The 72089-nt window shown below is 37.6% G+C and overlaps 2 non-coding genes and 1 pseudogene across 2 annotated transcripts; 1 reads left to right on the forward strand and 2 right to left on the reverse strand.

Annotated features, from left to right (window-relative positions):
• Positions 1 to 29444: 29444 nt before the first annotated feature.
• LOC144253076 (zinc finger protein 385B pseudogene) lies at positions 29445 to 30890 on the reverse strand (annotated as a pseudogene).
• Positions 30891 to 34692: 3802 nt separating this feature from the next.
• LOC144253081 (U6 spliceosomal RNA) lies at positions 34693 to 34799 on the forward strand. The gene has a single exon (XR_013343111.1). It is a non-coding gene; the product is annotated as a U6 spliceosomal RNA (small nuclear RNA).
• Positions 34800 to 41042: 6243 nt separating this feature from the next.
• Positions 41043 to 41167, reverse strand: LOC144253083 (U6atac minor spliceosomal RNA). The gene has a single exon (XR_013343113.1). It is a non-coding gene; the product is annotated as a U6atac minor spliceosomal RNA (small nuclear RNA).
• Between the last annotated feature and the right edge of the window lie 30922 nt (positions 41168 to 72089).

Here is a 72089-nt window from a genome sequence, read left to right on the forward strand (position 1 = left end):
GAAGCCAAGGGAATAAGACAGAGGACATGGCTCTCTGCATGGAAGCGACGTGCCTTTGGCCAGTGGGGGCAAGTGTTTCCTTGCCTTTTCTGGCTGTTGGACCTAGACCACAGGAGGTGAGCCACCAGGACCCATAGTTCAAAGCCCTCCTCTTCTGAGCACTGTGGTTGGGGCAGAGGGAGGCTTTGTTTTCCACAGGGAAGAGGAGAAGCCAAGCCAAGTCTTTCTGCAGAGGACAGGCCATCCCCAGGCTGTTGCCCTGGTCCACTGAGAAGTGTGATTATGTTTGGAAATCTGGAATCCATCCCCAGCTCCCTTCTGGGATTTTTCTTTGCTGCTGTCATTCAGACAACATGGTGACAGTTTGCGGGCTTCCATTACTGGAGCAAAGATCAACTTGCAGAGAGAAGGGGTTTGCTGGTGTATAGTTTTAGAGGATTCAGACTGTGGTCAGGTTTGGGGGCTTGTGGTGAGTTAGCACCCTGTGCAGGGAGCGTGGTAAAGAGAAAATATCCACTCACTCTTGTTCTGAACAAGGGAGAAAGAGGAGGGAGCTGGCTTCATACAGCCTCCCTCAAGGCCCATGATCTAGAGCCTTCTGCAAAGTCCCCAAAGGTTCCCCACCCCATCAACACCAGACTAGGAACCTCATCAACACCTGGCCTCTGGGGACCACCCATATCCAAACGGAAGCAATCACTAATGAAAGAGGGAAGGGACACCCTGTCAATCAATTTGACAAACCCAATTGCTTTTTGATGATATTTAACAATTGGCCATAAAACCAAAATACAGTGATGATTAAGACAGCCAACACATCATGGGTAATGGTGCATGAATCAGGCTGTGTCTCCCAGTGTGCTGACACTTCACACCTGAGCTGAGAAGAAGGAGGCAGCTGCCAGCCAGTCCTCATCTGGCCATGCAGCACCTCTGCAACTAGCCAGTGCAGCTGCCCCCTCCTCACCACCGTTTGGTGTTAGCTTCTCCTCTCCTCCTGTTAAAGGGTTCACTGAAAAGTGAAAGAACACAGGGAAGGTTTAGTCTGTCTCTCAGGAACATCTTGTGTGATTTGGTCGTCTATACCTTATTTTATGTAAAGATTTTGTTAAAATCCCCCACACACACAAACACGTATATAGACAGACTTATATAAAATCATATATATATATATATATATATCAGGAGCTAGGAATCATTTTTAAAGTCTTTAAGGAGAACAACATTTCAAAAATTAGAAACCTGAGTCCTTGAATTGCACACCTGTCATTATTCCCACTTGACAGCTGTTTGAGTGAAGGCCCAATTTAGCAACTCTCATGGTCCCACAGCCAGTTTGTTGTCAAAGCCATTGACTCCAAAGCCTGTGCTTGGACCACTGCCCGAGGCTCTGAAGATGCATGTCAAGGGGTCCCTCCATGTGTCCCCTTTCTGCAGCTCTCTGTCCCACTAGATGGAATGCTCAGTAGCAGCAGCACCTATAGTGCCAGCGGCCATCTAGCACATGGACCTAGACAACAGAGGCCCCTCCAAAGACAGAACCACATTCTCATCTCCAGAACTTGTTTGCCTGATCTTTGGTCAATGGGCCTTTGCAGAGGTGGTTGATGTGGGCTATAAGGTGGCCTTCACTGAGGAACTGGCACCTCCCTCCTTGGCTGGACAGGGGAGGGAACTGGCACCATGTTCTGGGAAGGAATCAATTGCAGCTTCTCATTCAGTGAGGAGCAGCCTTCTGTCCACAGAGGACCCTGAAAGTTCATCGTGAGATGGGGCTACAGAGAGGCAGCTGTGGGCCAGGTATTTGAACACTGCCATGTGTGAATCAAAGGTGGCAATCGTTTCCTTGGTTGATGAAGGGGAATGGGCCATTTGCTGTGTTAGTCACATTATACTAAGTTATGTGCTTCAATCTGAACTATAATATGTGTTTGTTTTCCAGAGCAAATGGCTCAGTGTATGAGATCCTACAAGTGGACTTTGGCATCAACAGCAGTGGTCTGGCTGCAACCCAGCAAATCAGCTCAAGTGGCGTACCCAATCTAGGACTTCATGAGCAAACTGGTCATTTCTGAGATCTTTATCAGCCATACCACCTTTGTGGGCATCATCCCTCTTGCAATGGTACACAATTATGCCTTTAGGAGAAGAGGAACAGAGAAGTTTTCTTTAAATACTTTGATTACTCTAATGTCATGAAGCAGAATGTCATCTGTTCTCTCCCATGCACTTGGTACATGTTGTTTAAACAAGAAAAATATTCTTAAATTGCATTTCCTTTATCTGCTTTCCATAGTGCCTCCTGGAAACTATGTAGGTCTATTGTGTAAATCCCTTTTCATTTTTGGAGACTGTGGAATGGTTTCTTGGGGAGCCCTCATCCTTTATTGTCTCCATCTTTGTGCATGTCAGGACCAAGTGATGTGCTGAGGGAAGATAGTTTTATTGAAATGTATGGTAGGGTATGTGTTAGGACAGAGTTCTGTGTACCCAGTTACCAGCCCCTCATAAATTGGCTTTGCTTTGAGAGTCCCCAGGTGGCCTGGGATTGGCAAAATTTGAAATGCAGGTGGACCAAAAGAATCTTGTTGGCAACTGCCCAGATGAATTTAGTCAGGATCCCAGAGCCCACGAAACTGCCTGTGGTTTTGCTTCATGTGTCAGAAAGCAGCTGGGATTTTCCCTGTGTTTTGCTGAAACTCTTTCCACAACTAAGGCCCAGGGACCACACTTGAGGATGGAGTCATTGATAATATTCCAGTTCATAGAAAGGAGGGTGCTGTGGGTCTGTGGGAGGGCCATGCACTCCATACTCTTCTGTCCTGGAAATTATCAAGTAAACTTTTCGCTGAGTTGGACTTCCTGCCGGGACCTCACACACAGCTATTCTGGGGAAATCTGTGGCTTCTTTGGATCATTTCTCACTCAAGTTGGATATCAGAGTTGAGCCAATTGCAGATGAAAACCCTATTCATTAATGAATCTACTGCTATTCCCCCATCTTGAGGTCCTAGCATGTGCCCTTTGCCTGAAACACATGTTCCCTGCCTCTCCCTGGGTTGGTTCCTTTCCTATGCCTCGGCTGTTAGAGAGGCACCTTCCCTGACCACACTGGTTTGTGCAACCCTCAGCCACTCCCTGCTCTTCTGTTACTGTCCATGTCTTCCTATTTCATGATCCTCACAGATGTCACCACTGGCCATTGCTGGAGTCATCTATTGACTCTCTCCCCAGAAGATGAGATCCTAGTCAGTTTCATCCACCCCTGTCTCTGTGGCACCCATAGCAAGGCCTGGCACAGTTGATGGTTGTTGAATGAATGAATGGACCCTGTGCTTGAATACAAGTTCCAGGGCATTTAGGTTTTGAAAATGATGTGATCCTGTCAGCAGTGATCCACATTTTGGTGTGGTGGAGGCATGACTTTGTAGGAAATCAGCTTCTAAGAAACAATGGTGGCTGCTGTGTGTTTCAGGGAGAGATGAGGCATCCTTACAGTCCCTCTCCCTGGGAGCTCTCCTGCAGATTCTCCAGCTCAAACTAGCTTGGGCCACAGTTGGGGAATATCTTCACTCAAGTCCTTGCCCTTTGTCTGATGCTTCACCTTTAGCCCTGAATTCCCTATTAGTGCCAAAGCCTCCTGACACTTATGAGGGTGGAATTCAGCAGAGAGCTTAATGCTCTCTTCTTGAGAAAGCACCAGTTTCTAGAGTTGCTGGGAAGCAAGATGTGTTTACCTGTCAGGGCCTGGGACTAGAGCAGGAGTAGAGAACAGGGCTGGGCAGGTGCAGAGCACAGGCTGAATCCAGCCTGGTGCCTGGTTTGTACATATAGTTGTATTGAAATCCAGCCATGATCATTGTCAGAGTCTATGGCTGCTTGGATGGTGATGCTGGTGGATTTGAGTATTTGCAACAGAGAGTATCTTTGGATGAACTTTAATTTTAGCATCTTATAATAATGTGTGAGGAGGCAGGTGAGAAGAGGGCTGCTGTCCTGTTGCTGTTAGGCAATATTGTTCTTGACTCTCAGCATTTTTCATTACTAAACATGACTTTGCCAAAAGCACTCCAGTCCTCTTTGACCAGTGGTGACATTGTCTTTCATTGGGCCACATGACTCAGGTGCTGGGCTAATTGAGATGTCACTCACAGGGTCAGGTCCCAGGGTGGGGACAGAGCAGAATTGGGGGGGAAGAGCTGCCAACAACTTCATGGCTGTGAATGAAGGGCTCAGTGACACTATGTGGCCTGTGGTCAAGATGCAGGTCAGCTCGACAGGCTTTTACAAGCATTGCGACTGTTCCCAGGAGGCTATCAGTTTCTTGGTGACTGGAGCAGAGGCCAGTGGATAGAGCTGGGTGCTGCCCCTCACGGGTGGCTGCCTGCAGCTTGGGTGAGGTGCACTCTCTGTCACCGACCTCATCATCCTGTTTCCTCCCTGCTGGTGCAGGCTGAGCGACTTGAGGCCACACAAGGCCATGATCCTGCTGTGTGCTCTGCATCTAGTGGCCATGAACACCAATACCTGGCTGATCTTCAATCAGAGGCACTCATGGTCTGGCCATCTGCAGTTGGAAAGTGCTGTGGACGAAGGGCAGTGGTGTCTGGTGTAATCACGCTTAGGACGCCAGTCATTTAGTGGAGTTTCCTGAGTATTAAGTGAGACATTACAGGCAGTCTTTGTACACTGGCCTGCATATTGCATGCAGTTAATAATATTTAGTTTTTGTTATTTTCATCCAATATCGTCATCACACTCACCCACTCACAGGTAAAAGGAGCCATTTTAAACTGTCAAGGTCAATGTGTGTTCAGTGAGCTCACATTATTCGTAGCCAAAAATAACCACTCTTGTTAGAGGAGCCACATGCTTGTGCAGCTGGTGTTCACACTTGCAGCAGAGTGGGTGCTACGTGGATGCCATATGGGTGCCACACCAGTGCCCAGCTGAGCATCTTTCCAGCACATGGCTGTAGTGAGGGTGCTTCCTGAGCCCATGTCTGCTGTGGCCCCAGATGGATTTAGGCACTGTGCCTCTGCCCAGCATACACTAAAAGACACCAGTGTGCAAGGCTGCCTCATAGAAGGCCAGCTGGGGTCAGCTGAGTGCAAGAGAAGGGACAGGCCATCAAGGTGTTTGGTGCAGCCAAATGCTGTCTTTGTCAAGAACCTTTACCAATTTCTATTTTCTGAAGGTGAAAGGAAGGAATGGACTCAGAGGAGGGAGTTAAGGAGAGAGAGAAGCAGGTGGTGACAGTCAGAGGCCCCACCCAAAAGGGTTTGGGCACTCATGTGCACAGATGTGAGGACGTGTTGCTTAGGGCTGTGTCAATAGCAGTAATATTTATGATCTACCCACAAAACAGCCATCGTGTGGCCCATACATCAAGGGCTTCTATCCTGGGAGCATTCAATTTTGTGGGCCATGAGGCCTGAGTGACAACTTTAGGAGTGATTATGCGAGGGACTCCAGGTTCTCTTTGACACCACATTTAAGGTGGTGAATCATCAGGAGAGCCTGTCTGGAGACAATGGTTTTCTGAAAAACCAAAAGACCCATTTGACTGTTGGCAGGTGAACTAGGCTGTTTATCATAGCATGGAACCGTGGCCATGGGAGCTGTCCATGGGCACCATGGCTTCCAGAAGCCTTCCACAAGCCTTCTATTTTTGTTTGGAAATGACAGAGAGTTCTTGCCAACAAATGGCCGTGCCAGTATCTGCGCTGGCCCTGTGGGGAGAGCCCTTCCCCACAGCTGGGGACCAGGGAGATGTCTGTGCTCACACTAAGACAAGCTGATCAGTTCCTGTCTGACTCACTCTCTGCTGAAACTGTGCCTTCAGCAGTTCTCTCTGGGTTGTCCCATGTGCAAAAGGGTCACATGGACTCTGCAGTGTTGTGTTACCAGTTATTGTGAAGGCAAGTCACAGGAACACACCTACACGAATGCCACATAATGCACGTATGGGAAATGCTAATGCTATGGTTCCTTTTTATTTTTGCTTAAAGAGGAAATAAACAAGAGCAGTGGTGGCATTCAGAATGTTTCCTAATGGGTGGCATAGGCTCTGACCAGCTAGAGTAGGTGTGACTTGTAAATAATCACAATGATTCTGCCCTTTCCTGGGCCCACCAGCTGCATGCCAGCTTCAAAGCACACAGCAAGTGCCCTCATGCCCCATGCTTGACTGGCTCACTGCAGAGCCCAAAGAACTCATTTCTAAATTCCAGTGGTCAAGATGGCATTTTTTAAAAATCTGCTTTGACTTTTTCTTTTCCCAGAAGGGAATCATGGGTTACTGTCCCTAATATTCCCACTAGATGGTGCTGACATGCCAAGTTGTGGCCACAGACATGCCCTTCTCCCCTCCCCAGAGGGCTCCAGAACACCTGTGGCCAACTTGCTTTTTCTAGTCTCCCCTGAGAGTGAGCAGAAAGGCTCCCTTCTGTCACCCACCTGATCCAGCCAGCACCTGGCACCTGGCAGGCTGGAAAGGTACTGCCTCCCTTCTCTACACTACTGCAGGCCCCACAGCTAGATGGATGCCTAGTGGACTTTTCCCCTCAAAAGTCTTTAATATTTTTATTTCTAAGGATTGGTGCTCATTATAAAAATTTTAAGCTACATATGGAGAAATCAAAATCCCAGCACCCCCAGTATGACTCCCATTCCAAGTGGCTCATCTAAGTCAACGCTGTGCAGAGACAGCTGGCTTGACAGAGAGTTGGGGGTGAACATCACATCCTGTTGCCATGAGCTCTTGCTCTGCATGCTAGGACTCCAAGAGATGTCACATCCCCCATTCCTGTCTACTTAAGAGGAGCCAAGAAATCTAATGTGAGATCCTTGCACTTCAAAAAGCATCAACCACCACAAGGTACTGATTATTGATAGAAAAAAATCTATATTTTGCCTAGAAGAATCTCAGTCCACCTCCAAAAGAAACACATAGGACAAAAGTGAAGAATAAGAGAAAGTTATTTCAAGAAAATGGAAACAAAAATTAAACAGAAGTAGCTATTCTTATATCCCAAAATTTACACCTTAATACCAAGGGATTCTCCTGCCTTATCCACCTGAAGTGCTGGGATTACATGTGTGCACCACCAAACCCAGATGATTTAGTTTTTAATACAGTTGGAATTCAATCAAATTACGCAAAAATCTTTTAATTGTTCAATCATATCCAGTTACCCCAATAACCAAAAGGTTCATTTCTTCTGATTTCAATGTTATTGTTTTATTATATAAAGCTTTAAAATCAGATTTTTCTTATTTCAACTGACTTATAGGTTAGTGTTATGATCCCTAAATAACCACTGTTATTTACTTATAACATATTTTATAGAAATGCATATTTCTTTAAAGCATAGTATTAAGATGTATAAAGATTAATAAAATGATGATGATAATAATAATAATATCTAAAAATTCCAAACATAAAAGAGTAAATAATATTTGTCAGGAGGGTAGATATTGTCACAGGTAAGAAACCTAAGCCTCTTCACACCTTTTAATTATTTGATTCTGCAAATGCTATATTAATTAGATTTACATATTCATTTAATTTTCAACTCTCAAAGAGTTGTGGTACAATTCTATGTAGTACAAGATAACAAAAATGGAAGACAGTAAGACAGGAAGAAATGTCAGACAGCCCAAGTAGTCAACAATAACCCAAATGACACTAGTAAATATTCACCTGTCAAGAACCACCTTAATGGCGTAAATTCTCAAGACATAAAGTTCTATAATAGATAGAACAAAAAAAATCTATATTTTGCCTAGAAGAATCTCATTTCATCTCTAAAGAAAACCACATAGGATAAAAGTGAAGAATAAGAGAAAGATATCTCAAGAAAATGGAAATAAAAAATTAGAAGTAGCTTTTCTTATATTACAAAAAAATAGACCTTAATACCAAAGTAAAAATAGAAAAAAGTCACTATATAATGACAAATGGTTTTAATTAAGCAAGAAACTATCATAAGTATAAATATAAAATCACATAATACTACAACACATAGACATAAGACAGACACTACTTCATCTAAAGGGAGAGAGAGACTTCAATGCATATTAATAGAGGACTGCTAATAACAGCATTTGAAAAATGGATGGATCTTTCATCTAAAACATCAAAAAAGAGACACAGGATTGAAAGTGTTTTGACCATAGAAATATAAGGACAGCATTCCTCTGGTGAGCAAACTCCCAGGAGGTAGCAGGCACCCTGTTTCCTATGTTTGGAATATTCAGCAGCTTCTTTCAGAAACTAGTAAGATAACTAATACAACCTAGCTGTTGTGGCAATGCCTTGCATGAGGAAGCTCTTTGCTAGAATCTTATCAGCCTCAACCTTGACTTTAGGCACTTAGCTCCAGAATAGACACTAGGTTAAGTCATAAAATAAACCTTAACAAATTTTAGAAGCTAAAAAATCATTTCAAATATTTTTTTTCTGAACACAATGGAATAAAACTGTAAAACCTACAACAGGAGGAACATTCTTCAGAAACATTCTGTGTGTCTGCAAATGTAACAACAAGCTTTCAAATAGCCAAGAGTCAATGAATAAATAGAATGTAAATTTTTAAAAATTCTTTAGAAAAAATGATGATAGAAACACAAAATGAAAACCCTATAGCATAGAGCAGGGGCAATTTTAAGAAGGTTACATACCTACATCAAAAAAGAAAACAACCAAGACTTCCACTTCAAGGAGGTAGAAAATCAAGAACAAGCCAGACCCAAAACTAGTAGAAGAAAAAATACTAAACATCAGAGAAGAGGTAAATAAAATAAAGACTAAAATATTATTTTAAAAATATAAAAATCAGAAGGTATTTATTTATTTATTTATTTATTTATTTATTTATTTATCCCTAGGCTTGAATTCAGAAGCAACCACTCACTGAGAGATATCTTCAGCCCTAGTTTGTTTTTTTAAGGAGAGAAAGTGTCCCATAGAGTGGCTCAGTGCCTTACTTTTGCTCAGTCTGGCTTTGAACTTGCCTTCCTCTTGCCTCACCTTGAGGATCTAAACTATTCATGTCAATGGTTAAGAGCACAGCTTTTCCATTGAACTCACTTAAGCAGAGGCAAGATCATGATGCTGTATAATATGAGGATTCCCAGATGTGACACCTATGGACATATTTGCATTGGCTTTGTCCACAGAAAGGACTCTGCTTGGTGCATGGTTTGGCTTCTTCTCTTTTTGGGGGGAGAGTTCTGCTGGAGCCTGAACCCAGAGCATCATGCATGCCAGGCAAGTGCTTCCCCATGGAGCTGTGCCCCCAGCCATCCTTGGCCTTTCTTGGTGTCACGGAGTCTGATGGGCTCAACAGAGGGACTCAGTTGTGTTCTAATCTTTTGTTTTGGGGGGTTATTCTATAATTGCTGCCAGCAACCTGAAGCCCATCCAATGTGGAGAAGTGGTCACATGCAATTCTGTAGGTTCATTTTATTAAATGATGTCTTCCTTTCCTAAGCTCACAGGGGCTTTGTGGCTGCCCCTTTCCTTAGGCACACTCATGTAGCTAGGTATCTCTGTAATTGTCACCTTGGGCCTCATCATGCACTCTTGGCTAGCACCAAGATGATTGAAGTGGGTGACACCCCAAAAGACCAAGCCCTCTTCAATGGAGCTGAGAAATGTAAGAAAGATCATGGGTACAGTTCTGGTGTCTAGTTGAGAATTTGAATTGGCTCTAAAATTAGGGGCATAAAAACAGCCCAGTTTGGCCTGTGTGCTTGGCCTGCAGACCCTGTAGGTGCTCCATGGCCTGTTAGTGAGAGAGCACTTCTGGGAAGTGCTGGGTATGGGGGAAGGCCAGGCAGGGCAGGGGAGGGCAGGAATGCCCCAGAGGATGGACTTGAAGGATCAGGGCATGGAGGTCACTCCTTCACCAGCCATGATTTCCGTACCTTGTGAAGGAGGTGACATGTACTTCAGAGCTGTTATAAGAATTTAATCAAAGCCAGGTGCTGTGGAGTATGCCTGTAATTGCAGCAACTCTGGAGGCTGAGGCAGGAGGATCGTCAGTTGGAGGCCAGCCTCAGCAACTTAGTGAGGCCCTAAGCAACTCAGTGAGACTCTGTCTGTAAATAAAATAAAAAAAAATGGTTGGGGAAGGTGCTCAGGGGTGAAGCACCTTTGCTCAGTCCTCAGTACTAAAAAAGGATTAAATTGAATAATACCCTCATAGTGTCTAGCGCATGGTAGTTATTTAGCAAGTGCTATTTTTTTCTGCATTTAAAAAAATTTAATGAGCAGAAAGGTGATCCTCTCAGTCTAGCTCTGCTGTTGATTTGTTTTGTGATGTAGAAGAAATTTAGATAATAATAGTTCTGCAGTCTCAGTTTCTATGTGCTGTTAAACTAGGTTAAGAGTAATGGCCATATCAAATGATAGGCAGTCCCAATAATGGGGACCAGCCTCAGAGTCAGTCAAGCCTAGCCTCTGTTAACTGGAATGTATTATTTAGAAAACAATAATTACGATTTTCTACTCTGCCATCTTCCATACAGCATGCCTTAGAGATCTTAAGTTAGAAGGTTAAATAATTGAGTGAGAAATTCATCTAACTTAAATTTGTGAGTTTCAGACACAAATCAAGATTGTAGAATATATTTATGTATTAATGTATTAATCATTAACGAATTAAGTAATGCATTATTAAATAATAAGTAGTGCATTTATTATTCAATGCCTTAAATTAATGCATCATTTTTCTAAAGCACTAATAAGCGGTTTTCTTTTTTAAATTTTTATTTTGGACATTTTAAAATATACTTGGCTTAGTACAGTGGTGCACGCCTTTAATCCCAGCAGCTCGGGAGGCTGAGGCAGGTGGACAGTGAGGCCCTAAGCATGTCAGTGAGACCCTATCTCTAAATAAAACACAAAATAGTGTTGGGGATGAGGCTCAGGGGTTGAGTATCCCTGAGTTCAATCCCCAGTACCAAAAGCAAAACAAAAAAAAAATTTGCATTATTTTTCTAAAGCCCAAATCAGGTGTTTTTTCTCTTTCTCTTTTTGTTTTTAATGTTATTTTTTGCAGACCTGGAAATGGAACTCAGTGTCTCTACCACTGAGCTGCAGACCCAGAAGTCTTCTCCTTACCCTTGATAATTTTTTAAAATGTTTTTCCATCTTAAGAATTCAAGATCATTTTTTACAAAAAAGAATTTAGAATGACTGGGCTGAGGTTTAGTAGAGCACTTGCCTACCATCAGCAAGGCCCTGGGTTCAATCTCTAAAGTACAAAAAAGACCAAAGATGCTTTCACTAGAAAGCCTCTGAGTTCTCATGCACTTTGACATGTGACAGTTGGACAATCCTTACCAAGTCCCCGGGGACAGTGTCAGTATTTGTCATCTGTGTTCCTGCCCTAAAATAAATCACTTTATACCTGAACCAGCTGGTTGGATTCTGTCCTCTGAACCCAAATCCTGAACCAGAGGCAGAATTCAAACCTGTGCTACACTGAAAAAGGTATACTAATTAGGTTGAAACACCTTTCTGATCTCCTCAGGGAAGTTAGTTGTCTTCTGAAGTTTTTCTCCAGTAAAATTTTGCTCATGGAAGGATTAAGTGGAGAACAAGTCAGAAATCAACTTTATCATGTTTGTAATGAAGATGCTTTGGAATTTGGGGCATGGAGAACAGCAGCTTGGTCAGTGTTTATTTAACATTGTTCAAAAGTGACAGGCTCTGCATTTACTTGATTCTTATGTTTGATGGCTACAAAATGTTCTCTCAGGGTTGGGGAGGAAAATAATTAATCAGATTTATTGTAACTCCCTCAAGGATAAGATAGTTCTACACCCTGCACGTAGATTCTCCATGCCAAGCAAATGTGGCCCACATCTCCAGTCCTTTGGATTTTGATGGTATGAACAGGTTCCCTGAGAAGCATATAATCAGCCCCCCTTGTGTCCCCCAAAATAAGGCTAACATTTATACATTAATTTCACATTGGCATGGGTTCTTTGACAGTCTGAGCATGGTTAGTGTGAAAATGTGAAACTGTTGTTTCCTAATGCCCCGTCACCTCTGGGTGAAATGATAAAATGGAGTTTCTGAACCTGCTCCAGTGAGGATTACATCTTGAACTTCTGTTTCCCCCTCCAAAGGCTCAAACATCACAAAAGATTCATCTTGAAATAGAGGACAAGACTCTGTTTGCAAAGCCATTGCTGCAACAGTAGCCGATTGGAACAAGACTCCCAAGGAGCACTGAACTGCTTTCTGATGGAATTGGTGGTGGGATTTAATGTTCAATCTTGGCAACTTGGAGTTCAACCAGGAAATAGTCACAACAGCAGTCCTGCTTGTCCTGAAGAATGTTGGCATCCCGAGGAACCAAGCAAGCTGGAACTAGATGACACACATGTTTTGACAATTCTTGCCACCTGAACTCATTATAATACTTTAGAAAAGACACAGATGTTACATGAGTCATTTCTTGATGGATTATTTTTTTTTCCTCCTTTAATATAGAATGTTAGAAGACAACCACATAGAAAGAGAACCATGGCAACAAGATAGAATTATCTGAAGTGGGGTCACATACCTACATTAGAAAGCCCTCCTCTCTGGGTAATTTTCTCAACAGCTGTCTTCAGGTCTCGAGAATTCATGAGAGTTTTGAGGTTAAACTGGTTAGCAGGGTTGTCATTGAAGAGGTAGAACAAAAAAAAAATAAAAATTAGCTCAAAACTTATTACTGTCAAGAAAGGTAAAAATAATACTTAATTCTTTTATATACAAAGAGAAGCTGCTTCAAAGCCTTAAACTGTGGTTCATAAAATGTTCCACTGTTGGCAGAGCGATGGGAAGACAGAGACTGGGATCCTTCACAGGGGATGGAGAGAGGTTATTTCAGAACTGTGACCCAATGTATGGGTGTGCAATCCATGTAGTCAGATGGGGGTTGGTTTACTGCTTTGCTACCACCATTTGGGATTCTTAACAATTTTTGAAAGAGGACCTGCATATTATGAGGCTATTTTGGGCTTTAGGTTACTAAGTCCTCAAGTGTGGGCATGGAGACCTTTTTTTTTTTTTTAATTTGATGGTACTGGGGATTGAACTCAGGGCCTCCTTCATGCTAGGCAAGAGCTTTACCACTGAGCTACACTCCCAACGTGGGAGGAGACTTTCAAAGCATCTTTTCCAAGATCCCCAGAAGTAGATCAATGAAGGATTTCTGTGTACCTGTGAATTCCTTGAGTCCCTGTCTATCCTCAGGGCCTGGATTGTAATACAGGCAGAACTTGGTAAATGTTGAATAAATAAATGATTAGAGATAGAAAGAAATATACTATGTTGAATTATCCTGTTAGTGGCTCACAAAATAATAGCAATTGGAAGATTTGTATTTGAGCACATGTGTTGAAAACCTTCAGTTACTAAACATTAGCCTATTCTTGGATAAACCCCAAGAATGGCAAATCAAATCTACCTTTAAAAGGGACACAAATTTTACTGCCTGGAAATAGCTTAATTTACTTATCAAAAACTCACTAGATATACTGCTGACCACTCTATTTTACCTTGACACTAATAGCTCAAGGATCTCAGTAAATAACTGTTTCATAGGAAGTACGTGCTTTTGAATTTCACTGAGCAAAATGCCCTTTGCACACATGCAATAAATTTCGATCATGCGATTCTTGTGACTGAAGGTATGATTAATAGATATAGGTATCAAAGGGCTCTGTTGCCACATACTAAATCTAAGCAGCTCAAACAGAATTAATTTTTAGAAAGTGGGTGGCTGATCCTCACTGAATGGTCAGTGTCCTTACCTTATTTTGAAACTGAAATTAATTCCATGAATTATGTTTAATACCATTTTTTTAAAATATTTAAGTTTGGTAGGGTTCCTACTCTTTCATTCATAGTGGCAGTATTAGGATACCTTCTGAAAAGTTAATGGTTTTGGACAACAGGTGATATTCAGAGACAGAGTGTGGCCTCTATATTCAGAAGCACATAAGAAGCCTAAGTAAGAACTGAGGTTTGGGCTGAGTGGTAGAGCATTTGCCTATCATGGGTGAGCCACTGGGTTCTATCCTCAGCACCACATAAAATAAAGGCATTGTGTTCATCTACAACTAAAAGAAAAAGAAAAGGAAGAAGAAGCCTAAGTAAAATGATAGACCCAAACATCAAGAGTTAGGGAAAATCAACGTATCTACCCAAATACCTCTCCTTTCCATGTACATTCCTCTTCTACCTGGAAAATTACTTCAAGTAGCTAGCTGGACTTAGAATTCAAGTCCTGGACAGTAAAGCACTAGGAGTTTCCCTCCATCCCACACCCTAGGGCACTTCTCAGTTCTTTCAAATGTTTTCTTGGGTGAACCTGTGGCTGCTGAAGGCTCATAGGCAATAAGAAAAGCAATGAACCTCTATAAAGAACCTCACTTTCCATGTCCAAACCAGGGGACAAAACTTCATGTATGTTATCAAGATGATTATTACCTGACAATATTATTAGGCCATCTCAAAATCCTCCTCTTCTGGCACATGAAAAAGAGCAATGGCACTCAACTTCTGGAAAGGCTAGTCTTCGATATGCTCTATCCAAGGCAAAAAAATTTCAAAGAAAGAGTTTGGGTGACAGCATAGAACCTATGTTTGATTAAGAGAGTCATAGAAGGGGAAACCCCAAATCTATAGACTCCCTTCAAATTTTTGGCACATGTTCAAACGTGATTGTATGGAATGAGATTCTGAGAATCCTCAAGGAAAAAAAAAAACATCAACAGGAAGACTTAAAAAGTCAAGGAGAGATTTCTGCAGATATCCACTGTTGGTGAGACAGAATTTGAATCCCATGTCCTGCTGAATTAGATAGGCTTGCCAAATATCTCAGGTTTTTCACTGAGTCTACAGAAAGAGTATGATTTAGAATAAAAAACACTTTCCAGGATTAAGAAAACCACCATAGGGCTGTGGTTGTGGCTCAGTGGTAGAGTGCTTGCCTAGCACATATGAGGCATTGGGTTTGATCCTTAGCACCACATATAAATAAATTAAAAAGGTATTGTGTCCATCTACAACTAAAAATATTTTTAAAAAAAGAAAGAAGAAAACCACCATAAGATTGATAGCAAAACCTATATAGATGACCCTGACAAAACTTAAAAATAAAACATAATAAAACCTTTTCAAGAGATATTTGATCCATCAATAACTTAATTGTTTGAAAAAATACAAGCGATATTTTCACAGGAAGATAACAGAATCGAGAGTTTCTATAATGTATTATCCATAATGTTCAAAATACAATTTTTAAAAATGCTATACAAATGAATAACATAGGGAAATGTCATTCAGAGTCAGGAGTAGGGTAATGGGTGGGGGTGGGGAGGCAGTCAATAACAACAATATGAAAGGGGTGAGAGACAATCAGATTTTGGAGTTAGCAGACAAGGACTGTAAAAAAAATATTCTGATAAATATGTTAAATAAGCATGTAAATATAATGGTAGACAAGGTGAAAATGTGAAATTGAAAGAATGACATGGGAATTCTAGATCTGAAAAGTACATTTGAAATTACAAATTTATTGAATAGGATCAACACAGATTGGACACAAGTGAATATACTTCAAGGTATGTCAGTAAAATTATTGAAAGAGTTTCAGAAGCACAGAAAATGGGGGAGGGGGGAATGAACAAATTTCAGTGACCTGTAGGATAGCATCAAATGGTGTATCATATATATAACTGGAGTCTAAAAAAAGAGAGAGAAAATAAGAGGTATAAAAAATCACTTAAAGAAGTATTGGTCAAAATATTCCAACTTTTAGTGAAAAAAATTAGGAAAGAAAGAAATTCAGAGATAAAAAGATGGAATTATCAGAATACATATAAAAGAAAAACACATTTACGGACATAATGATATACTGCTCAAAATTCATCCAGAGGGAGGGAAAAAGACACATTATATACAGGAAAACAATGATTAAAAAATGATTATTGAGTTGTCATGAGAATTATTGGAATCTAGGAAACAATGGGATGATGACACATTTTTAAGTGGCAAAAGGAAAGTCTACAAGTCTACTTGGAATTTAAATCCATTGGGAAAAAAAGAACTGTTTGCCATCAGTGGTATTGTTCCTAAGATAATTACTAGAATCATTCTTATTTTTTAGACTTGGAAAGTAACATAAAAAATTCAGTTTCCAGTAATGGTGCCCTACAGCAACTCTCCTATCGAAAACAGCTATAAATTCTGTACAAAATATTTTTACAATCTTCTTAAAAGAAACACAAAGCTGACAAGATAACAAAGAATGACATGGTCAAAATTTGATAATACATGGGAATCCGGTAAGGTACATGGAATAAAAGCCATTTTTTCCCCTTTTGGGTATTGAACAATCAGAAAAAACTTGATCTTTAGTTTGGACAGCCATGTAAGACCCAAGGGGAAAAAATCAAAGACCCAGACAATCCAAAATAGAAGAGTCTGAGAGGTAACATACTTCACACTAAGCTAAGACACTAAAGAACAAACTCAAAGCAAAAATGGCATAAGTGTAGTGACACTCAGATGTATTTGTAATCATAATTTATATCAGCTGGGTGTTCAAAAAAATCTTAGCAATGAATTCACTTTAAAGTAGCTTTGAATTTTGATAATGCCTCCAGACATCCACAAGAAGCAAAAACAAAACCCTCCTGAAGAAGAAACCTCTATCTCAGAGCTCATATTAGTCTTATACTTTCTAAAGGACAGTGAGTAGAACACAAAAATAAACCAGGAATATAAAAGAATAAGTCAAGTCATCATGAGCAAGAACTAGAAAACAAGAGTCCATTCAAAGGCTCCTCTAATATCTCAAGTGTAAGGACTACAGAGACAGTAATTATGAAATAACTACTAAGTTTAAAGAATAAAAGATCATTCTGAAAATATCTACTACAAACAGAATGTTATTTGGAGGGGGAGAAAAAATACCCAGCAAATTTGATTGAAAAAAAGAACCAAGGTGAATGTCAACAAAACCAAAACTTCACTGGACAAAAGGATTAGAATTAAGACATGAGAAAATGAACTAGAAGATAAATGAGAATAAATTACCCAGAATAAAACAGAGATGACATGCAAGGTGGCACACACAAGTAACCCCAGCTACTTGGGGAATGAGGAGAAGATTGCAAGTTTGAGGCCATCATTAGAAACTCAGTGAGATCCAGGCTCAAAAAAAAAAAAATAGGAAAGAAAGAAATTCAGAGATAAAAAGATGGAAAATATAGACTAGAGAAAAGGAGAGGACCTACGATATACATATAATTAAAGCTTTTTTTTCAAAAAGAGAAGAAAGTGCAATCGGAGACATATTTAAAGAAATTATGAGAATTAGACAAAATTAAAGAAATGCCAACCTAAACATTTAAGAAACCTAATAAAGTCCCAAACAAAATAAAAAGGAATCCATAGTCTGACAAATCAATAAAACTACAAAACACTAAAGACAAAGAAAATATGAAATGTAAAATAAGAAAGTGGCAAAACACAATAAAATATTTGTGTCTGATATATTAAATAAAATAAGTAAAATGCATTCTGTCACCTACAACTAAGGAGAACAAATCAAAATCATAATAATAAAAAGTAGCACTAGTGTGGCTCTGATTACTTCTGAAAGTTTTAGGAATGAAGGAGATATTAGGGCTAGGGTGTGCCTTAGTGGTAAGTGTGTGTTTAGCATGTCTAATGGCCTGAGTTCGAACCCCAGAACCAAAAAATAAATAAAATAAAATAAACAATAAAAAGAAAGATAGTGGGACTGGGGTTGTGTCTCAGTGGTAGAGCGCTCACCTAGCATACATGAGGCACTGGGTTCAATACTCAGCACCACATTAAAAAATAAACAAAATAAAGGTTGTGTCCATCTATAACTAAAGAAGAAATTCTTAAAAAAAAAGAAGTAGTATCTGAAAAGGCTTTTTAAAAGAGTAGCTGGATCTGGGCATGATGGTACACACCTGTAATTTCAACAGCTCTGGAGGCAGAAGCAGGAGGATCTGGAGTCAAAACCAGCCTCAGCAACTTAGCAAGGTCATAATCAACTCAGTGAGGCCCTGTCTCTAAATAAAACATTAAAAAGAGGGTGGTGGGGCTAGGGATGTGGCTCAGTGGTTAAGCACCCATAGGTTCAATCCCCAATACCCCAAAGAAAAAAAGACATCTGGAAACTTAAGTGACAGAGCTTATAGAAAACTATTTCATTCTTGATCATTTAATCTCTCTCTCTGGCCTCACTTTACCTATACCTAAAGTAAGGGTTATTTTCAAAGCTAGTTCCAGCTCAAAGATTACACTGTCATTATATACTTCGTCAGTGGGAGGTGATTCAAATTATAATATTCTACTGCCTAAAAATAAAATGCTAGCTATCATCAGAAAGAACAATGGAAATAAAAAAAGAAATCATATCCCAAATTCTATAAAGCTATCCATATATGAAAAACCAACACAAGTGTTGAAACTGCCAAACTTTTTTTAATATATACTGTGTGTTTTGTATATGTAAAAACAAAAAACAATAACTAAAGCACTTGTTCTTAAACCTTGCATATTATAACTATAAGGTAGCTTTAAAAAATGAACAAACAACAACAACAAAACCCAGTAATTCCAGGGACCATATTTCCAAAGATTCTGATAAATATTATTGATTGGTCTGGGGTGGAGCCCAGGGAATAGGTAACTTTTAAAGTTCCACACATTATTCTAAGACTTCAGCAAGGTTTGAGAAATGTTAAAACTTAAATAACAAATAACAAGATATGTTTTAAAAGAGTAAAACCTCATAATTAAAGCTTGTGAAATTATCAAGGCTATGAATAGAATGAAAAATTAACCTGCTCACAAAATTATACCATACCATCATGGGGTTTACCTGTTCCCAAAATAAAGGAGTAAGTTAAAGGACCAATTGAATTGAGGATTAGTTGCATAGAGTAGTAAGTGTGTACAATGTTACCCAAGGTATAATGCAAACTTTAGATAATTATATTCAGAAGAGCTCATAAGAATTCCAAGATAGCAAATGCCTGGGGGTTATCAAAGAGAGCAAGTACTTTCAAAGTATATAACTATTTTGAAGCAGATACTCAAGATCATCATTCCTATTAAAATGTCCTTAGTGCAAGGGTCAGAACCAGAATACGAGACTGCATGGACCCAGGATGGCACATACATAACTCTCGCTTTGAAAGAATTCATGACTGAAGATCATACATTTCTCTGGGGATAAAAGAAATAGAGTAAAACTTAACACAGTGCATTTGCTGCTATTTATTTATTTAGCACTTATTTGTGTTATGTACCACACCTGTACCAGATACTTTAAAATAACTCATTTAAGTCTCACAAGGCAATTAATTATCCTCACTTTACACACAAGAAATCAAGGCTCTGGAAGGTCATTTGGGCAAATATGTATTAAAGGCATGATATACAACAGTAAATTGTAGAGCATGGAATTAAACAAAGATCTATACCACTGTGCCTTTCACAATATTTTATATATTATCATAATAAGAAAAATAAACATCATTTTAAGTGCTTAATTTTTCCACTTAAATGCTTAGAAAGTCTTCTCCACAGTTTTATGAAGCCACTTCATCAAAAGATATTTCAATCATTTTTGACTCCCCCTTTTCTCAAATTTTACATCCAACGCCTAGTACATCTTGCTGGTTCTATCTTCAAAGCTGTTCAGAATCCATTATACTTTGATGACATAACAAAATATACATTCATATATCCCTGCCACCCTCACTCATTTCTAGCCTGAATTAACTCAGCCTCCTAACTAGTCTTCCTGCTTCTTCTACCCTTCCACATCTATTCTCATTTTGGCAAAGGGATCTTTTTAAAGACAGCCATTACCTCTGCTCTCTGATTAAAACATTACAATGGCTGTCCATCTTGCTGAGGTATAATAGGCAAGACTCAGTACTTCTATGACATTATTTCTTCCATCAGCTTTCTCTACTCTTGCCACATCTGCCTCTTTGTTATTCCCCAAACATTCCAAGCATTCCCCCTTCTCCTGGCTGCTTCCCCTGCTTACACAGCTTCACTTCAGGTTATTACGTTTTCAGGTTTTAACTCAAATGGCATCTTATCAGTAAAAGCTTTCTTCCCCTCTCAAGGATTACACATCCCCCTTATCCCAACAGGGCATTTATCACCTTCCAATCTGTTATGTATGTATTTATCACTGTCTGCTCCCAATTTAAACTTGATTAGAGCAAGATCTCTTCATTCTCTCTTCATTGTTGTATCTTTTCTGGTACCTCAAATGGGATACAGCATGAGGTAGGTACTTAAGAAATATATGCTGAATGAAAATATAAATTATTACTGACAAAACCCAGATTCATGAATACTCCAGCATACAACCTCCACACCACATGCCCTGCACAATCTTATAACCAACTACATACAATTCTAGCACTTTCTGGTAAATATCCAAGCCTCTTCCAATTCTACCACACATAATCATCAAAATCTAGGGCCAAGCCAGGAACAGTGAGTGATGCACACTTATAATTCCAGTGACATGGGAGGCTGAGGCAGAAGAATCATAAGTTCGAGGTCAGCCTCAGCAATTTAAAGAAACCCTGTTTCAATTTAAAAATTAACAACAAAAAAGGAGGGATGCTGAGGATTCAGCTCAGTGGTAAATCACCTCTGGGTTCAAACCCTAGTAATCCCCAAAAATCTAGGGCATAGGTTATGGGGAAGGACCAGGAATTAAACCCAGGGGCACTTAATCACTGGGCCACATCCCCAGACTCCTTTTTACATTTTATTTTGAGACTGGATCCAAGTTGCTGAGGCTGGGTTTGAACCTGTGATCCTCCTGCCTCAACCTCCCAATCTGCTGGGGTGGTGAGCACTGTGCCACTGCTCCCAGCTAGGGCCACTAATTTTTGTGTTTCATATATTTGCTTTCCTAATAGTTAGAAATTTTCAAATACTGACCTTTGGGTTCTCTTTAACTCAAAGCATTTTCCTCCAGCACTCGTTTCCTTCACTTTCAATTCTTCCCTCTTATGCTATTCTAATAAAATTAACCTTCCTAGCAAATTAGAAACTCTGATTCTTCTACATATTGTTTATTTTCTATTTTACTAACTAGACTACATGTTTCTTTGGGGTCTTTAGCACAATGTCTCATATACAGAAAATATTCTCAAATCTTATTAGTATTCCTTCTCCAATTCCTTTCACACGTGTAAAGCTCAGTAATACCTGATTCTTTTTTTCCTCCCATGAATAGCCTATTCTCTTAGAGTGGGAGAACATTGCCAAAAGTTAATAGACAGTCTATTAAAATATGCCTGGGGAAATAAATGACAAAAGTTTTCGGTACAATATAGCTGTTTCCTTACTCTCAAAATCTGAAGGTGGCAGAGGCAGGCCAGGTAGTTGGGATCTTGGATTGCCTTTGAAAACTCTGCCTTGTCAACTTGAAAGAGCAGAACTGACAGGTTCCTGAAGGGACAAATTAGACAGAATATTAAATCTTTGTTGGTGTTAATAACATAAGAAGAAATTTTAAAACGATCCATATTTCATCAAAATTCATTTAACTATTTTATTTCCTATTGTTTTACTAGGAATATTTCTAATGGCAAAGAAGAAGAAAAATGAAGTGAAATGTTTGAATTTAATGATGATCTGATGCAAAAAAAATGTTTTTTTTTTAATTTCCAATTTCACTAATAAGGGAGACAAAGATCACAGAATATTGCAAACCCTCTTCCCCTTTAATACTTAGGTTCAGAAAATATGAAAGAGTTCTTAAGTTTATCTATGGGAACTTAATTTAGCACAAGTCAAGACACTGTAAAAATGTATTGTTCTTAATATGATGAGCATGAATGAGAAACCTTCCTTAAGTTTAAAGTGTGCATGTGTGTGTCTGTGTCAAAAAGTAAAGATTGACAACACAGGAAAATCAAAAAGTTTAAATGTGAGGGAGAGGGTGAACAGGACAGGATGGATTAGAGATTCTCAAACTCCTACTTATAGTATTGAGTTCTTTTTTGTTTTTGACCAAATTAGCATGACTTATTTTACAATTCCTAAATCAGAAATTAAAATATAAGCTGCTATATAAAAAATCATATCCTGCAAATGCACACATTAAAGTTAAGCCCTGCCTTTAACTCTTTCTTGAAGCCTGAAATCCACAAGCTCATTTACACAATGCATTACTAATAAAGGTAAAAATGTATAAGCATTCAAACATGTTGGGTACTATATAGACATGATCAGACTTATTCTAAGAAAACTTACAAATTTCAAATAGACTATATTAGAGCACCATAACAGTAGAAATGAAAGTCACCAAAGAATATAAACATAAAACTGTAGAAATACAGACTTAGAAGAAATCATAGACACCATGGACCACTTTCACATTCATTCAACCTGTTCATCCATCATCTCCATGAGAGATCTTCCCTAATGATCCCATCTAAAACAGCTGCCCCATCACACTTTATTCCTGTACGCTGACTTGTTTTTCCCCACAGCTGTTACCACTGTAAACCATTATTCTACACAGCTGCACTTGCTTATTATTTGCCTTCAGACTAAAACAAACTCCAGGAGGGCAGAAGCTCTGTCATTTTTGTTAATCCCATAACCTAGACACACATGGTGTGTATTCAGTAAACATGTCATGAATATAAATGATGAAAGTGAAGCCCAGAGAGGTTAAAGGATTTCCTCTAGATCACAGAGCCAGCAGCAAGCATGGTCCTTATTGATAACCCTGTCTACTATAATCTTGCCTTGTTGGTCTTTCCAGAACCACTTCTCCACAAAAGCAGTCTGTTTTAGCACATGATTCTACTTAACGGATTTTGCCCTCTCTCTCTGCCAAAGAAAATACATGTTACAAAAAGAGGTGAGGGGGGGTTAACTGGATAGCATTTTAACTTCAAGTACTTTACAAACAAAAACTGTACTCAAATTTCCTAAGCATATAGGACTAGCCCCTAAAACAGGCACAACCAATAACAGTTCTTTAAGTTCCTCCTGAAATTAAGTGTGTGTTTTATGACTTTTTTTTAATATATAAACTTCTACAAATTTCTCATTATATCAGTATTATTTTTTTAATTTTATTATTTTTAGAGAGAGAGGGGGAGAGAGAGGGAGAGAGAGAGAGAGAGAGAGAGAGAGAGAGAGAGAGAGAGAGAGAAAATTTCAATGTTTATTTTTTAGTCTTCGGCGGACACAACATCTTTGTTTGTAGATGAGCGTGCTACCGCTGGAGCCACATCCCCAGGCCTGTGCTTTATAACTTTTAAGAACCAGCACTGAAAACCAACTTACCAACTCAGAATGGCCTGTAAAGTATCAACTCACTTTCATTCTTCTCAGGGCCCACAATAGCTCACCTCTGGATATATTTTATCTGGCAGATTATGTAAGGCAAGTAATTAATACTGAAGCCTCTTTAGCTCCTTTAAAAATACATGCCAGTCTCACAAAACATGGCACATAAAATTAACTCTTGGCAAGTTTTAGATTCTGAGAACCGGAACCATCTGCAAACCATGACTGGACCACAATTACCTAGGTCCTTCATTCAAAATCCATGAAACTAAACGAAACACAGGAGCGGTGAAAAAGAAGGCCAGAAAAAAAGACTTCACATACAAAAAAAGGGAGTTGATATTTCTAACACTATTGCCCAACATCAGTCTCTCATTGAAAGCCATGGCCCCAGGGACACAACTTGGGCTGTCTTCTTGGATCACTTTCCTTGCAGAAAGAGAAATCAACTACCAATACCTTTGGCAGATAACGTGTCCAGACCTAGGATGGGACACGGTAGGACAGCATGTTTTGCTCAGTGTCTCTCAAAACTACTGTCAGCCCAATTAGTAAAGTAAAAGGGACGCCCTAAGATGTAGCATGGCAGGAGAGTGGAAATGAGACTGGGAGTTAAGAGTGGGAAGCAGCAGAGGAAAAGGCGTGTGGAGGGTCAACAACGCATCCAGAGCTGGAGTGAGAACCCGGGTGGAAGAAGTGGGGTTAGCGAAAGCCAAAGGTGAAGGGAAGAAGGGGATGAGGTTCTGGGTGGGATGGTCGCGAGCCAAGGGGGAAGGGACCCGTCGCCTGCTGCAGCAGCCTCCGCCAGAGGCCGGAACCCCTTAGCACCGCCGGCGCCCGCCGGGGTGGTTGTTGCTGAAGAAGACGCACGGACCTGCCTTGCTTGGCCATGGCGGCCGCAGAAACCCAGGAAGCTGCCCAGGCGCCCAGCAGCTGAGGCAACGGAGGCAGCCAGCAGCACCTCCCACTACCTCCGCAGCTCCCCGCCCACACCCCAGTCAGCAGGGAGCAGTCGCTTGGGCACTGGGCCAGCCCAGCCCGTGACGGGCCGAAAGTGGGTCAACTGCGGCTGCGCCGCAGCCCAGCGCCTGCTGGGAAATGTAGTCGCGGGGCGGGGCGCGGGAGGCCAGCAGGCTGCGCCTGGGCTGGGCGTGGCCGAGGTCCTGCTCCGCCCCATCTCCACCGAGGGGACTTGGAAGCGCCCCGCGCGGGTTTCTTCTAGGTCTGGGCTAGGCGGCGCTGTGCCCCGCGCCCGCGGATGTCCATCCAGGGGCCTTGGAAGCGCCCAGCGCGGGTTTCCTCCACGTATGGGCTACGCGGAGCCGTGCCCCGCGCCCGCCCCGGGGCAGAAGCTGCAGAAGTTCATGGTGGGCGCTCCCTGTTGTACGCACACTCACACACGGAAGTATCACGCTAACATATCAGCCAGAGTTGCACATCTTTTAGAGCTTCCTGATCATTTTGTTTTTAAAAATAAAAAAGCTCAAAGCAAGCTGTACTGTCCACCTGCAGGACGTTGGTCCTCCCACCGGCCGCACTCCGTCCTCTCGTTAGCCCCTACGTCGGGAGTTTCTCGGTACTCCAAGACCTTCCACTCGCCCACTCCGTGTCGTCGTCGCCGTGGCGCTTGCCTTTTTACCCGAGGGGCTCAAACCTGTTGCCTGATGAGTTTTCATTTACAGGAAACTCTGGTCATCTCTTCCCTGAGACAACACAGCGGCTTCCTGGGGCTTGTTCCCATTTCTAGTTTGTTGAGGTCTCCAGAAAAACTCTTTCATCTGAAGTACATTTCCCTTTGTAGTAATCCTGCAGTGAATCCTGTAAATGTTTCAGATATCAAGTAACATGTAGCATGGCAGGAGAGTGGAAATGAGACATGCTATATGTTTTTTCGGTCTCATTTTTCCTATCATCCCCCACTCCCCGAGATTTTTGCTCAATTCAGTAGAGCAGATATTTTGATTTGTCAGTTATATCCCGCGCCCTGGAGCTGTAAAGATAGATGACACAGTTCAGAGTTCCTATCATCAGAGATTGAGATTTTATACACACAGAAACACACACACACACACACACACACACACACACACACACATACACACACACAATGCCTTGAAACTACACTGACATTATTATTACCCTATATAAACTTATGATTACACTACTGGTGTGACTCAGCACCATATACAGCCAAAGGAATGAGAAGTTATCCTCCATATGTGTTCAATATGTCAAAATGCACCCTACTGTCATACATAGCTAATTAAAACAATTAATTAAAAAACTACACTATGTGAAAGAACAAAGTCCCTGTCTGCTCCAGACCAGATCTCCCTTGGGTATCTAGGGACCTCTCCTTTCTCACTTGTCAGGTTCCCAGTTTCTTCCACATTTCACTTGCATACTAGCAACACTATCAATCTACCAAAGGCACACCCAAGTCCATTCATTTTAAATGGACGTTTTGTAAATGTTTTTCTTTTCTGAATACCTTGATATTATTATATTACTAAAAAAACCTCACTACAACGAAGGGACAAAGGAAGGAAAAACACTTAAGAATTGAAAATGAAATTATTGGGCACTGATTTCTTCAACCTACAAAGTTACTTGTAATCCTCTGTTACACAGGATGATCTTTTGGGATATCAGAACTGATGTCCATGGTGAGGGGGAACGTAAAAATATAGGGTGATGAGTGATATGTAAGGGAAGGACATCCTGTCCTTGTCCTCTCTGGCCTCCCCCTCTTCCCATGGATACTTGTGCAAAGAACAGGAAACACATTATATCTGGTCTAGTTGCAAATAAAGATGGCAAGCTCTAGCTTCTCTGTTATTGAATGTTTCCGTTTTGTGAATTTATCCTTTAGTACAATAAGAAGTTGATCAGGGCCTGGTGTATTCCCTGTGTCATAAATTATTTTGGATGCTAAGTGTCCTTTGAGATACAACCCAGTTTTCTCATTTACAACTCAAATAACAAAAGTCCAAAGAAATTGATTCTTGTCCACAATGATTTCCTGCCTGCTAATTCAGGGATTTTTTTGTTAATTAACAGGTTGACTCTTCTCATTTGATCTACCAGAGTACCAAGGAGACAATTATTCAATAACCACTTTTTTTTTAATCTGAGGGGTTTAAGTAATCTTACAGGTTTGAATATTAGCTGTTTTTCTCTAATGTAGACGGGTGCTGATTCATCCTTCAACTCAATTCATAACAGACTATGAAACATAATTAAATTGAGATAACCTGGACTACCATATGTATGCAAAAAGCACTGTTTTGATTCGTGGTTTAACTTTATTACCTTTTTTTCCTTTTCAAGAATTTATTTATACTCAAGATAATGTTGATGATTTATGTCATGAGAATATCATTCAATTTACCAAAATATTAAAAGTGGTTATAGTAGAAATGGGATTATGGAGCAATTTTCACTTGTTCAAAATCTCTCATATATGGTTATATTTCTTTTTAGTAACAAAAAATACTTTTAAATAGGAGAACTGCCCTTGTAGTTCTTTTGCCTCAAATTGCTTTAAGATAATAAGATACATGCATTCCCAAATTTCCTCCTAAATGAATCAACTTCTAAAATTATTCATTTTTTTAGTAGTGAACTTACTGGTGTTTCCCCTGCCCTACTTTGTGCTTTTCTGTTTTTCATATTTTCTATATTAATTATGAATTACTAAAATTATTTTATTGAATATAACATATATACAGAAAAAGCCAATGAACTTTGACAAATTCAACATATCCATATAACCACTATTCAAATCATGACATACAACATTATAGGCATCCCAGAAGCTTCCTCTCAATGTACATTCTCAGTTATAACAGCAAAAATGTCTCTTGAATTCCAGGGAAATATCCTTTAAAAGTTAATGCCAAAAATGACATAGCATTTGTAATTAGTCAAAGTTAAACTTTATTTTACTCTCTACTTAATTTTCCAGATTTGGAAACCTTGAGCAAATGAGATTTTTTTCATCCTTGATTATTTTGTTTTTAATATGGTAATATCAGTTACACTACAAAGTAACAGTGAGATTATATGAGAGATGAAAAGTAATTCCCTTTGCATAGTGCCTAGCATATGGTAAATACTAATAATGTCTATATTTTAATACAATTCAGAATATTGACTAAAATGATGCATATAAAAAGCAGGCCTTGAGCTGGGCAAGGTGGCACATTCCTGTAATCCCAGCTACTTCTGAGGCTGAGGCAGGAGGATTACAAAGTTTGAGGACAGCCTGGAGAGTTTAGCAAATTTGTCTCAAAATTGCCTAAGCAATTTGTCTAAAAATTAAAAACAAAAAACAGGCCCTGATAAATATGAGGGGTTCGATTATTGTTCTTTTTACTTTCTCATCCCTCTTCCCCTATTCAGAATTTTAATGTAGTAGAGTTAAAATAATCTTATAAACAAAACAAAATTAATGCCTAAGTCTAACATTTAAGACCTCATAGTGTGGTTGATTTTCTGGTCTTTTCCTTTATAATGAAGTCTAAATAATATAAAAATAGTGTTCCCAAAGAACACAGAGTTAAAACCAGATTAAAGTGAAAAATGTAAAATACTAAAAGTTTATTTTGATAATAGGAATATTTTCTACTTTTTGTTATATATGTGTATGTGTTGTGGGATGACCATTATAGTTCTATAAAATGACAATACATCTGCTTTTCTGTGTGTTTGTGTGTGTGTGTGTGTATGTGTGTGTGTTTCATTAAAATGAGTGGTTATTTTTTTTCAAGTGATTTTATTTTATTTTATTTTATTTATTTTTGATGCTTTTATTGAAAAGGTACATTTAAAAAATACACAGACATTTTACCATTTACAGATTGCAGATATCAATACTCTAAAAGAGTTCACTATTTTATTGTTTTGTGATACTTTTTGCCCCTGATATCACAAATATTCTAGTCTTGTTGATACCAACTTCGAAAGGGGGGCATGGGAGCATGACCTGCAACATATTCAGTGAACAGAAAGACAAATTGTTCAATTATAAATTTTATATCTTCTGTACATTATTGCATTAGGGAGCCACAAAATTATGTAGCATCATTACAAATGAAAACAGGTTAAAAATGAAGATAATTACGTAGAAATACATGGATTCATTGTCTTCTTGCAGAATGCACAGGAGGTGTCAAAATGTACAATTTAGGAAGCTCTTTTTGTGTTTGTATATATTTGCTTAGCAACTCAAACCAGTGAGGAAGCTACAAAATAAGTTAGACAAAAATAGCAAACAGGTAGTAATTATAGCTATGTTATATGGCTTTCTATTTTGTTTAAATATCTCCAAATAAAATATGAAATAAAGAAAATACATTATCTTTTGTTCTCTTAACGAGAAATTCAAAGCTATTTTGCTTCCTAACATTTACACAGCAACTAAAGATGTTGAATTCAGACAAGAGATACAATCTAGTACTACACAGGATACAACAGTACTTGGGTGTAAAACAGTACACAATCCCTGTCGAGAGTACACCAAAAAGAAAACGTGATCCGTTGGTAAGATGGTATTCACAAGTAAGCACTTGTGTTCTATTTTTCTTTCACACTAGAATATGCCCAGTTGGATTCCAGAGCTATTTACAGACATCTGAGGAAGATCCTAGTTTTCAAGTCTGTCAGGAAAATATTCCATATTGTTCTAAGCCAGATTATACCCATGGGAAAACAGAGACTGTTTTTCTTTTTCTTTACTTTCTGACTGTACATTTTCAAGAACCCAGATTTCTCAGATACACCAATTAAATGGGGTCGAGTTGGGGAGGGAAGAGGGAACCTGTGCTGCTCACATTCCAAAATGATTTGATTGGTCCATAAAAGCACTCTTGAATCTAGTGATTTGTTTTTCACTGAAGCTGGGGTTTCAGGTGGTAGGCTGCATTTTGTGGGTAGGTGGGATACTTACTGTTACACAAAATGCTCAAGTTGCTGAAATCCTTTTGGCTTGGCTTTTCGACTTTCCTACTGGCCTGGCTGGTCTTGGGGCTTGCAGATGTCAGTATGGGGCAAACAGGATGGAGGCCGGCGTGGCACAGATGGGCCCGTGCCCTGGCCTCAGGAGAGCTGGAGGGATGGCTGGAGCCTGGAAGAGCGAGGAAGATGGCCGGGGTGGCAGTGACAGTGCAGAGGACACAGCCGCTGCTGCTGCCAGGGGTGAGGACAGGAAGGCTGGGGCCAAAGGTTTCATCATATCTTTCTGGAATGCAAGTTTTGCTGTTAAAATGCTTGTGCTCTTCTGGAGTTTGTTGTAAGGGCTGTATTTCAGCTTCAGTGGCTTCCCTGCAACTCGGTCTTTAGGCCTCTGGCTAGAAATGTGCTGTTTGAGTTGAATTTCCGAGTTAACATGAACATCACAGATTTCACAATGAAATGTCTTGTTCTGTAGTCCTGACCCCTTATTGCCATTCTGCATCTTTAATCTTGATCCAGGTCTAGGATAGGACTTAATTGGACCAGCTCCATTACAAGCCTCAACCATGGTCTTGTGTTTAGATCCTGTGTTGTGTGCCTCTAGCTATGACAGGGAGTTCACAGCCACTTTGCATAGTGAACAATAAAGCAATTTTTTGGCTTTCTTTTCTTCGGATTCAGCAACAGACCCTGGTGCTCCATTTGTGCTTTTGGAGGGCGAAGTGGCTGTCCCAGGTGGCAGGGCAGTTGTGCCAGATTTGAGGAGAAATGAGCCACTTTCAGAGCATGATGGCTGACTGAAACTATTGGCTTTCAGCTTTCCTTTATCTTCTGATTTGTCAGAGCTGTTGCCTGTGATTGGAGTGATGGAGCAGCTGGGATTAGCCTTTGCGCTGTCCTTGGAAGAAACCATTTTGGGTTTATTTTTCGTTGCCTCTAGTGCTTTGACCTTCATGGCATGTTTACTTCCTTTGTAGTGGGCCTCGACCTGGCTATCTGAGTTAAAGTGAAGCTGACAGACATTACAAGAAATAACTTTTTTCTTCTTTGGGGGAATGGATACTCCAAATGTGTGGTTAATGACTGCTTTTTGCACAGGATCCATTGTGTTAAAATTTGGAAAGAGCCCAATAGCCAAACTACCATCCACTGGAAAAGACATAAATGGTTTGATATCCAGTGAAGGCTGCATCATCAGAGTAGGAGTGCGCACAAGAGCAGGAAGGGTAGTAGTATGGCATGAACTGCCTGTGCTGGTGTTGGGGCTGGGGCTGACCAGCAGTGTCCCCGAGCTCTGGGCTGGAAGCGGGGGCTGCCCATCGCTCAGCTGCTTCACTCGTTTGGGATGGGATTTGCCGTTGTAATGGACCTGGGCCTGGGCTGCAGAGTTCAGCTGGATGTTGCACACCTCACAGAAGGAGAACAGAATTTTCTTTTTCTCTTTACTTAACTAGTCCTCAGGCCTGTCGGTCTTAATCCCCCTTTCTTCAAAGCACCGTAGAAAAGCTGCCATATTCATAATTCCATCTTCAAGATGGTACTTCATACACTGGGTTGTGTTCTAAAACCCCCTTTTTAAGTCGGTTGATGGGAAATTGTGCATATTTTCTTATAGATTTAGAAAAACAAATTGCTTTTAGGTTTCCAGATCAGCCCATAAACATCAATTTAATCTTCGATGAACTTGAAACGTAGACCATCTCGGCGCGCCGGCCGCAGGCACGTAGGGCAGTGGCTCCTCCAGCCTGGAAGCTGTTGCTCGCGCTCCGGCGGTTGCGGCCGTCCCGCCAGGGCTGCCCTGAAGCTCCGCGCAGACGCTCTCCCGCGATCTGCTGCAGCCCCGGACGGTAGCTACCGTGACAGCCGGCGGTGGCGACGGCGACGGCGACAGCTGGGCGCAGCGCGGCCCCGGAACTGTCCAACTCTTTCGGGAGTGGGGCTCAGACGCCCGGCCGCGGCCCCGGCGCTGAGCGCCTGTGCGCCCGGCCTCGCCCAGGTGAGCCGCGTGTGCCCAGAGCCCGCCGGGCGCGCCCTGCCCGCACCAGCTGCCCGCCGGGCTCCCTTGTCTGGCCGAGGACCCCCGGGTTTAGACGCTCCAACGCCATTCCCGCGCGCCGATGGTGGTGACGGTTGACCAAGGAGAGACTTGCAAGGCACACACACTAAAGCGATGAGGCGGGACTGTTCAGGGCTGGTTGACACTGTAGAGCCTCCCGCAGCAGCACTGCCTTAAATCCCGCCTTGCCAGGCCCGCGCGCACAGGTAGGGAGAGCAGGCGCCGCCGACCAGGGGTCTCACCCAGGGCGCAGCTTCGGGGCTCAGGTCCTTGAAGAAATGCTTGGCGATGACAGAGGTCCCCAAACCCGGATGCCAAGCCGCGCAGAAGGGCGGATGTTTCATGTATTAGGCAAACCAGAGTGAAACTCTCTTCTTGGAGATGGGCAGACCAACTATTTGTTTTTTCTCTTTGACCAGCTCTCTGCTCGCTGACCACACGGAGCAGCCTGGGCGTTTATGGATGAGCCGGGAAGGCCTGGAGAGCCGAGGCATCGCAGCCTTGCTTGGACCTGAAACCCTCCTGGGCGGGGAGAGGGCTCATTTCCTCAAATGATTTTAAATGACCAGTTATTTGAGTCTTTGAGAATTTACCCAAAGAAAAACTTCAAATTGAACTTGACAGTTCTTTCAAATTTCTGAGCAGAAAAAAAAGGGGAACAGCTGGAGCTAAGAGAGAGGCCGCCCCAAGGGTGAAGAGAATTTGGGGGAAGAACAAGTGATAACCCATTGTCTAGGCTCCTCTGCTACCATCTGGCTTCTTGGCAATCTCTCTCCCTTTTCCCGACTGCTTACCTGCTTCTGCGTCTGACTTCCCTTAGACTCCAGCCAAACCTACTGCCTAGATCTGAAGTCTGCTAATGGCTTGGTTGGGAAAACAGCCAATAATAAGTTAGAAATGAAGGAAATCTATCATTTGAAACTCTCTTTGAGTCCAAGAACTAAATCTACATCATAGGCTTGTGATATGATGGGAAAATAGCCTCTGTTAGTTGTTGTTATTATTACTATTATTATTTTCTCTTCAATGAGTATGGTTGAGGTTAAGGAGCTGCCTAATTTTAAAATTATTTTATTAATTATGTTTAATAAGTTTATGAAAATTAAATTTGATTTTAAATTAAAACTAATTTTATCATAATTGATAATCTGAGAAATAAATACTTCAAATCCAAAATCAGGATTACTTTAATAAATTTAAATAACACAGGAAAGACCAAATTGATTACACAGTTCTGAAACTGTAGCAAGACTTCTCTTGGAATATTAATGGTGATCAAATTCTATTTTTCTAAGCAAAGACTGGGTTTTGACATATTCAAAACCACATACAAAACCATATTCTGGTTTTCTCCCCTTCAACTCCATCTCTTGTTTCTCTACCCCTTTTCCCTTTTAAAATTTCCAGTGAATGAAAATTCTACTCAACAAATATTGTTTTTTTAATAACTAAAGTGTCCCCATTTCTAAGCTAAGAACTGAATTTCAAATTATATAACCTTCACTCTCTAAAAATAACTCTGTGTGTGTGTGGGGGGGGTGTGCGTGTCTGTAAGAACATTTTTGAACACTGGCTATTCCTGCCAAGAATGCAACTGAAATACACTGGCTTCTAGGTATAGCCACTTTCTCAGCAGAAGACACACAATCTTCATTTAGGTGTGAATTACTCAGAACAGCACCACCTCTCCAAACTCCTGTTAGACTGCTTCTCAAAAGAATTAAAATGTGATATACTTTTGCACATTATTTTTTTACAAACCTGACAGGGGAAAAATATCTGGACTTTGTGCCAGAAAACAAAGAAAAATGAAGTTAATGTCTGTTTAAGTTTTTGAAGACACATGCTTTACTTAGATTTTTTTAAAACAGGATTTAATATATTTTGAATGTACTACAACTCTATTCTGCAGGCTCTCCATAGGGTACTATTATTGTTCAATATGTGTTATAGTACTTGTAATCTTGTTCTCTAAAATGGAAAATTCTACCATTATCTATGTTATCTCCTTTTTCAGATTTCCCCTCAGCAGCAGGACATAAAGTAACAAGAGTAGGAGAGTGGGACTGGTTTGAACCAGCTAATCCAGACTTTCCCATGAACTCACAATGTTTAATATGACCAATAAGCTGACTGCATTCAAATTTAGCCAATACATATAAATTTACTAGGGAAAACAAGACAATTTAAATAAAATGATTCTTAGTATTTGGCAATATCCAAATTAATGCTGCAACATTAATTAAAAATTAATTCTTCCTTAATTTTTTTAAAAAGGAAGAGGGCAGAATGGAGTTTTAAAGCAGAGTTCAAATACTCAGAGGAAGAAAAGTATGATGAAAGAAACCCAATATTGCTGACACAAAAAGTAATAACAATTATTTTATAGTTAATATTTATTGAACATGTACTAAGAAGAGCATTTCATGTGTTTTAATTCAAACTTTACAATGTCCCCATAAGGTAAATTCGATCTTTATTGGACATCTAAGGATACTAACACATGGCCATAGATACCAGAAGGCAGGGGCCAGGTTATGTAGGACCTTGAGAATTGTGTTGAGGAGTTGGTCTTTATCTAAGGTAACCAGCTGAAGAGTTTTTAATAAGGTGTCAAATTTTAATATATGTCATTTGATTTTGTGTGTAGAAAACAGCAAATCCAGAGCTACTCTATGAGATAAACAGTATTATTGTTCTTATTTTGCAGAAACAGAAACTGAGGCAAAAAAACAAACAAACAAGTGACTTACCAGTGTTATACAAGTTGTGACATAGCTGGATTCCTACCCAGGCTGAGCCTACCATCCACAGCTATATTTTTACTTCTTCACCTATAATGGGAGTTTTATCCTGATAAAATCATCTTAAATTGAAAACATCATAAGTCAGAAATGTATGAATATACCTAACCTACCGAACATCCTAGCTTAGCAACAGGGTACACTGTAGAGACATGGTTGTGTTTCCTCTTAGTAGCACGAGGCTCAACTAAAGCTGACCAGGAGCAGCAGTTCACAGCCACTACTCAACATGGAGAGAGACTATCCTATGGCTATTCCTCACCTGGGAAAAGACTAAAATGCAAAATTTGAAGTATGATGCTTACTGAATGTGTAGCACTCTTGCTTGTACCATCATAAAGTCAAAAAAGTTTAAGATGAAACATTGTTAAGTCAAGAATCATCTGTACTGCAAATGAGCATGGGGAACTGGAGTAGGGTAGTAACAGTAATAATAAAGACACATGGAAGGATTTGGTAAGATATTGAGACTTGTGCCCACTTCGGCGGCATATACACTAAAATTGGAGTCACACAGAGAAGATTAGCACAGCTCAAGTGCAAGAATGACATGTGAATTTGTGAAGCATTCCATGTTTTTAAAAAATTTATTGAGATCTGGTGATGTATTAAGCATAGTGAGCAAGAAGGCCGGAATTGTAAGTGATGATATGCTTATGTCTTAAGCAAAATGAGAATTTAGCTGTTGAGTGGGAGATCATGGTCACAGAAGCAGGTTTTAGGTAAGGAGATGAAGAGTTCAATCTTAAATTAACCAAGTTTGAGGAGTTTCTGAGACAACTAACAGGTTATTTAAGATGTAAATGTGGCTGGGTATGGTGGCTCATACATGTAATCCCAGCAGCTCAGGAGGCTGAGGCAGTAGGATCACTAGTTCAAAGTCAGCAAGTTCAATGTAGCAAGGTACTAAAAAACTGAGCAAGACCCTGTATCTAAATAAAATATAAAAAATGCCTGAGGATGTGGCTCAGTGGTAAAGCAACCCAGGGTTCAATGTCTGTTACAAAAAAAAAAAAAAAAAAAAAAGACGACGACAAAAAAGTAAATCTAAAGGGCTCCTGATAACCTTTAAAAAGAATGTTACCTTTTGTCCTCTTGCTTGCCATATTTCATACCATTCCTTCCTTTTTACTACCATCTGTGATTGTTTTATTCCATCTCCTGCCAGAATGTAAGCCTATTATGATAGATTTTTTGTTTGACCACTATATTCCCAACATCTGTCATACATAAATTGTCCAATGAATGAATAAAAGACAGCCTTGGAGAATCATATCACAAAATTTTTTGATAAAGCGGAATTCAAGTTCTCCTTATTCATGTGTCCAGTGTGAATAAAAGCACTGTCATAAGGCAATCCATTTGAGGAGCGGGTGGCTTACTAGGGATTGAACCTAGAGGCTCTTAACCACTGGGCCAGCACTTTTTATTTTGAGATAGTGTCTTACTGAGTTACTTAGAGTCTCACTAAGTTTCTGAGTTGACTTTGAACTCACAATCCTCCTGCCTCAGCTTCCAGATCCACTGGGATTACAGGTGTGAGCCACCACACCCAGCTCCATTTTTATTTTACAGCTTAGGAAACTTTTTTAATATTTATTTTTTAGTTATAGGTGGACACAATGTCTTCATTTTACTTTATGTGGTGCTGAGGATGGAACCCAGAGCCTCACACATGCCAGGCAAGCTCACTACCTCTGAGCCACAACCCCAGCCCCAGGAAACTCATTTTTTTAAGTAATTTGGAAAACCCTTATGTGACATACTGACCTGTTTATGCAGGTGGGCTATCCTGGACCTCCTACCTAAAAGTTAATGATCACATGGTTCTTTTCAAACCTGAGTTCCTCTAAATCACTTGGCTTAAATGAACATCAGTTTGTCATTGTCCTTGACATTCTCTACCCTTCTCCACCTCCTATATATACACACTGGGGTTCACAGTATTCAAAACAGTACTATCAAAAATTTAGTATTCACTAAAAACAGCCCAAACTCCATTAACTTTTCTACTTGCTGCTCAACTAAAATGCCATTAAAAAAATATAACACTTCGTTATATCAAAATATTTGGCAATGTAAAAGGTCTCCTTTGTATTATTTTCTTGGAGTTTGGAAAAGAGTGACCCAGTTTCATTTTCAAATCTGTTTATTCAAAAAAAAATACATTCTAAAGATTCAACAATCTATCAAAATTCAAGTCTGTTTTTTTTTTTTTTTGTCCCTGGTAGGACTAGAAAATGGTTATATTTTTATAACCCTTTTAGGAAATCTATCCTAAAAAAATAATATACAAAGTTTGACTTTTCAAAAGTCAAATGCAAAATTACTTATTGAAATGTAAAAATTGGAAACAAAGTGTCCATGTACAGGATATTGATAATGGCACATCCAACATTAAGTAGCCAGCCATCAAAATGTCATTGCTAAATCCCTCTTATATTTTCAGAGTAGTAGTATGGGGGAAATGCTTATAAAATAAATAGAGGAAAGCAAGATACAACATCCACTATGTAGGATGATTGCAACTATGGAAATAAATAAAGTCAAATATTAACATTTGTTCTGGTTGGTGAGTTCTGGGAATTTTTCCAAAATTTTGCTGAATGTAAACTTAATGATTGAAATAAATTAATTCATAACAAGATATAAAATTGACTTTCCTTTTTCCTCTGAGTCTCTTTATATGCTCATTGGACAAGATTAAAGCCCTTGCTGGGCATAGTAGCACTATCCTGTAATCCCAGCAACTCCAGAGGCTGAAGCAAGTAGATCCCAAGTTCAAGGTCGCCTCAGCAACCTCAGCAAAAATACTCAGCAACTTAACAAGACCCTGACTCAAAATTAAAAATAAAAAGGGCTGACAATACAGCTCAGTGGTAAAAACCCCTGGATTCAATCCCCAGTACCAACCAACCAACCAACCAACCAACCAAAAGATTAAAGCCCTTTTTTCACAAACAAAACAAAAGCCATTTTTCTCTCTAACTTGAAATAATTTGAAATGAAGAAAGAGGTAAAGAAAATAATCAAAAACAAAGGAAAAAGAAAGGAAGAAAGTATCAATAATGGAAGTTAGAATACTCGAAGAAGTCCACTTAAATTTCTATGGATTCTTTGACTAGAATTGACAGTAGTGGGGTAGGGAAAAAGACATTACAGGTATGAGAACATACTGAGGTAGAAAGCCATGAGTTCCAATGACAGAGACAGAAAATTGTGGATATCGGACAAAGGGTGTAAACAAATTCCTCTTTGGGAAAAGAATAGAGTAAATAGGAAAGAAAGAGTAGTTGTAACTTGTCACTGGTAGACATGATTATCACATGCTTGCTTAGGATAATTTTTATAAAAACCTGGGATAGTTATGATTGATATATAAAATTCTTAAGTAAAATTCTGTGAGCTGTATAAGAAAGAACTAGAGATGAACTTATAATGATTAAATCAGGTTTTTAAAATAACCCATCTGATGGAAAGTATTAAGAAAAGAAATTTATTTATAGCTATACTTTAGCCATTTCTTACACAAACATAAAAATTCCAATTAAGAATGAAGAAAATGTGTAGCTGGGTATGGTGGCATAGTTTGGTAATCCCACTGACTCGGGAGGCTGAGGCAGGAGGACTGCAAGTTCAAGGTCAGCCTCAGAAATTTAGTGACACACTGTCTCAAAATAAAAAAATAAAAAAATTCTTTAAAAAGGTGGGAGTGCAGTTCAGTGGTTAAACATCCCTGACTTCAATCTCTGATACCCACCCCCCCAAATGTGAGGAATAGTAATGCATATAATTAAATAGTTATTTCATAAATTAAATGTTTTGGAAATTGGCTAATTATATCCATCATTCAGTACTGTTTGAATGGAAGACATAATGAATATAAAGTGTCTAACACAAGTCTGGCATTCAACAGAAATGGCAGCTTTTATCTTATTTATTTTTATGTGGTGCTGAGGATCGAACTCAGGGCCTCATGCTTGCTAGGCTAGCGCTCTACCACTGAGCTATAGCCCCAGCCGAGAAATGGCAGCTTTTATTGATAGTTAATGATCTGCAATATTTTTTTGCAACTTCATTTATTTATTTATTTTATGTGGCTGAGGATCAAACCCAGTACCTCACATGTGCTAGGAAAGCTCTCTACCACTAAGTCACATCCCAAGCCCCATGATCTGGAATACTTTATAATTTCTGTGCCTGCATGAAATATTTGATGTTTTATGCTGTCATACTGTAACAACAATTTTACACACATGTAAAGAATATTTATCAAACTTAATATTATTATTATTTGCCAATATTAAAGGATTATTCAAAGATTCACTCTTGATAAAAATAAGCAGATAACTATGAAGACAGATGTACTTTTTAGATACGTAAAAGATCAAAGAAAAAATACCTAGTAAATTTTCCACTCATTTTGTAGATGTGGTCCTGTATTTTATCCCTGTGAATAGTAGAATCTATTCAGAACAGGAACACCTGACTTCAGAGCTTATTTTTCTCTAGATAAATTGAGAAGCCAAACCTATAATATTGATTAATGAGAACTTGGAAAGCAAACAGAAGATACTTTATTGCTTATGCTATTTAAACTACTTAGATTATGCTTCAGAATTCACTGGCTATAATGCTGCTTCTGCTTTTAGCTATATGACACTGGATGTTTATAATCTAAATATATATGATTTTTTGGGTTGTAAAAATCTCATGGGCTGGGGAAATATTAATAAATACAAAGCATCAAAAAGAATTTCCTTTGATAGTTGATTGTAGATAATTAGAATTTAAGTTATCAATGGCTTAAAAATATTTAGAGAAAGAATAAAGATGTACCAACAGAGAGAGAGAGAAAGAAAAGGAGAGAGGCAGGGAGGAGGGGAAGAGAGACATTACTAAGATATGATGCAGTCTACTCTGAAAAGGGTAATTATGGGAAAAGTTTGAGAGGTACCAAGAACATCAAAAAATAGCCAAGGCAGAAATAAATATATAAATAGATGACTGAAAAGGAGATATGTGTACACATGCATGTGTGCAAAAAAATGAGACTAGAAGACAGTCTTGCAGTGCCTTAAAAAGTTAAATATAAAGTTACTATTTGATTCAGCACTTCCACTCCTAGGGATATACTCAAAAGATTATAACATGTATCCAGCTGGGCATGGTGGTGTGCACCTGTAATCCTAGTGACTCAGGAGGCTGAGGCAGGAGGATAGAAATTTCAAGACCAACCTCAGCAATTTAGTGAGGCCCTGAGGACTTAGTGAGATGCTGCTTCAAAATGAAACATATAAAAGGCTGGGGATATGGCTAAGTAGTTAAGCACCACTGGGTTCAATCTCCAGTACCCAAAACAAAAAAAAATGTATATATAAGTATACAAATACACACACACACAATAACTGGTACATAATTATTCAGAACATCATATTCATAACAGGCAAAAGTGAAAGTAACCAAATGTCCTTCAACTCATAAAATATATCAGTTGATGATAAAATGTGGCATATATACAATGGAATATTATTCAGCCATAAAAAGGAATGGATTACTGATTCACACTACAACATGGATGAGCCTTGAAATATTTTGCACAGATAAAAAACCAGTCACAAGAGACCACATATTATATTACTTCATTTATATGAAATACCACTGTAGAAAATTTATAGAGACAGAAAGTAGATTAGCAGTTGCCTAAGGCTGATGGGAAATGGAAAATTGTGAGATGACAGGTAAAATATATGGAGTTTCTTTTGGGAGTAATGAAAATGTTCAAAATTGACTATAGTGAGAGTTGTACTACCCTGTGATTATAATAAAACAACTGAATTGTACACTTTAAATAGAGGAATTTTATAATATGTGAAGTCATTTGATAGCCTTGGACAGCTTTATTCGGATTACAAATGTTTTTTTTTATTATACCAAGACTTTTAAAAGGTAGAATAAGTAGCTGGCTTTTTAAAAATTTAAAATCTAAGGCTAAACACAGTGCAGGTGTAGCTCAGTGGTAGAATGCTTGTCTAGTGTGCTTAAGGCCCTGTTCAATGTCAGTACCACACACACACACACACACACACACACACACACACACACACACAGGCAAATGAATCTTATTAATGAATAGAACATTCATTAGGAGGGTACCATCAAATAAATGAATAAATATATTAATTTGACAGCAACATTTTTAGACTTACCTTTATATTGAGTGATATGATTCCAAAGGGGTAAATTTTCTTTTTCCTTTTTTTTTGGTACTACAGATTGAACCCAGGGGCACTTAACCACTGAGCACATCCCCAGCCCTTTTTATATTTTTTATTTTGAAGCATAGTCTCACTAAGTTGCTGAGGCTTCTTTGAATTTGCAATTCTCCTGTCTCAGCCTCCAGAGCCACTGCATGAATTTTCAATTCTTGAATTTGTTTTATCCTTGATTTTTAAAGTTTGTTTTTCAGTGCATTATAGTTATACATAAAAGGAGAGTTCATTCTGACATATTCATAAAAGAAGTAACATAGTTTTCTCCATTTCAATCCTAATACTCCTTACCTCTTACTTTTCCTTTGCTTTCTCTCTGGTTCCCTTCCTCTTTTCTATTGGTCTTCCTTCTATGGACTTATTTTTCACTTGATGCATTATAGTTACATATAAATTGGAATGCACTGTGATATATTCATAAATGTCCCTAGAATAATTTGGTTAACTACATTCCCCAGTTCTTCCCCTTCCCCTTGCCTCCTTCCTCCCCAATGTGTCCCCCTACCTGCAAAGCACACTTCTACTCTTCCAATGTCCCTTCTATTTTTCTGAAAAAATGATGGTTAGATGTCATAGAAGAAAGTGGCAATGTCTTAATCTTATGCCTACTGTCTGGCCCAATGGCTCTTCCATCCTTGTCAAGGGAGTTATAACCTTTTATCCTGTCATTCAACACTATCACTCAATTGCTTTTTTAAAAATTTTTGGTTGTGGATGGACACAATATCTTTATTTATGTATTTATTTATTTTTATGTGGTGCTGAGAATTGAAGCCTCACATGCACTAGGCAAGTGCTCTATCACTGAGCCGCAACCCTAGCCCTCAACTTTTTCTTAATTATCTCATTTGAAAATACTCTTTCTCTTAAAAATTTTTCACAGGAAACTGGAAAGGTAGTAGAGGTTTTTGAAAATCTATTGCAGGACTGGAGTTGATACTCAGTGATAAAGCATATGCTTTAACACGTACAAGGCCCACAAAGCCCTGAACAGAGGAAAAGAGGGAAAGAAAAGGAGAAGAAAGAAAAAATGGAGGGAAAAGAAAGGAAGTCCATGGGGCTGGGGATGTGGCTCAAACGGTAGCGCACTCGCCTGGCATGTGTGCCGCCCGGGTTCGATCCTCAGCACCACATACCAACAAAGATGTTGTGTCCGCCAAGAACTAAAAAATAAATATTAAAATTCTCTCTCTCTCCCTCTCTCTCTCTCTCTCACTCTCTCTTAAAAAAAAAGAAAGGAAATCCATTGCAATAACTCCCTTCTAAAAATCTATAGTCTAGAACTATGATAGCAGAAGAGAAAAATGCACAGATGAATGTAAAAGACAAATTCATTTGATCTGATGATTAATGATTCCCAGATTATGGGGAGAAATAAAAAGAGGCAATTACTAATATATTGCATGGAAGGAGTGTCAAAATTGGGAAAGTTAGAGACAACTGTTTTAGAGAAATTGATAAATTTAGTTGAAATTAGTAATAAATTAATATATAGGTTATTTTGGTAGAAAATTTATCCCTGACACTATGGCATGTTAGAAAAATCAATATAATTTTATGTGTACTTTTATTTTACTACTATGAACTTCATAAAGATGAGTTCTAAATCTTATTCACTTTGTAATCCCAGCACTGATCTTACTGCCTTTAATAGTTAAAATAATTTTCAGTTGAGTCAACTCAAGATCAATTCCTGAACACATATGCTCATTTAAAATTAAATGTAACATGAAGACAGGCAGGGAAGAGAATCTTGAAAATTGTAAAGAGCATAATGTTTGATCATAAGATACTATTTTAAAAATTTAGACTTTCTAAAATAAATAAAACTAATATTTAAAGACAAATAATATATTTTGATGAAATCAAGATTTAAGCATTAAGCAAATAAAGTAAGATTTAAGCTATTTTAAATTTGGTTAAATGGATGTATGTGGCAGTTTTTCATTAAATTAAAAATAATTTTAAAATACCAATTTTTGAGGTATTTTAACAATGAGGTTTGGTATTCATACTTATCTGATTATATTTGTTATGAGGTTTTTATACCTTTATTATAAGGAGTAGAATGTGTTACTTTAAAAATCTATTGAACATTGTGAATTTTGCTGCTATAAACATTGATGTGGCTGTGTCCCTGTAGTATGCTGTTTTTAAGTCCTTTGAGTATAGACCAAGGAGAGGGATAGCTGGGTGAAATGGTGGTTCCATTCTCAATTTTCCAAGGAATCTTCATACTGCTTTCCATATTGACTGCACCAACTTGCAGTCCCACCAGCAGTGTATGAGTGTACCTTTCTCCCCACATCCTCGCCAACACTTATTGTTGTTTGTCTTCATAATAACTGTCATTCTCACAGGAGTGAGATGGTATCTTAGAGTAGTTTTGATTTGCATTTCTCTACCACCCTACCACCGAGCTACAACCTCAGCCCTCAACTTTTTCTTAATTATCTCATTTTCAAATACTCCTTCTCTTAAAATTTTTTTTCACAGAAAATTGGAAAGGGAGTAGAACATTTTTTCATATATTTGTTGAATGATATCATCTTCTGAGAAGTGTCTGTTCAGGTCTTTGGCCCATTTGTTGATTGGGTTATTTGGTTTATTTGATGCTTAACTTTTTGAGTTCTTTATATGCCGTAGAGATTAGTGCACTATCTGATGTGTGAGGGGTAAAAATTTTCTCCCAATAACTGTGGAAAAAAACTTAGATGTCCTTCCATAGATGAATGGATTAAAAAATGTGGCATATATACACAATGGAATATTACTCAGCTATAAAAGAGAATAAAATCATGGCATTTGCAGGTAAATGGATGACACTGGAGAAGATAATGCTAAGTGAAGTTAGCCATTCCCCCCAAAAAACAAATTCCCAATCTTTTCTCTGATATAAGGAGGCTGATTCATATTGGGGTAGGGATTGGGGAGCATGGGAAGAATAGAGGAACTCTAGATAGGGCAGAGGGGTGGGAGGGGAAGGGAAGGGGCAGCGGGTTAGCAAGCATGGTGGAATGTGAGGGACATCATTATCCAAAGTATATGTATGAAGACACCAATTAGTGTGAACATAATTTATATACAACCAGAGATATGAAAAATTGTGCTATATATGTGTAATAAGAATTGTAATGCATTCCACTGTCATTTATTTTTTAAAAAATCATTTTAAAATTTTTTTTAAAAATTAAAAAAAGTTGAAATATTAAAAATAAATAAACAAACAAACAGATCATCAAGCATATGAGAGGCTCCATTTGAAAAACAATCTGAGGCTGCGGCTGTGGCTCAGTGGTAGAGCGCTTGCCTAGCAAGTACAAGGCACTAGGTTTGATCCTCAGCACCACATAAAAATAAACAAATAAAATAAAGATATTGTGTCCAACTACAACTAAAAAAAGTATTTTTCAAAATCTATTGAACATATGTATTTTTTCTCAGTCTTAAAGGATATATTCCCAGAAAATTTAAAACTCAGTATGTTGAAATGTCATCAGTAATTCATTGAGACTTTCTGCTCATAAAAATAATCAATTCAATGCATTATGTTACTAACATAAGCAAAAATATTATGCTTTCAGACAGTAATTGCTCCTTAGTAAACTTACTGTTGCAAATGCCTATGTCCAATATCAAATAAGATTTATGTATAATACAGATCTTCATTTTGGAGTAATGGCTTTTTATTAAAAATACTTACTGTTCTGTTTTTCACCAAGAGCAACCAATGTTTCAAGAACTTTAATTCCTTCTTGAACAGCCAAAAGTTCATTGTTACTGGCTGGTCTGTTTCTTTCAACAGCTTTTAGCTTTTCAACCACTATGGGAGCTAATGAATGGATGTAGGGAGTTGAAAGGGCATGGTTGGAATGCTGGAAAACTGAGAGGAGAAGCTGGTAACATTTGGCTTGTACCTATGTAAGGAGATCATTCAATCAATTAACACATGATTGTTCTTACCTGCTCTACAATCACATTACATCTTAATATGTATGTAATACAGCACAATGAAAATATAAATGTTATTTTCCATATAAGAGAAATGAAAGAGAGTAATGGAACTTTCTTTCAATAAGCTAACTGAATAAACCTCTCAAAAAAATTGGAATCTCTCGAAATAATTCTTTATACCAATTTAAGTTTTGTAGCCATAGAAAATAAAGTCTCACTGGCTTTTATATTAGAAAAACTTCATATGAATAATTATTTTTTAAAAAAGGAAGAAGGGAAGGAAGAAAAGTTATAAGTATTGGGGGAGAATAGTGGAATAAAATTGTTTCAGCACTTTGCAGAATACAAATTGCCAAACTTCACTGACATCAGAAATACCTGGGGAGCATTTTAAAAATACAGATTCCTGAGTCACAACTCTGAAGACTCTGATTCAGGGAGCTAGGAATCCAGGAATGTTCCTAAGTTGTTTTATTTTTCCTGATATGCAGAATATTTGATAATCATAACTTTAGGCTTCAACATTGTAAAATAATAAAGCATGTTTTCTAAACAAACAAGTTTCGAATAGGCTTATTAAAATATGCAATAATATAAATTTATCCATTAATGTAGTGGGTATCATTTAAATAAATCTTGGAAACCCTGAAAATGTCTCCTAATATGGCCGAAAACTAATCAAAGTTATTAGAGAATTTCTGCATATTTAAGTAAACATACAAATGTGTTTCTTTAACAACAACAAGTGCTGGCGAGGATGTGGAGAAAAGGGTACTCTTGTACATTGCTGGTGGGACTGCAAATTGGTGCGGCCAATTTGGAAAGCAGTTTGGAGATTCCTGGGAAAGCTGGGAATGGAACCACCATTTGACCCTGCTATTGCCCTTCTTGGACTATTCCCTGAAGACCTTAAAAGAGCATGCTACAGGGATGCTGCCACATCGATGTTCATAGCAGCACAATTCACAATAGCTAGACTGTGGAACCAACCCAGATGCCCTTCAATAGATGAATGGATAAAAAAAATGTGGCATCTATACACAATGGAGTACTATGCAGCAATAAAAATGACAAAATCATAGAATTTGCAGGGAAATGGATGGCACTAGAGTAGATTATGCTTAGTGAAGCTAGTCAATCCCTAAAAAACAAATACCAAATGTCTTCTTTGATATAATGAGAGCAACTATGAACAGAGCAGGGAGGAAGAGCAGGAAGAAAAGATTAACATTAAACAGAAACATGAGATGGGAGGGAAAGGGAGAGAAAAGGGAAATTGCATGGAAATGAAGGGAGACCCTCGTTGCTTTACAAAATTACATATAAGAGGTTGTGAGGGGAATGGGAAAATAAACAAGGAGAGAAATGAATTACAGTAGAAGGGGTAGAGAGAGAAGATGGGAGGGGAGGGGAGGGGGGATAGTAGGGGATAGGAAAGGTAGCAGAATACATCAATTACTAATTGGGCATTATGTAAAATTGTGGATGTGTAACCGACGTGATTCTGCAATCTGCATTTGGGGTAAAATTGGGAGTTCATAACCCACTTCAATCTAATGTATGAAATATGATATGTCAAGAGCTTTGTAATGTGGTGAAAAACCAATAAAAAAATAAAAAAAAACAAAAAAAACACAAATGTGTTTCTTTTATAGTTAAACCCAGTGATATTTTCTAGTTTTTCCATTTAAAACTCTTACTGTAAATATTTAGGTTTTCTTTATATATAACACATTTTAATGAATCAACCAGATATTCTCCTGATAAAGTGGAATGTTTGCTTAGGTGTAACTTACCCATAGGTCACATGAATTTAATGTATTTTTAAATGTGTTCATGCAGCCATTCTGTAATGACTGGACTCCTATTATTTCACTACTAGCAGACCACAGGAATAGTGCAATTGCTGTCAGCATGCTAACTTCATCAGGTGTGGGCACAGAATCTTCTGAAAATGAAAAATGGGGAAAAAAGTGCCATTTCCAAAACTTTTGGAAATTCAATCTTCAACAACTCTCTCCTGCTCCTAACATTCATCACAGTTTATCAAGAAAATAAATTAAAATGTTACCATTTTGAAACATGTAATTATAAATAATTCAGGCAAAATGGATACTAAAACCACTGTGTGAAAGTTAGATAGACAGCAAACAATTAAGGTAGTTTCAAAATATCTCCCCATTGATTCCTTGTTAGTTATAAAAGGGAGAAATGACAACTGTATAGTGGAGAAACAAGGCAGATACAATCTTAACGAAGTCATTAAAGTTAAGATTCCCAATAATGAGACAAAGCAACATTGTATGCTTTCTTATAAAATGCTCTGAGAAGATATAACAGTATTTATATAGTATTTTTCCAAAAATGCATAAAAGTAAAGAAAAAAATAGATAACTCAAAATTATGAAACATTCTACAAAAGTAGATGGCCTGCACTCTTCAAAAATATTAATGTCATGGGGCTGGGATTGTGGCTCAGCAGTAGAGTACTCGCCTATCACGTGGATCCTCAGCACCACATAAAAAACAAGTGGATAAATAAATATAAACGAAGGTATTCTGTCCAACTACAACTTAAAAACAAACAAACAAACAAAAATTAATGTCACAAAAGATTAACCCTGAGGAACTATCCCAGATTAAAGAAAACTAAAGAAATATGACAACTAAGGAAAAGAAAAAGTTCTATAAAAGTCATGATTAGGACATTTAAAATATGCATATGAATAATAACAGCATTTTATCAATGTTAAATTGCCTAAATTTTATAATTCTTCTATTATCATGTAAGGAATGTTCTTGTTCTTAGGAAATCTGTGAAGTATTTAAAGAGTCATGATGACTTCAACATATTCTCAAATGGTTCAGCAAAATTAATAATAAAGGTACAGGGGCTGAGGTTGTTGCTTAGTGGCAGAACACTGGTCTCCCACATGTAAGTCACTGAGTTTTATCCTTAGCACTGCATAAAAATAAATAAACAAAATAAAGATATTGTATCCATGTACAACTAAATTTAAAAAAAAAAATAAAGGTATGAGGGTTATGTGGATAATAATAAATCCTTGAGGCAAAATGTTAACTGGTGAATCTAGGAGGAGGGTATATTGGTGTTTTCTACACTTGAAATTAAGTTTGACGGGCTGGGGATGTGGCCCAAGTGGTACCACGCTCGCCTGGCATGTGTGCAGCCCGGGTTCGATCCTCTGCACCACATACAAACAAAGATGTTGGGTCCACCTAAAATTTAAAAAAAAATATATATTAAAATTCTCTCTCTCTCTCAAAAAAAAATTCAGTTTGAAATTTATTTCAAAAATCAAAGGATTAAAAGTGAAAAAAAATGTTTTGCAGCATTCTTGATGGGATTTATGTACGTGTGTATGTATGCCCACATAAATACACATACACATATTTTAAAATAAAATATCTCAGCTCTTAGAGTAAAGAAGTAGGGTTTCCAAATGGAAATTCTTCATTATAATTTTTTTTCTTTTTTTTTATTAAAGATTTTATTTATTTATTTATTTATATAGTTCTCAGCAGACACAACATCTTTGTTGGTATGTGGTGCTGAGGATGGAACCCGGGCTGTAAGCATGCCAGGCGAGCGCGCTACCGCTTGAGCCACATCCCCAGCCCATAATTTTTTTTTAAGCAAGAATTAAGGGGGGCTGGGGATGTGGCTCAAGCGGTAGCGCGCTCGCCTGGCATGCTTACAGCCCGGGTTCCATCCTCAGCACCACATAAAAACCAAGGTGCTGTGTCTGCCGAAAAGCAAAAATAAATATTAAAAAATTCTCTCTCTCTCTCTCTCTCTCTCTCTCTCTCTCTCTCTCTCTCTCTTTCTCTCTCTCTCTGCCCTTTCTCTCTCTATCTTTAAAAAAAGAATTAAGGGAATTGCTAGCCTTATACTATATCAATATTCCCATGGCTTTGATCCTTCATGCATAAATATACCTCCTGTGAGTTCAGCTCTGGACAGAATATCTTAGGCAAGTTAATTGTATTATCAGACCTTCAAATTCACTTCATATAATGAACCAGCTTGATAAAATAGCAAACATTTTCTGTTAATGTTGACAATTTAGGTCTGGGGTTGTGGTTCAGTGGTACAGTGCTTGCCTAGCACATGTGAGGCACTGGGTTTGACCCTCAGCACTGTATAAAATTAAACTTAAAAAAAATAAATAAAGGCATTGTATCCCTCTACAACTAAATTTTTTTTTTTTAAATTGACAATTTAGGGTTCGGGCTGCAGCTCAGTGGTAGAGTGCCTGCCTCACATGTGTGAGGCACTGGGTTCAATCCTCAGCACAACATAGAAAAAATAAAATAAAAAATAAAGATATTGTAGGGCTAGGGCTGGGGCTTAGTGATAGAATGTCTAGCACATGTGAGGCACTGGATTTGATCCTCAGCACCACTTAAAAATAAAATAAAATAAGGGTATTGTGTCCAACTACATTATATATATATATATATATATATATATATATATATATATATATATATATTCTAGATATGCTCAACAAAATTAAAACTAAAGTACTTATAACAAATTCTTAACCATTTCTTCTTCCTGATATTCCTATTTATCTATCAATCTGCACATACATTCATATATGAGGCATTTAATCTTTTTAAGTTTGTTAAAATCTATGTTAAGAAGCAAAATATTAACACTTTATAAAGCTAAAATAATTTCAGTTACATTAATATAACTAAAGTTTTTCCCTTATACGTTATTTTTTTTAAAAAATCACATTCTAAATATCTGTACATTATTCAAAATATAAAAAGCATATGGAAAAGAAAATAAGAAAATAAAACTTTTAATTCTACCATCCAACAAATATATTGTCATGAATAATTTTTCCCACTGACAAATATATTTATAACACATTTTATTATTGTAAAATAAATGTATTGATGATAAATAATTTTGAATTTAATTTTTTAATTAACAAGGCCAAAGAGTATGCATTCTGTGTGTGTGGTACTATGGATTAAATTTAGTGCCTCATGCATGCTAATCAAGTGTTCTACCACTGAGCTACATATAGCCCCAAGTATGCATTTTCTTTCTTTTTTCTTTTTTTTAATTGGTATTGGGAATTTAACCTACTTTATCACTGAGCCACATCCCCAGTCCTTTTTATTTTAAAATCTGAGACAGGGTCTCACTAAGCTGCTCGGGGCCTCACTAAGTCCCTGAAGCTGGTCTCAAACTGTCAATCCTGTGTTAGCCTCTCTAGTCATTGGGATTACAGACGTGCACCACCACTTTTACCGAATGTGCCTTCTTTCCTTTGTTCTTTCTTCTATTGGTTATTAATCCTCTTATAAGGCCTCTTTATTTGTTAATAGAATAAACAGTGACATAGATATTATTATTAGTTTTTCATACACTTTTCAATGTAAGATGCTTTGATGCCTACATAGGCCAATATATCAGTCTGTGTATATGTATATTTCCTCTGCAGTATCTCTCACTGACTTATAGTTAGTTAGTCTTTTGCCATTCTGCCAAAAAGAGCTCATCTGTATTTTCTTTGTTTTCTTATTTTAAACATTTTATATTACCATTTAAATTTATCTCATGTTTATTTTAAATCATGATATAAGATGAAGGGATAATGAGAATTTATTTCTCAAACAGTTAATTGGTACACCCATTTGAAGAATCATGAATAAATGATATTTATTGTTTATTTGCTTAAAATACATGTGTCTTCTATAGAAATCTCTTCTGTTCTACTGTCCCATCCACTGATTCTTGGGCTACTAAACATTTTTAAATTATGTGGAATTTTTGTATTAGGCAACAGGACAAATCTTTCCTTATTATTCTTTTTTTTTTTAGTTCTTCTACATTTTCTTTATAGCCAAAAAAGAAAAACTTGAGAGAAAAAGCCAAACACAGAAGAAAATGGACAAAAACATGACTAAGGATTTCCCTCCAAATGAAACACAAACATGAAAAATACTTATATTCATTAGGAAAATGAGAAGTAACAATTAAAACAACATGATAGACATATTAGCCATCATATAACAAAATTTGGAAACCAAATAATACCAAGTATTGGTCAGGATATGGGGAAACAAAGATAATCTTATGCTGCTGATGTGAGTGAAAATTCACTTGGCTACTTTGGAGAAAAATTTGGCTATGTCTGATAAAATGGAAGTTAATATATGCCATCAATTCCACTTATAGATATATACCCTAGAAAATTTCTCACAGCACACATGCAAAAGCAATCCATGTTTGCTAAAGCAACTTTTTTAATTGGGAGAAACTAAAAACAGCAAAAATATCCATTGACAGGAATGAATAATTGAACAAATAAATGTGATGTAAAGCTACATAGGAGTTAAGAATGAATGAAGGTTTTATTTATCTACATTAATAGAACCAAAAATTAATTACAGAGGGAAAAAAAGTAGAATGGGATATTATAACATTACTTATGTAAATTAAATAGTACAAAAATATATATCATTCATGGTTACTCATCTCACTTTCTATATAATGCATATATATATATATATATATATATATATATATAAACTAAGTATATTTGTTAAAATAATTGATACACATTAACATAGAAAATATAATTTATAATAGGGAAATTTCTGGGATAAAATATATCAATACCAAGTTTATGGTTCCATTTAGGGTACATTGCAATAGTGACAGATACTTGAACTTCTTTCCAATTTTATATCAATTATACTAACACATGTCAATTCTGGGTATATATCATATCTTTTTTAAACTTTCCAGTATGTATGAAAGTTCTAAGAGAAAGATATTTAAAGTCAATAATTCAGACAGAGTTATTGAAACTTCAAATCCAAAAAATGTGACTAATGCACCTCTCTGAGTTAATTCAATGTTATACAGCAATTTTCTGATTAGAGTACTTAAATAATTAATTAATTAGAGAACAGATAGATATCTGAACAGATCAAAAGTTTTAAAAAACTCTGACAGATTACCTGGTTGTGAATATTCCAGGATACATGCAAGAGTGCTATGAATTAGAGCTGTCCACTGTTTGAGTTTTCTCAGTTTGGGCCATTGAAAGTGTCACGATACTTTTAATCCCTTGAAGAGCTGCACTGACTGGTAGAGGAACCTGATTGTCTGCAGACTTTATTGCTGTGTCTTTTAATATTCTTGCAATTAAGAACAGAATTGTAGGCAGGATTGTCATACATCCTAAAATAAAAACAAATCAGATTACCTCATAATTACTCAATGCCACTGAAGAAGTTTCCATTCCTTATTTTTTTTTACAATTAATTATGTTTGTCTTTTTTTCCACTCTTCCTTTAGACAGGGTCTCACTTTGTTTCTCTGGCTGGCCCCACATCCCTAGGCTAAAGTGATCCTTCTGCCTCAGCCTTTGGAATAGCTGGGACTAGAGTGCATGCCACCATGCCTGGCTGACTATGGTTTCATATTATTTATTTTCTTTGTTTTTATATAAAATTTGCTACACTACTTTTACTATAATTCAATGTTTAAAAAAGAACATAAGAAAGTGCCATTTATTTTAGAGAAGAGAGAACTGATATTTTCTTTTTCCAACCCAGCCATTTTGTTACTGCTAATATTTCACCTATTTAGTAGTCCATGCCCTTCATAATTAAAATGAAAAAGAAGATAGAAAAACAGAAGGAGAATACTACCATATACTTTGAGAAGCATCTAAGTTACCTGGTGAATCTTATTAGTAATTCTAAAATATATAATTAAACTTCAGTGTACTAAAGGCAGCCTAATCAAGCCAGGAAAATGAGAAGACTACTGAGGTAAGCAAAGAAGAAATTATAGAATCCCAGAATTTGTGGATAAAAATTCAACCATGGTGGCGGGGGTTGGGGGGCCTGGGGTTGTGGCTCAGTGGTTGAGCATGTTCGAGGTGCTGGGTTTCATCCTCAGCACCACATAAAAATAAATAAAATAAAGATATTGTGTCCAACTACAACTAAAAAAAAAATCAACCACACACTTAACAAAAGAATCCCTTCACTATTCTTATAGGTAGCTTCCTACAAAACTCCAAGGAGAGAAAGTCATTCTTTTTACACATGTAGGGTATGTGTAAGAATCAAAAAATTGTCCCTTGGTTATACTGAAATTTACCAGTATGTTTACTAATAATTATTTTTACTTTCCAGCAAAACAAGGAAAGTTTGCTTCCATACAACAGTTCTTCAATATCTATTATATTTACTAGTCATGATTTCTTTAGATACTCCTTAGAGTTGGATATCACTCTCCTCTGAAATTCTTTAGCTTTTCAATGTTTCTCATGAATGTCAACCAGATTAGAAACTAATGAGCTTTGTAATTCTACCTTACTATCTTCCCAGTCTGCAGTTCTGTCTTGTTTGAAACATATCTGAAAAGACAGCTTAGGTCTTTCATTTTTTGAATCATTAATCTTTATAGGATCTTAAAAGTACATAAATCTTTTTAAAAGACTGACCTCTCATTTCACACTTGAGATTTAAGAGAAAAATAAATTATAAGTGTTTAAAATTCAAGGCAAGATCACTTTCACTACTGCATATAATGCATTTTGAAATACCGATCAATACTTTACCAGCAGGTGAACAAAGGGACGGTAAATCAGAGAGAATGGTGACTGTGGCTGCCACCAGACAAGCACTTTCTTCTGACAGCCGGGTTTTAGTGGCTATGTGACTTGGAGAGTCTGACATCTTGGTACTCAGATGTGGCATATGCTGAACTAAAATGAACATCAATAGTTCCATAGTTGCAAACATAAGAGATTTTCCAGGAATGAGGCCACAACTGTAAACTCCTTCTCCTAATACTGGACAGGATTCTTTTTCCATTTGATCTTCATCTTAGATAAAAAATAATTTTGGTGAAATTTTCAGCAGAAAATTGAAAATGGCATATAAAATATCACAATAAATACCTTTAAGAAATTCCTGCAAAAGGATTTACAGGTAAATGCCTAAATAATGCCAAATGTCTTTCTTAGTATAATTCTATGCCTTACTAGAATTTTGTGTATTAACTTCTCTAAACTGATGGATAGTTATTTTTTACTTGGAAAATATTAGGTATTTATTTCCTAATAAAGATAACACATATGCTAGGTTAAACTATGTGAAGTTGACATTTTTGGAGGGGAAAAATGATCAGCTATCAGCAATTTCATTTGGTCCTAATGAAAACAAAATCAGTTTCAAATTTTCTAAATGTATGATCATTTTTAAAATCATAAACCTCCTGGCCTTACTACTTTAAAAAATTAGAGTGCAAATAAGGTTTACTTTAAGTTAGTGTGATTTAAAGTGCTTACTTAGAGTATTTCTTTTTTCCTACAAATAATTCTGAGCAGCTCTTACTATCTGTTGTAAAACTCCAGTAACCAACAGCTTTTCAGGTCAAAAGGAGATGATGCAAAACACTCAGAAACTCAACACCAATCAGCTATTATAAATTGAATCAAATAAGTTGAATTAATTTTAATTTTAAAGGATAAACGTATATTATTAAAAGCTGAGAAAACATACATATGAAAACAAAGTATTTTGCAATTAATATTAACATAGAGGGCTGTGTAACAAATAAGAATATTAACAATCTTGGGAAATGGTCACATTTCATTCTAACAGATATTTAAGCAACAGATGTCTTAAATATTTAAGTTGAATTATTCTCCCACAGTTAAAAAATACTTGAATTAAACAATATTTTTAGAGTTTAGTGCCCTTAAACCAAATCTAAGCTGAGTACCTGAGAGTTGTGTGCCACAGACAACAGGGATTTTTGGCGAGTCCCTCCTCTGTTCACCTCAGCAACGATTACAAACTTTCACTTTCAGCTTTCACAGGTAGTCTGCCCAATGAGTCTGCCTCAAATTTCAAAGTCAGAGAAAGCTCAATCACAAATAAAGTACCTTTACCTCTTCCCTTAATGTTTCCACTTTATCTAATGCCCAGCTTCTTTCCCAAGTTGATTCATCTTTCTTCATGTGATCCCACCGTTCCCATCCTAGTTGACTTCCAGGGATTCTTCAAAGATTTCAATCATATCTCATATGTCTTCAACCTCTCTGTCTAGTTAGACTATTCTCCTCAATATAAGAAAAATGTTCAATTCTTTCTTATCTAAAGCTCCCAAAGTCTCTTAGACCCTTTTATCTACCCACATGCCTCCTCTGTCTTGCTCCTTCCTTTCCCAGCTCCTTCCTTTCATTTGCTTTCTCATTCACCCCCCTGATCTTCTACAATCTGGCTTTTACCAACCCAAGAAAATACTCTGAAGAAGGTCTCTAATAACCTCCTCTGGACCCTTTTCTTTCCTCATTTATGTACTATTTCTTTAGATGTTATAATCTGCATTTTTTTTTTGGTACTGGGGATTGAACCCAGGGGTGCTTAACCACGGAACCACATCCCCAGCCTCCTTTTGTTTTGTTTTGTTTTGTTTTGTTTTCATTTTGAGACAGGGTCTTACTAAGATGTGTAGGGCCTCACTTAATTTCTGAGGCTGGCTTTGAATTTGTGATCCTCCTACCTCAGCCTTCAGAGTCACTGGGATTACAGGCATTAGCCACCACTCCTGGCCTCATCTGCCTTTCTTGAAATTTCTCTCTTATCTTATAGGGGGTGGGGGAAGTGTCCTCCGGGCAGCTCTGGTTCAACCCAAACGTCTGGTGGCTGTGGTGGCCGCGCTGGGCTCCAGGCGGGGCTGGCGGCGCCTCCTCCGTCTTCTCTTCCTAGTTGGCCTGCCAGCAGCGGCTGCGCAGCCTCGGGGCCTGTCCCGCCTCCTGAGCCGCGGAGTGGGCGCGGTGGCGCTGCAGAAGGTCCACGGGTCTACTCTGTGCGCCCAGCTCGCCTCACTCCTGCAGGGCTCCTCCAGGTGCTTGTTTATGGCTGGAGCCTCCGCTGCTCGGGCTGCGCCATCCCCCATCCTACCTCATCCCCCAGACCTCGCCCCCCCCCAGCAGCGCGCGGCTCATTGACTGCCCCCCCACCCCTCTCGGCCCGGCTGGCCCCATCCCCCTCCTCCTCCTCCCACCTGGGCGGCCAGGCCCTTCCTCCCTTGCACGCCTCTTCCTCATCTTTTCCCTCCTTCTCCTCTTCCTCCAGCCTCCGGACGCATGGAGCCTGCCCTGCGGCCGAGCTACTGCTCGGCGCTGCTTCTCTGCTTGCCTTGGTTCGGGGCGCACCCAGAGAAGTGGGAGAATCGCCGCGTTCAGAGCGCCCGCCAGCACAGTGGCCACCACGGCAGGAGCACCCGGGCCCGGAAGGCTACACCAGTGCCAGGCAGTTTTGAGTTCTTTCCCTCGGTCTGATTTCAGATTGTATGTGGCTTGCTAGATGAAGCTCTGTTGAATATTTGCTCCAAACTCCCAACTCTGGGATCTTTATTCAATATGAGAAACTCCTTTCTCATCTTTAAGAAGCAGTATGTACCAATAGGGTGTTCAGGGCTGCATCTCTTCTTATTGATTGGTCCAACTTTCCTGTTCATTGGGGGGGGGGTCACTTTTAATTGTCCTCTTTGGTCATGCATCTGTAATGCTTGATCAGCACCCATGCAGTTTAGTTCTTAAACATACTGTCTCCTCTGCTTTCTAGAAATCATTAATTGAACACATGAGCCTGAGTATATGTTAAATGTTTTTGATATCTCTTTTAATCCTCAGAGTAATCTCATCATAAGTTATGATCAGACATATTTTTTTTTTACAGAAGAGAAACTGGCTCAGAGAAATGATTTAATTATTCCAAAGGGCCATAGGCTATGTGCCTGAGTCAAGATTCAGGTCAAGGTTCTGGTGACTTCATGTTGACACTATGTTGCTTTCCATCCAGGAGCAGCTTGTTGGTCGTGGAGTCTGGCATGCTTATCATATTCCACATCAAAATGTCTCTGCTAGGTTTCACTGTGTTTCCGCGTCCCTAGTTGCTGATCAGGGTGGTGGCCATTTACCTGTTTAGAACTAGGAGTATGCCCAAGTCTTACTGGCTAACTGGGCTTACAGGTCTTTCTTAACTCCCCAACATCCAGCTCATCCTGATCTTACTACTAGGCTAAATCCTGCTTAGATGAGGCAGAAACTATACATGTTAGTGTCCAGATCTGTGTGAAGATTTTACATCTTTATTCTGACATTGTTACATTCTGAAGCCACCAAAGGATTAAAGGGAGAGTTCCTTGTTTCTCATTCTGAATTTTATTTTATTTTTTTAGTTACTAAAATAAAGTTTGAGACTCTAAGCATATCATCAGAGCAGTTTATTTGCCAATGATGCAGTGAAACACACATTAAAAAATGCTTTCAGGAAGTATAACTTGGGGCTAGGGTTGTGGCTCAGTGGTACATCACTCAACTAGCACGCATGAGGCTCTGGGTTCGATTGTCAGCATTATATGAAAAAAAGATAAATAAGTAAAGGTATTGTGTCCATCTACAACATATATATATATATATATATATATATATATATATATATATATATGTGTGTGTGTGTGTGTGTGTGTGTGTAAAAATAAAATTGGTGGTCTAGGTTTCAGCAGGCCATGAATCCAAATATTATTACAGTTAATGAAATTAATGGTAACTATTATTTGTTGATTATGTATATTGTTCCCAGACTTTATGTACATTCTCTTGTTTAATCCCCAAACAATTCTACATAACAGGGACCATTATCTTGGTTTTATAGATGAGGAAAACTAGGCACAAATCAGTTATGCAACTTGTCTTAGATCAGGTTATAGGTTATCAATCGGAGAGTCAGGATTTGGAGATAGGGTATCTGATTTCAGAGCACAAGCTTTCCATCAAACATAAAGAATTATAATGTTTTATTTAAACAAATAGAAAATTATAGATAGTGTTGTTTTTCAAAGTAATAATGCTGTTACCTTGAGACAATATATATACCCATTTCCTAAGAATATTGACATTTCCCCAAAATATTTTTGGAACTGCCCTTTGATCCAATTATAAATATACTAGAAAATTAGACTTGTTAGGTTCCTAGCCTGGTTTTGATTTTAAAACACCATTAGCTTAGTATAAAAATAGTTCCTTCAATCAAAAAAATTGATAAATATTGTCCCTCATGGAAATATACAAAATCAATTAATTCCCCAAAGAAGAAATAAAAATGACAAATAAACATACAAAAATAGTTTAAGCAAATATAGTCAAAGACATGCAAATTATAGTGAGAAAACAATTTTCATCTATTAGATTCACAAAAACCTTAATGACTGGCAATATCCAGGACTGGCAAGGCTGGAGGCAACAAGGACTTTCATGAATTATTGATAGTACTACAACACAGTTCCTTTTTTTCTGGAAAGAAATTTGGCAACATATATGAAGTTTTAGCCTGATATATTCCTGATCCAGATATCATAATTTTGTGGGGTGGATGGTTCTGGAGATTGAACTCAGGGGCACTTGACCACTGAGCCACATCCTTAGCCCTATTTTTTGTTTGTTGTTTGTATTTTAATTAGATACAGAATCTCACTGAGTTGCTTCATGCCTCACATTTACTGAGGCTGGCTTTGGACTCACGATCCTCCTTCTTCAGCCTCCTGAACCACTGGGATTATAGGTGTGTGCCCCCACTTCCAGCTCAGATACCACAAATTTTTATTGTATCTGTAAAGATATTCATGATGCATTTTGATTTTTTAAAAAAGGAATGATATGATAATAATCATGGTAGAATCTCATTTTATTTATATTTATACTTAACTTTATATCCTATCACTATACAAAAAGATATCATATATAAATAAAATTCTGGAAAAAATGTTCACACACATATGATCTACATTGGCACAGACTGCAATAATTTTGAACTGTTCTTAAGACATGAAACATATTCACAAATGAAGTGGACTTGCCATGTCTGAAGACAAGCTTTCTTTATGTGAAACGTGGATCAGTCTCAAAAGAGAATTTACAAAATTGTTTTATAATATAATGGAAAGAAGCTCTCCAAATGGTGAAGGCATTCAAGTGCTCAATATTTGAAGGTGTAATTCTGGACTGTTTGTTAACAAAATCTTCATACTGGTCTTATTTTTGTACCTCATTTGTTCTGTTTATTTACATCAGTTTTCATTAAAAAATTTGAGACCTGAGCCCTAAAGAAATTCACTCACTCAGTGTATGAACAGGCATTAATTCCTTTAGCTTTGACATGCATTAGTAAATGAAAGCATATTTTTAGTTGCTTGACCAAGCTCAGGAATCTGCAAGTCTGCTAACATTGCATTATGTGGATGGTGCCCTGAATAATACCATGTACCTTATTGCAAAAGCTGAAGATGTGCTTGTGGAATTTATTTTATTTGATTTATAAGGACTGCTGCACACAAATAGATTATTGTAGTATCTGTGATTAATGGGACACCACACGGCTGCATGGACTTCATAAATCATTTGATGCAATGTCTGAGTGAATTTTACTTGCAAAATCAGTTTCAATCAGCCTGGCTTGAAAACTAGGTAAAGCAGAAGGAGCTGTCCAGTTGTGGGAGGTATCAAGGTGGAGCAGCAGAGAGCACTACATCCAGTTTATGTCTCCAGTTATTAGTGCTTTGGAAGAGTGAATACACAGCATGTTAATTAAATCTGCAGATGGAATTGGAAATGTCACAAATGCTGAGAAGGCCAGGGAAATGATACAAATTGGCCTGAAGTGATAAGTGGGGGTGGGAATAAAGACCAAAAAAATGTGATAGATTTGTCCGTGTGCATGAATCTGCGAATGCTTTGAAAAGTTGGTTAATTTTATAACTCCGTTAAGATCCCAAATATCATATAAAATCTATTTGGGAATAATGAATATTTTAGAAAGTGACTGCATGGTTTTATTCCAAGATCAATAATATTCAGCATTTGTTTTTAAAATAATGATTTTATGGCTTTTTCAATACATAGATAATACATATTCATCACGGAAGAATCAGAAGCCATAGATCAGCAACAATAAAAAATATTCTTTAGATTTTTAATGGGATATATATTCATATAAACAAAAATGAGGAAATGAACTCATGTTGCATATTTAATTTGGTATCCAGCTTTGTGTTGTTGTGATTATTGTTTTATTTTTTCTTTGTTTTTTCAGTACTGGGAATTGAACCCAAGGTCTTTCATATGCTGGGCAAGTATCCACCAATGAATGACACCCTGCTAGCCCTTTTTTTTAATACTTTTTTTAGTTTTTGATGGGCCTTTATTTTATTTATTTGTTTATATGTGATGCTGAGAACTAAACAGTGTATTACACATGCTAAGTGAGCACTCCATCACTAAGCTACAATCCCAGCCACACCAACCCTTTTATCTCTCTCTCTATCTCTCTCTCTCTCTCTCTCTCTCTCTCTGTCTGTCTGTATAGACGAGAGAGAGGGGGGAGAGAGAGAGAGATAGAGAGAGAGAGAGAGAGATGGGTTGATGGGTCTTTATTGTTATTTATTTATATGTGGTGCTGAGAATCAAACCCATTGCCTCATACATGCTAGGCAAGCATAGATTGCTTGCCTACAATTGAGCTACAACTCCAGCCCCACTAACACTTTTGTTCCATATTTTTATTGGTGCTTTAGAATTACACATAATGGTGAGATTCCATGTTACATACTCATACATGCAGACAACATAACAACATAATTTGGCCAATATAATTCCCCAGTATTTCTCAATATATTTCAGTCAATATCATTCTCCTTCCTCCTTTCCCCTAGTATGCTCCTGTACCGATCTCCCTCAATTCTTCTATTTTCATGAGATCCCCTCATTTTCTTTTCCTCTTTCCACATATGATAGAAAACACAGGAACATTTGCTTTCTGAGTTTGGCGTGTGTCACTTAACATAATGTTTTCAAGTTCCATCCATTTTTCTGCAAATGACATAATTTCATTCATAAAGGCTGAATAAAACTCCATTGTTTATACATATAACATTTCCATTCTACCTTTTCAGATAGCCATTGAGTAACCAGTCTGGTGTCAGGTACAGTTTCTCAATGAACAAGGCAGACAAGGCCTCTGCTTTTATAGAGCTTATACTGAAATGATTGGAGCATAAATCAGCAAAGAAAAAAATCTTATTGGTACTAAATACTTTACATGGAATAAAAATGAAGAGTGTTAGGGTCATCCCAGATAGACTGAATGGCTATGTTAGAAGGGGTCAGGAGAGAGCATTTTTTTTGAATAGGTAATCTTTAAGCTGAAATAGGAATGAACAGAAGTGAGCCATTGAGTATGAGGTCAGAGTATTTCTGGCAGGGGGAACAGCTAATACCAAGCACTAGGCTGAGAACAAGCCTGGGAGACAGGAGGACATTGGGGTGGTGCTTAGAAGAAGAGGACCGATGAAGAATACAGGGGAGCCAGACATAGTGAGGAAGGGGAAAAGTCAATGTGTTGGAAGTCTTAATGAATTGCTGATGCAAAGGAAAACTCAGAGCAGTGAACTGTCAGAATAGAGAGACATGAGCAGAGAAGAGTATGCTTGAAACTGAGATTATAGAGGAGCTATAGTTATTGGTGATGATGAGGTTAAGTGTAGGAGCCAATGAATGAAGAAATTGTGATGGAAAAATAGATCACTGGATGACCGAAGTTCATTAAGAAAAAATATTTTGTATGGCTTTCTTTACTTTCTTTAGATATATTTCATAGTTAACCTACATAAATACATTTTAAAAAATTAATACAATTCTCTAGCTAAAATACAAGGATAATTAAAAGAAAACACTTATAAAATTTTATGTATTTCAATATTTAAGTGCTTAGATACAATTACATTAGACATAGAAGTAGCATACAGTAGACATATGCTTGCACCTATGCATAGTATCTCCTATGAATTTAACAACTACAAATAGAGATTAATGCAGGTGTGTTATGAGGGTGACTTAAGTAGCATTGCTTCAAGTGATACACACACATTTCTAAAATGGAAAAGACCTACTTCCAAGAACTCATTGTATAATTCTGAATTTTAAAAAAGAGTAGTCTTCTATTTATTGGATACTTGCATTCCTGAAAAATGCCATATTAAAACTTCACAAATCCTGTAATCCCAGTGGTTGGGGAGGCTGAGGCAGGAGGATTATGAGTTCAAAGCCAGCCTTAGCAAAAGAGAGGTGCTAAGCAACTCAGTGAGACACTGTCTCTAATAAAATATAAAATAGGACTAGAGATGTGGCCTAATGGCTGAGTGCCCCCGAGTTCAATACCTGGTACTCAAAAACAACAACAACAACAACAACAGAAATGTCAGAAATACTTTGTGTTTCTATGTTAAACATAATTAGGTTCAAGGATAAAATGGCTATAAACAATTCTTTTTAGCAACACGAAAAAATCCAGCACATAAAATAATAGTGCAGGACATAAGATGAGTCTTTGTTTCAGGGACTGGCCATATAGTGTAGGAAGCATATGGTCTGTGTGTTCTGCCAACTGAGGAGCATCATCTTCCTAAATCATATGCCCACAGAAAATGACCCATAGATTTGGAAAAGCTGATATGTGTGTCCACCCACAGAGTCTATTTAACTGGTTTAAAGCAAGGCTCAGTTCAATTACTGGTCTAGGAGAGGCCCAGTTGAGTGCTAGGAGAGAACTGTCTATATTAAAGTATAGACCCCTTGCATCAAGGCCATCAAGAATGGTGGTACAGGGCTGGGGATGTGGCTCAAGCAGTAACACGCTTTCCTGGCATGAGCAGGGCACTGGGTTCAATCCTCAGCACCACAAAAAAATAAAATAAAGATGTTGTGTCCACCAAAAACTGAAAAATAAATATTAAAAAATTCTTTCTCTCTCTTCTCTCTTAAAAAAAAAAAGCAAAAAAGAATGATGGTACAGTTTGTACACTGCATAGTCCCAGAGGGCAAAACTAGTCAAATGACTATTTTTGTCTCTCAAATAAAAACCTTAAGCTTGCTGGGTGGCTCAAGTGAAATTGCATGTGAAAATATCATATTCATATTTTAGGTAACAATTTTTAATTGTTATGTTTCTCTCTTCATAGACCTATAAGATTTATTACATATATTAAAAATTAAGCCTTATAAGGTATTTTAAATTTTAAAAAAATTATAAAATTATGAACTCACAACCTGCACACCATTTTTTGTCTTTCTCTAAGAAACCCTATCCTATCACAACTTGGAATACAACAAACTCTGAGGTACTCAAAAGAAACAAGAAACTTCCTGAGTTAGAACGATACTGGAGATTGCAGACACTCTTAGAAAAATAATAAGCATGTTTCCATATTAGGATAATCATAGATGTGAAATACTGTTACAGAGAAATTGGAATTGATTATTTTATATTACAGAGTAGTTCTTTTGTTCGCAAAATGGCTCTCTGATTTATAAAGGGGTTTACTTCATGCACTTTTATAAAGCTTCCTATTACAGTGATAAAGTGACTTGACCTACAACAATATTCCTTGAGGCATAGTTCTTAAAATCTGAATATTCATTTGATGGTATTTATTGAGTTTCTACAATGTGTTCCTCACTGTGCTGAGCTCTGGGTATCTCAATTTAGAACAGACACTACCTCTGGCCAAGAACAGCTTCCAGTGTGAGAAGACAATGTGTGAAGTGTGAATTCAAACACAATATCACAAGTAATGAATTTAGAGTTGTGATTGAGGTGTCCAGAGGACAGTGCATATAATTGAGCCTGGAGGAGGTGGCAAGGGTCTTACCAAGGAGATGGCAGTTCAATTGAGTCTTGAGTAGTAGACATTTTCCCAGGGAAAAAGTAAGGAGAGGAGCAATCTAGCCAGAGGAAATAGCAAGCACAAAGGACTGAGGTCTGACAAGCGAATGGCTAGATGAGACTGAAAAGTGAATTGACAGAGGGGTGATGCTGGGGTGAGGGGAGCAATAACAATGAAAGTAGCTACAGCCTGTGGAGGGCTTTGGATGTTATGCTAAGGAGTGTGGATTCAATCCTGCAGAAAACTAAAAATCCGCAGGAAATTTTAGGCAGAGGGCGATATCAATTTTGTTCTTTAGGGAAGCTACTGGGAGCCATGTGGAAGTGGGACAGCAAGGGGAAAGACAGATGACAGAGAGCACTTTGGAGACCTGTGTTAGTGGCACTATGCCCTGGTGGCTTTCATGTGTAGATTTCACCCTCTGCAATCAGGTCAGGAGCTGTGGGCAGGAAGTAGGTTGATAATGAAGCTTAAAGTTGGCTTTTATAGGCAGCAGGTAAGAGACTGAAAAAGAAGAGAGAGTAAATGCAGGAATGAGGTACCAATATGGACTTCAGTGTAGAGCAGTCAGTAGAGGTTGGAATCCGGAACCTAATCTAGGAGAAACAAAGCGGAAGGGATAAGAAACCATGGAACAGAAATCTAAGACACAGGATGTGGGAGGGGGGTGGGGAAAGGCTTTAGGCCAAGGTCAGGGTATGGAGAGTGGCACCAGATAACAGACATGCCAGGGTTTCTCAAACTTTACTTAGTATCAGAATCACCTGGAGGCTTTGAAAAATACAGCCCCCAAGATGATTATTTGGTCAAGGTCTGGAACAGCATCTAACAATTGGCATTTCTGCAAGTTTCTGAGACACTGATACTGCAGGTCCATGGACTAAATTTAAAGTAATGAGGTTCTGAGGGTGCTTCCAGCCCTACAATAACCTGAGTTGTCTACAAGATTTAAAAACATTTGAAACTTCAGGTGTAGGCAGTCAGTTACTAGAGAGAGGTCTGAATCTGTGGAGAAAGGCCAGTTCTGACAGATCAAACACACAGTCTGAGAGGCAGCCCAGAATGGTGAGCAGCTGTCCATGAAAACCAAACGAGACTTGATTTAAATTGTTTTGTTTTGTTCCTTTTCTCTGCAGGCAGCACCTACAAAATATGAGAAGTGAGAGAAAGGGGCAGGCCTGTGCAAGCACTGTGCTCAGAAACTGTCTCTGAAACTGGATCTGTCAGGCCAGACCTGGGGTTTCTGCCCACCCTATCCTTCATTGCTCAGGCCGCCATCCAGGAACATCCAGGGATCCCTGGGACCAATGATCTCAGCCTCATTATGAAGCTCACCAGTTTTTCCTGGGACCTTCTTCAAATGGGACTGAAGGGTTTTGTTGCACTATTAAAAAGGAAAAGAAAAACATAGGTGTAGATAATCAAATTATTGAGTTGATTAAATTGTTGTGCATCTTTTAATATCACAGACTGAAGAGGCTTCTAGAAACTAGGCCACATTTTCTGGAGAGCTGCCAGTAATTATACAGTATGAATGCATATACAAGCGAGATGTTAATGCTCAACAATTTTTCTTATTCATTTTTCTTTTTTTACTTAAGCTGTGAAGGTAACAGTAACACTGAAGCCATAACCAGTACAACCCAGGCAACAGATGGCAATTTGCTTAAATTGCAAGATGGATTTGAAATTGGAATTGATTAAAATACTGATGCCTATAGTAGATGAAAAGAGTTGATTCATTTTTTGAGATCCTTCAAATATGGAATTTATTAATCAGTGAGTCTGCTGGTTTATCACTAGGTATTAGAACATTACAAACACCAAATTCCTCCAACATTATTACCTATGTGACATAAATCCATTTGGTTGCATGAGAAAATAAACACTCCATTTCCACATCATGAATAAACATAAAAGGTAGTCAAGGCAACAGGGCAACTTGAACAGCATGAGTTACATTCTAGTTACTTGCTATGAATTTATTGACTGACTGACTGACTGACAGACTGACTGGATGAATGAGTACTGAAGCAGAAGATAGAGGTAACCGTCAGCCTGGCACTAGACCAGTACAATAAAAAAAGGTTAAATATTCACTGTTGGATACAGAGTTCCAAATTGAGGGGATGTTAGAAGGACAGGAGAGATGGAGGAGGAAGAGGGATAGAAAAGTATACAGACTGGATTATTGGTCAGGAGGGACCTGGGAGACTGGAAGAGGACCACTAGAGAAAATTGGATGACTGAACTCCTGATGAAAAAACACTCCAGCAAAGTAACTCTTCAGACAAGGAATGGATTAAAATCAGCATTGACATAAACAAGCTCTTGGTTCTAATTATTTGGCAAGTAACTGCTGCAAATCTCAAAGAAGTTGTGTGGGCGATGCTGGATCTGTGGTTTCTGGAGTCTACTCAAGTCATCTCAAGGCTTTTAGACAAACACTAGGTGATGGAAAACCCAAAATGTTGGGGATACCAATTAATTCAACAGGATTCAAGGTACAAATATTTTGCTTGACACAATGGTGAGTGATATGTAATTCATATCCTCAATCTTCATGCAACCTGTATGGTGAGAACATACATGTTTAGAAATAATTATATAATAGGGTAAACTTTGATAAGTGCCCAGAAATATGAGAATGATTCAGAATATCCACCCATTCATCCTTTTAAAAAATGTGTGCATTTCAGTAGTATTAGTATATTCACAAAGTTGTACAATTATTACCACTATACATTCCACAATATTTTTATCACTCAAAGAGAAATGATAAAAGAGGAGATGATTTCTCTTAAGTTGTATGGAATTATTACATAGGACCATGAGCAAATCATAGCTAACCACTGGAAGGCTGCTACAACTCCCCAATCTTATACCCATCTGCACCCACCACTCACACACAAACACACATATTGGAGACATAGAAAATTTCAACAAGATATACTGAATGATATATGTAAGATCAAATAATACCTTGTTTGTTAAAAACAAAGTAAAACATTTTCCATCACTTTTGATCCCTTACCAATTTGCATTATACTAAGCATCCATCACTCTATACCATATTATATTATTTGTTTATTTTAAAATTTTCTCTATGTCAATAGAAAAGTAGATGAGACAGCTGACTTTGCTTACTGCTATATCCCCTAGAATAATGACTAGTATGTATCAGCATACTTGATAATATTTATTGAATAAACAGATGGGTGAATAAATAGCAGCTGAAGGCTAGAATAGATATTTTCTAATTCTAATTCTTCCTAGTATACCACTCTGTTTCTTAATAAAGCTAATCTGCAATTTTATGTTTTGACATGAATTGTCATGAAACAGAATAAAATAGTCAAACTGGGAAAAAATAATTTTCAGTTCTACTTTTATCTTATTAGGAAGACTGAAACTTCTTGACTTCTATCTACTGTTATTGAACGCAAACTCAGATTATTATAAGTATGAAAGTGTAAAAGAAGGTGTACATAGCTTAGATACACAATAAACACAGCAAGATTCCCCTTTTTTAAAAAAAAGCACTATATTATTCAACAGCATGTAACAGCATATCAAATCTTAAGAGTAATTTGTTCTCCTTAGCAGGCAATTCTTGTAGCTCAGAGATTAGGAAAGGTATATAAGGAGTTGAGGGCATACTGAACACATCCTTCCTTCTAAGCAATGTTCTAAATGCATGACACCTGTTATATTGTTTTATCTTCACAATAATCCTGTAGGGTGGTCACTTTACAAATAAGAAAAATGGGCAAAGAAAGATACATTCCATTGCCCATTCATTTGGGAGGTGGCAGAGCTAAAACCCCATGTTTCTGAGTACCATACTAAATCATGCTAATGTTGTTTAAAAAGAACAGAGGAAAATAGCCTTTAAAACATGAGTCAGCACCCCCACCCCATGGTTTCCCTCTTCCCTATATATTTCCTGTTAAGCCTCACCTGTGTCAATCCTTAAATAGTAGAAAATACTTAAGAAATTTTCTAGCAATCTGCTTCTTACAACTGGGTTAAATCTGACATCAGAAGCAATTGACACAGTGGAGGCCAGCATGTGTGCAGTGTAGATGGCATTTTAATAGTCACTGAATGATAAAAAGCTGCAGACACAATGATGCCTCATGTGACACAGATTTTCCCTTCCTAAATTCATGAAAGGAAAGGAATAAAAAAAGGAAAATAAGAAATGATGTTAGAAAAGAAGCAATGGTGTTTAAGACAACATTCATAATCTTGAACACCACTTAAACACAGTCTTAAATACACTGTATGTGTTTAAATGGGTTTTAATAGTTCAACTACTGTATAAAGATTTAAAACTTCTTTAAACAATGCAATGCTTGCTTTATGATCACTAAAATATTTTCATCTATATATATGTTTATGCAAAAATTGTTATTTCCAGGACACCTTCAAATTGGCTCTTTGTCTTTCTCTGCTTCAATGTAGGCCTAATACCTGCCTTAATATGATCTCACACTTTATACACTTCCAGCATCCAAATATATGTATGTAAAATGTCTACTTCCATAAGAAACCTTCTCTATTTAGCAGGTAAAAAAATGGTAAGAAAAAATTCTTCATACATTTTTAAAGTTAAATCAATATTGAATTCTTTAATGAATAACTAGCATAATATTTTCCCTTTTAAGTCTGAACTCAATAATTTATTGATACTCATTCACTATAACAAATATACCACTCTAATATAAGATACTACTATTAACAACAATTGGGTGCAGGCTATATAAGAACTCTGCACTATTTTGTCAATTTTTCTGTAAACTAAGACTGTTCTAAAAAATAAAGTTCACTTATAATTGGTAGGTAGAAGATAAAGATCATTCTGAGTCAAAAAGAATGCTGTTTTTGAAACTAATATTTTCTAGATTGCTTAGTAATGTTAATTAAAAGATAACAATGAATAATTGTTTACCTTGTGAAATCTGTAGTTCTATCCCTGAGCTGACTACCTACCAAATCAATAATCTTTCTTGAGTTCATACTTGTAGAACCTATGTATATATTTTCTTCTAGAATCTCCCATTAAACGTAGTACAGTTTTGGGAAGAGAAGTAGTTAAGCAAAACTGACTTGAGAGACTACCAGCTAAACATTCAGAACCTTGTGGAGATGGGTGTGGCTCTGTAGGACTTAGCAATAATGAAGTAGAATAGATATTAATTTGCTATACTGTTTGTAATTACTCAGGAAACATTATTTTATTTTTTACTGCTTAGTGCAATATTCCATACAAATTTTGACATGGTGGTAATTAGCATAATCTTTTTTAACTATTTACGTAGACATAAAACAAATAGTCATGTTAGCAATTAATTTAGCTATTATTTGCTCTGTTTTATATATGCTTTTTGGAAAACAATAGGACTATTTATCAAAATCTAGAAAAAGAAGTAATGTGAACCTACTTTGTACAGTTCTGAGTACATATACAAAATAGAAGACTCACCACACATCCCATCTCTCTTGGATCCCTTCTTAGGCCTTATTGTCCATATGGTGAAAGCTCTAAAATTTACTTCTCAGGTCTGGCCTTATGCAAGAATTCTGATACATATGTATATGATTACCTTCTTGACATTCCTACTTGGAAATCTAAACAATACTTCAATTCTAACCAAATTGAATAGATGATGCTTGATTTCTCCCAATGTGCTGCTCCTAGGAAATTTCCCCAAATTTCCATCTTAGCTAATGAAACTATAAAGTCAGCTAAATTCTCAAGCCAGATACTGAAGAATCAAACTCAATTTTCTCCATTAATTCCCTGTGATAGGTGGCATGTTCCTAGAAGGAAAGCACAGAAGGAAATTCTCATACATGTAATTCACTGGGGAAGTGTTCTATTATAGAGGATGCATCAGAATTACTTGAGGATGCATCAGAATTACTGTGCTCACTAAAACCCCCTTTTTAAGAAAGCTGTTCAAAATTCACCCCCAAGAATAGGTTTGTCTTCTCACCCACATAAAGTAGATCATGTCATTTCCCAGAAAAAGAAATATGAATGGTCAAAAATACATAAAAAAAATGTTCAACATCTCTAGCCATTAGAGAAATTCAAATTTAAACTACACTGAAATACCATCCCTCTCATCAGAATTATAAATGATGGTGGAATGTGATGATTGTTATTATCCAAAGTACATGTATGAAAAGACGAATTGGTGTGAATATACTTTGTGTACAACCAGAGATATAAAAAATTGTGCTCTATATGTATAATAAGAATTTTAATGCATTCCTCTGTCAAATAGAAATAAATAAATAATACAAGTAACTATAAATAAATAAATAAAAAAGAATACAAGTAACAATAAATGTTGGTGAGGATGTGGGGAGAAAGGTACTCTCATACATTGTTTGTAGGACTGCAAACTGGTACAACTATTCTGGAAAGCAGTATGGAGATTCCTTAGAAAACTTGGATTGGAACCACCATTTGATCTAGTTATCCCACTGCTTGATCTATACCCAAAGAACTTAAAAACAGCATACCACAGTGACAGAGCCACATCAATGTTCATAGCAGCTCAATTCATAATAGCCAAAGTATGGAAACAATCTAGGTGTACTTTAGTGGATGAATGGATAAAGAAAATATTATATATATATATATATATATATATATATATATATATATATATATATATATATATGAGAGAGAGAGAGAGAGAGAGAGAGAGAGAGAGAGAGAGAGAGAATATCATTGTAAGTGGAGTAAGCCAATCCCTATAAAACCAAAGACTAAATTTACTAACTTTTGGATGCTAATCCAAAACAAGGGAGGTTGAGAAAGAGAATAATAGAAATCTATGGGTTAAGACAAAGGGAAAGGAAGGCAAGAGTAGTGGGAAAGGAAATATAGAAGACAGTAGAATTAATCCATCATAACTTTCCGAGCTTTGTATTTGTATACATGACCAGAGTAACTCTATATCATGTATAACCCCAAATGTGTGATTGTAAATAGAATAAGTTATATTCTCTATATGTATCGTCTGCCAAAATATATTCTACTGTCATGTCTAATTAAAAAGAACAAATAAAAACCATTAAAGCAGATCATGTCACCTCTCCAAGATTCTCCAGTGTGTTCAGAATAAAATCAGTCTCCCTTCTGTGTTCAACAGCTTCCCAAGCATTTACAGTTCAGAACATCTACAGCTGCCTATTTCCTCTTCCTGAAAGTTTCTCTTCTACCATCCTGCAAATCTTAATCTGGCCTTTAGCACTTAGATAGAGATGGATGACTGCTTCTCATTGATGACGTCTCAATCAAAATACCACTTCCTCCAAGAGATCTGCACAGATCATTCTACCTAAATTAGCTCCACATACTGACACTGTATTGTGTCTTCCTGCTATACTTCCTTCAGAGGACCCCAGTACTACAAAGTTACTTGGTTTGCTCCTCTGCTTTCCTGTTTATCATGTGTTCCCCCATAAGAATATGAACTCCACAGATGCAGACTTAGCATCCACATCACCTGCAAGAGGTTTTGGCACAGAGTGAATCTTAAAACAAATACTTTTAAATACTTACAGATGAATAATATACATGGTTTAGATGAGAATAATATTTTAAATTTTAGTCTTCAGTTTTTCTACCTGGTAGAGGATAGTTTCTTAGAAATTTTTTTAGATTGTTCAAGGGAAATTTGCATTAAAAATCTTAGGAGGTCAACTTGATGATGAATTTGGTTAACATAACCATAATTTCATTAGGATAATGAATGTATCTCCATTTTGAGAGTGTTTTTTCTCTCTCTTCTATCCTCTGTCCAGAAAGACCAAGATGATTAGATTGATCAAAGTTACAATTAGAATAGTTCTATAAATACTGCCAGCAAGAACTTAGGCACAGTGTGATTTCATCAGTGCCTGGATACTATGCAATCACACAAGTAACTGACGAAAATGATATTGGTAGCTTCATTTAGGAAGAGCAAACCCTGTTTGAATCATAGAAATTGAACATGAGGCCATGGCTAGAAAAATCAAAGCAACAAATGAAAAAAAAAAATTAAGCTACAATTATGCAGAATTTGGGTGTAGAGAAGCTTCTGGGGAAACATCCAGGACATGAATATCTAGGAAACAAAATATGACCAATTAAAAGTTAGTCCTTTGGATATTCAGAGGTTCTTGGTCTCCTGACCAGCAGCTTTCCTTCAATATCAGCATCACCTGGGAATTTTTGAGAAGTTCAAATGATGAGAATCCTCTAGAGAGCTCCTGAAGGAGATATCTTGGAAGGAGGACCCAGAACTCTGTGTTTTTCACAAGCCTGCAGATGATTCTACCTGGCTGGAGAACCATCTATTTATTATCACAATAAAAGATGCAACTGTTCCAAGGCTAGAGACAATCCACTGACTTGTGGATTAATCTTGACCCATTACCCATGGAGAGTACCACAAACACAAAGCGAGCCTGACTTCCCTATTACAACAGAGACTTAAGAACATTGCTTTTGCTGAAAAGCACTTGGGCCTGCTGATGCCCTATGGATAAGTAAAAATTATGAAGGCTTGGCATTTATGTCTTCATCATGCATCTGTTCCCTTTACTTTAAAATTTGGGTCAAGTTCTTGCTCAATTCTATCCACAAGTATGTTAATCAATGACAGTTCATCTAAAAACTGGCACTGCAAGCTTTTTAACTCTAAATTTATCTAATTGATTGCTTCTACCTTCAAGACTGAGGACACCAAGGTAAGAGTAACTATGATATTTTCAAGGACAGACCCCCTGGACTAGTGCGTAGAAGTCCTCAGTCATTGTGATACACCTTCAAGGAACA

Source organism: Urocitellus parryii, unplaced genomic scaffold, assembly GCF_045843805.1.
Source record: "Urocitellus parryii isolate mUroPar1 unplaced genomic scaffold, mUroPar1.hap1 Scaffold_90, whole genome shotgun sequence".
Classification (NCBI taxonomy): domain Eukaryota; kingdom Metazoa; phylum Chordata; class Mammalia; order Rodentia; family Sciuridae; genus Urocitellus; species Urocitellus parryii.